Source organism: Pipistrellus kuhlii, unplaced genomic scaffold, assembly GCF_014108245.1.
Source record: "Pipistrellus kuhlii isolate mPipKuh1 unplaced genomic scaffold, mPipKuh1.p scaffold_m20_p_3, whole genome shotgun sequence".
Classification (NCBI taxonomy): Eukaryota; Metazoa; Chordata; class Mammalia; order Chiroptera; family Vespertilionidae; genus Pipistrellus; species Pipistrellus kuhlii.
Genome location: NW_023425529.1, coordinates 29970313 through 30041955, shown reverse-complemented (window position 1 = coordinate 30041955; position 71643 = coordinate 29970313). Strand labels below are relative to the sequence as shown.

Below are 71643 nucleotides of genomic sequence, written 5' to 3'. Positions count from 1 at the left end.
CACTGGTTGCCACACAGATTGGCCCTTATTGCCAGCCAGGCATAGGGACCTTACCCATGCACGAATTTCATGCACAAGGCTTCTAGTCTAATATAATTGGAAATTCTCAGAATAAATATGCATTCTGGAGAAAGAAATATGTGGTTATTATCTGATCATAATTACTTAGGGAAAGCAGTAATTCAAAATTCTTAAAACCAGAGTTGGGAATAGAGATGTAGTGTTTGTCAGCATATCACTAAAAGAGTCAGTAAATATACCTGGAAATTACCAAGTATCTGTTGAGATAGAAAGAGATTAGCTTAAAAACTAGCGATAGTTTCTAGTCTTTTCTCTTAAAGTCTCTTTAAACTTTCTATTCCTCAATCTCTTTCATGCGAAGTCGTGGGGGAACCTGTCAGTCTATTCTCCGCATTTCTGTCACACGGAGAAATAAACAGATGAAGCTCTTTGAGTAGGCTGGTGTATGAGTGAGCCAAGTGGAAAATTCCCTAGTGGATTTTAGGGGTGGCTGTAAAGGTTCACCCTTCCAATGACCTGTGTTAATTAAATACCACAAGAATCAAAGTCCATCGTTAGACATTCACTTCTGGAGTTAAGCACTGTTCTTGGTACTAAAAACTCTTTCTACCTTTGAAGCCCCTGTTGGAGGAAGGCACCTTCAGTCCCTATTATTCAATCACATGTTCCAGGCAATGACAGGACAGAGAAAGAGCACAGTACTGAAGTCAATGTGAGAAACAAGGCAGAAGGAGGAATCAAGCAACCAACGACCATCGTTCCCAGCCTTGGTTTTTCCTGGGCCTCACTTTAACTTGCTTAGTTCATTGCTGTTCTCTACACTCACCCTTTTTATACTAGGCCAGTGGTCGGCAAACTCATTAGTCAATAGAGCCAAATATCAACAGTACAACAGAAATTTTTTTTGAGAGCCAAAATTTTTTAAACTTAAACTTCTTCTAGCGCCACTTCTTCAAAATAGACTCGCCCAGGCCATGGTATTTTGTGAAAGAGCCACACTCAAGGGGCCAAAGAACCGCACGTGGCTCTCGAGCCGCAGTTTGCCAACCACGGTACTATGCTGATCTAGTCAACTGCCCACTCCCAACTTTGAACCAACAAAGCCTGCAGTGAATAAGGTTTCTTCACAAAGCACAACAGGAAACCACTTTGAGCACCGACAACACTTGAGTAGAAAGAGGACTGCAGAATGAATGAATGCACGGAGGGGTGCATTAATAATCTGACACTATACACTTGAAGTTTGAGAGGTTATTATAGATGTGCCTAGTCTGTCTCGGTGCTTCCCATTTTATACATTTAGGCTTTGGCACACAACAGCTACACTGCTCCTTGAGAAGGTATGGAAAGTGGGAAGTATTTCCTTTTAACCCTCTCCAGATTAAACACCCAGTTCAGCCTAATTAGCTACACCACTACATAGAATTCACTTCTGTGGACCTGCCTTAAAGACAAAAAGGAGCCTCAGGTACTGGTGCCGGTTTTCATAAGGTCAAACGAGGCACAAGAAATTACAAATATAATTAACTTTTGGAAAGGGGATTTTGCACAACAGACAAATTCATCTGTTGATATATTCTATGCAACACTAAGCATAAATTTCTCTGGGGATCATCCAATTTGTTGTTCATTATACATGTAATTTGAGTTTGATATGTTCAAACACAATTCATTGAGATAAATTGGGTCTCTGCATATTTTACTATTCCCAATACTAGAAATAAGCATCAGAGCATTGTACTATCGATAGAATCTTCCTAAGGAATATGTGAATAAGAAGGGAGGGAGACCATGGCAAGGTGAAGTCTCAGAAAAGGCCTTTAACCCAAGGGGTTGGAAATAAGAAAGTTCTCAGAAGTACAGACCTCCCGGTGATGTGGAGTAATCTTGTCTACAGTGGGTCAAATTCTGAGTCAAAGAACTTTCCTTATTTCCATTCTCTGGGAGAAAAAAAAAAAAAAGAAAGAAAGAAAGAAATCCAAACACAACTAGTAGGCAAGTGTTCAATTATTTGGTGAGCAGTGAGATTCTGTCACCATATGCCAAGAGAGTTTCTCTAGTCCCCCAAAGGGGTGTTGGGCGGACCAGATTCCCTTTCAGAATGAAAACATCAGAGTGACAGGAGAAGACCTAGAATCCCACATGTCAGAGGAGGGGCATTTAACCTCATCTTAAATTACAAATAAGCTCCTTGTCAGCAGACCCAGCAGCATGTATAAATCAATCACACAACTGAGCCTCACCTAATGATGAAAAACCAGTTTCCACCAGTTCTGATTTTCTCTTGTCTTTGTATTGTTGTCATTAATCGGGCTTATTACTTTAACAATAATCAAAACAAGCCCAGCTTGGTTTGGCTCAGTGGTTGAGTGTTGAGCTAGGAACAAGGAGGTCATGGTTCAATTCCTGGCCCGGGCACATGCCAGGGTTGCGTGCTCAATCCCCAGTAGTGGGTGTGCGTATATGGCAGCCAATTGATCATTCTCTTTCCTCATGAATGTTTCTATCTTTCCCTCTTCCTTCCTCTCTGAAATCAATAAAAAGAAGAATCAGAGCAAAAGGAAAACTAGGTGGTCTTGAGACATTTAAACTCCTTGCTCCTAGTTTTCAATGTCCGTTGGGGGGGGGGGGGGGGGGGCCTTCCTGGCATCTTTCAAGGCTATGCCCCAAATGTTCATTTCATCCATCTCACTCCTTCCAGACCCGAGCTCTGAACTGACACAGCAGGCAGAGAAGTGTTTCTTCTCCTGGGGATTCTCAGGCTGCCAGGCCGGGCCAAGTGGGAGCAGCTTTCCTTCTAGACCACAGTCCTGTGGCCCACCGTGGAGGCTGAAATAAAGCTGCTGTACTCAGCCTCCCAACCTCACCCAGTGCCCACTAATAACATCTGCTTTATAGCCGTCGCTCCTGCAACCTGCTCTCCCCTTGGCTCCCTTGCCCTCTCGGAGAGGATGTGCTCTACTAGGCGGCAGGTCTGGTGGAAAGTTGACAGTCTCCAAGCCAAGAGCAAACGCAGCCAGCGCTGGATAAATGACTTGAAGTGCTTTCTCAAGGGACCCTTTCCAGGCACAGGAGCCCTTCTTAACCAGATTGGGCCTGTGCTGGCAGACGGCCTTGTTCAGGAGCACATTAAAAATCAAAATACAGACACCGTTTGGAAAGCATAGAAAGCTCGACTCTAACATCTTATGTATTAAAACATTGTTACATAAAAATGACCGCAAAGCTCCAAATTCATACTTTCCTACCTTCTGAGACCAGTTGCCACCAGGAATAAACCTGTGAAAGTGTGAGGCCGACTGCAGAACCTCAAGAGGCCTGGGGATACGGCTGGAGGCACATTCCAAGCCTTGGGGGCAAGATCAATGCCCTGGCCCTTTGAGGGCAGCCCAGTCTGAAGCGAAGTGGGTGAGCTGGTGCCCTCATTTCACCACACGAGTCTGGGGGCAAACACCCAACCCGAGCCAGGTGGAACCGATAGTCTCTTCCGTGGCCCCCTTTCATCTGCCTCATAAAGCCCCAGACAAATTGGCACAGCTCGCCGTTTTTAATGAAGCGCGGGCTCCTGGCTGGAGCCAGAGGGGCATTACAGACTCAGAATGAGGCTCTTTCATACCCTCTGCGATGGTGATAGAGAAGGCCAGCCTTCTGGAATAATTTGCGGCTGAAGAGCTCAATGTGTACCATGCAACTCACTTCATTTTTGCCCTGTCAACTCTTAGTGACATCCAGGGTGGATCATTCCCTTCTTCGCTGTGAAGACCTGAAGCGGGGCCTCAAATAACCGAGGTCGCCAGTGAGGACTGCAAATCTCCTGAGTACTAAGTACATGTGAGGACAAGTACAGAAAGCATACACGCACTGCTCAGCTTTACATACATTGCCTCGTTCAGTCATGGCAATACCCCTGTGGGAGACATACCATTTGCCATTTTGTAAATCCCCTCTTGAGTGCTTCTCAACTCTGTGCTCCTTACTTTCATCATTTATAAAATGAGGCCACCTCTGGATTCAGGGCCTCTGCACTGGAAAATACAGAACAATAGACTACAACTTAAATGGTGCCACCTAGAATTGTTCTTGTCCTGTGGTAAGCTTTCTGTAAATGTCCTCACATTGACTTAGAAACGTGCGAGTTGATATTTCATCCCGACTTCAAAATTACAAATTGTTTATAAATTCTATTTGGTTTTTTTCCTTCAGAGAGCATAATTTTGTGTGTGTGTGTGTGTGTGTGTGTGTGTGTGTGTGTGTGTGTGTGTGTTGGGAGAGGGGGGCCTGAAGGGATGCACTTTGAAGTTGATTATTCTTATGTGTGAGTCATGGTTCTTTCACCTACTGGCTGTATGACCTTGAGCAAGACACGGCCCCCTGCGTCTTCGCTTCCCTATCTGAAATTGAGAATAAACATGTCCACTTGGAATAACTATTATAAAGGTTTTGTTACTTGGAAGTGGAGCATCATAACCAAAACCTAAAATGTGGGAACAGCCATAGAACTGAGCAGTGGGTGGAAACAGGAAACACTGTAAAGATTCTGAAGAGCCTTAGTGAAGAAGTGAAGTGTCTTGAATACACTGTTCATACAATTTTTGGACTTTACAGAAACTCTGTGAGGTCTTAAAGGAAACTGAAGGAAATCTTATGGGAGACTACATGAAAAGAGATTTTTGTTATGTAGTGGCACAAGTTCAGCAACACTGTCACCTGCAGCCATAGGGGAAGTAGAAAATGTGCCCAATGAACTGGGTGATGTAGCTGGTGATATTACCAGCCAGTGTTCAAGCAGTACCTGGTTTCTTCTTGCTGCCTATACGAGATAAGGCTGTTATATGAAAGACTGTGGAATTGTACACAGCAGGAACCACTGGAAACAATGGTTTCAGATAGTCTAGGCTCTTCTGGATGGCAAACAATAATAAATTCTAGAAAGGGCTTGTAAGCCAAGATCCAATACAGGACATTCACTTCCAACATTGTACTTCAGAGTACTATTCATTTAGACTAAAGATCGTAAGATTTTGACTTAGATTTGTTCAAACAGGATTTTTAAGATGCTTAGGGACATTGTCCCTCAGAAGACGTTTAAAGAAGAGCTTCTCTCTAAGAGATTTATGGGTTTTTATCACATAGAATAAATTCCAATAGAATTCACAAAAGGCCCATAGAAACCTTTTAAAGAATGATTTCAGCCAAATCGGTTTGGCTCAGTGGATAGAGCACTGGCCTGCGGACTAAAGGGTCCCAGGTTTGATTCCAGTCAAGGGCATGTACCTTGATTGCAGGTACATCCCCAGTGGGGGGGGGTGCAGGCGGCAGCTGATCAATGATTCTCTCTCATTGATGTTTCTAACTCTATCCCTCTCTCTTCCTCTCTGCAAAAAATCAATAAAATATATATATTTTTTTTAAAGAATTATTTCAGCTCCTCAGTAACATCGCAATAACTACAGAAGGTGCCAGGTAGGTACTAGAAATATCAAGGGGAACACTTTGTAAAGTATATGATTACCTAACCCCTATGCTGACACCTGAAACTAATACAAAATAGCATGGAATGGAAACTGTAATTGAAAAATAAAAGAAAAAATAGAATGATTTCAGCTTTAATTGAAAGTCACAGAGAAGAGGAGAAAATGAAAAGAGGACATTGGACCCCCAGAACTCTACTGACAAGAAGCAGGCTGAGAAAAACACTAGCTGCAAACTTAAGCTAATTTTCATGAAAGAGGAAGGATGAATCAGAGGACACAAGAGTCCAAAAGGCAGAGCCCAGAGTGATGCAGAATAACTTCTCATCAGGAGGTTGACTGAGTCCTAGACAAGGAACTTCCTGGTGTGCATGCCACTTTCCCCACTTTTGAGCATAAACATTTATGGTGACTGTCCTCTGTCTACCTAAACATTGCATGTTAGGTTTGGGGGCATGTCTGTGTAGAGAGAAAAGAATGGTAGCCAAAGCACTATATATACAAAGGAAACTATACCTGATGAGCCTCATCTGAACCCAGACCTGACTGAGATGACAATATTCTAGACTTTGAGCCAATTATTATATTGGGATGAGACTTCAGGGGACCTTGAGAAGGAATCAGTGTATTTTACATGTGGAAAGGATGTGAATCATTAGGACCCAGAGGATAGAATGTGTAGCCATCCTTCAAGAGGGCTCCCTGTAATTCACACCCATGTGTAGTCTACCCTGCACCAGAATTGGTTTGTGTGGCCAATGTAATATGGTGGATGTGGTATTACATCACTTCTGAGATTAGGTTAAAAAAGATACTGTGGCCTCTGCCTTGTTCTCTCTCTCAAATCACTCTCTCTGGGGAAAGCCAACTGCCAAGCTAGGAACAGCCCTATGGAGAGGCCCATATGGTAAAAAACAGAGCCTCCAGCCAACAGCCACGGGAATGAGCTTGGAAGTGAATTCTTCGGCCCAGTCAAGCTTTCTGACACCTGCAGCTCAAGCTGACGCAAGATCAAAACTTCACCAGAGAATTCTGAGGCAAAATTATCCAGCTAAGTGGCTCCTCCATCCCTGAATCTCAGAAAGTGTGTGAATAAGTGTTGTTTTAAGCTTCTGAGTTTTGAATAATTTGTTATGCAGCATTAGAGAACAAATACAGAGACAATTCTTTAAAGATCTGCATTAATGTAGTTATACACTGTGTTAATGAAGTTATAAACAACAAATCTGTGCGGTTAAAGATGAATTTTAATACAAGATATAATAATTGCCGAAACCGGTCTGGCTCAGTGGATAGAGCATCGGCTTGAGGACTGAAGGGTCCCAGGTTCGATTCCGGTCAAGGGCACCTACTTTGGTTGGGGGCACATCCCCAGGAGGGGGTGTATAGGAGGCAGCTGATCAATGTTTCTCTCTCACCGATGTTGCTAACCCTCTATCCCTCTTCCTTCCTCTCTGTAAAAAATCAATAAAATACATTTTTAAAAAGAGATATAATAATTAAGACTCATTTGCTACATGTCACTCTGCATATATAAAAGACATAAACATACAGAACGCTTTCTAGCGTCAGAGTGTCATCTCCAGAGAAAGGAACACAGACCTAAACCCTATTCATCTTCAGGTAGGTAAAAATGTTTTGCTTTTCACAGTGTGCCGAGAATGGCCTCTGAATAAATTCCTACCGGCATTTGACGCGGGAACAGCTCTATAGTTGGAAAAGAAGAAACGCTGGCATTTGTTATGTTGCATACTCCCCCCACCTGGGGGTAAGGAGGAGCCTGGGTTTCAATCCACTTGAAAGAGCCCAACAAGACACAGGGGTGAGTGAGAGCAGGGGGTGGGCATTCTAATAGCTCCGCATCCCCAACCTCAGCAAAGGGCTTTGGAAACCAGGGAGACAGACAGTCAGGGTGGAGCCCGGGAGGCAGAGACAGGGGGCTGGAAGAACCTAAAAAGAGTCCGTTCTGTGAACCAAAGTTTCCATCATATTGAGGATAACTGAGGCATCTCCCCAGCGCCTGACTGCGACCAAACAAGCTGGCACCGGCTGGAACTAAATAAAGCAACAGGAAAGGGAGGACGTTCTTGTCAGCAATCCCCAGTTTCAGCGGGATGTTTTGACGACGGGGTGAGTAGCACTCATCACGGAGAACTGACAAGAACTAATCTGCTCCACAGTCAAAACACACCTCCTCCTCGGGTTCTCTTACTCCTGGAAACTCTGTCCCCTGCCTCAGTCTGACCACATGAGAACCGGGGATCGTGGGACAGAATTGGCTGTTGATCCCATCCAGGGAGCACTCAGATGTCTTTCTTTTTCATGAGAGCCTAGTGCCAGGGAGAGGAGCCAGACAGAAACTAAAGCTCTCTGTTTATGACTGAACAGGTACACCACAGACAGCGGGGAGACGGTCCCGCCCTCGCCTCCCACACACCCAGACTGCCCAAACCCCACCTGAAAGGGCCCGTTTCTAGCAGGGGGTTCCATATTTTTTGCTTGTTGAGCCTGGTAATATTTGTTTACGGACAACAGTTGAATAGAGGCCCCTCAGAAACCTCACATTTCCATATTGACTGGGGGATTTTTGTTTATTACAAATGAGGTTAAGAAACCATTCTGTAGGCTCGCTAGGTGGACATAAGCAGGCTACAAAAAAAGCATGCTAGGAATCATCGTGCGAATAACCATTCATTAGCATTTGCAAGGCCTCGGGACCTGTGCTGGGCACATAAGGTCAGTATAGATGAGGGTCTGGGAGATGAACAAGCTTGTAAAGCCCATTTTACAGGTTAAGAGACCGGTCCAAAAAGATAACTGGTCCATTGGCAATTGCCTCCGGGGAGAAGGGTAGAGGTGAGGCAGAAGGCATGTTGTACTCTTTTATATTATTAGAGGTTATCTTATTATTTGGTGCATTTATTTGTTTGTTTGTTTTTGTTAAGCCTCACCTGTGTGAGTGTGAGGGAGAAGGAGAGAGAAAGAGAAATATCTATGTGAGAGAGAAACATCGATTTATTGTTTCTTCGACATACCCCGTCCAGGGCCAGGAATAAATGCTCTTTTTTAAAAAAATATATTTTTATTGATTTTTTACAGAGAGGAAGAGAGAGGAATAGAGAGTTAGAAACATCGATGAGAGAGAATCATTAATCAGCTGCCTCTTGCATATCCCCAACTGGGGATATGCCCTCAACCAAGGTACATGCCCTTGACCGGAATCAAACCTGGGACCTTTCAGTCCGCAGGTTGACGCTCTATCCACTGAGCCAAACCGGTTTTAGCAATAAATGCTCTTGACCAGAATCAAACCCAGGACCTTTCAGTCTTCTGGCTGATGTCCTACCCACTGAACAAAACTGGCTAGGGCTATTTGGTGCATTTTAAGTGGCAAGAAAATAATTGCATCAGGGGGGGGAAAAAAAAAAAAAAACATTTGTTTAAACTCACAAAGCTAGTTAAGTGACCTAGCCAGTGGTCGACAAACTGTGGCTCGTGAGCCACATGCGGCTCGTGAGCCACAGTTTGTCGCTCTATCGACTAATGAGTTTGCCGACCACTGACCTAGCCAAATTCCAGAGCTGGTTTCTCAGACAGCTGAGCACATAGGCTCTCATCCCTCTGCTAGGACCATCCTGTTGGAGAAAGGAATCTATAGACATTGACCACACATGCATAGCAGTGACCTCTGGGAGGAAGTCCTCGGAGAGAGTGACCACATAAGCTATCGTCCAAAATGAACACTTAGGAGTGAAAGGAGATGCTAATTGGACGGGGACTGCCCTGAGTGCACTGGGATGTATGGCCTAATTGTGGGTGACTTTTCATTAGCTATACTAATGTGCCACAAGCTCTGCCTGAGCATGTAGTGTTTTAGTAAGTAGAGGGTCAGTGCAGTGCATTTTTTTTTAAAAGACACTTTTAGTTATAACTCTTGTGGATATACATTCTTTTCACTCAACTCATAAATTAAAATTTGCATAATTCACATTATTCACCACCACAATCCTATCATGCTAACAGCCGTAAATGGGGCCAATTATTATTACTGAAATGCTAATGTTTAGCCCAGTGGTGTGGCTCAGTGGTTGAGCGTCAACCTATGAACCAGGAGGTCACAGTAAGATTCCCGGGTAAGGGCACATGCCTGGGGTGCTGGCTCGATCCCCAGTGTGGGGCATGCAGGAGGCGGCTCCTCAGTGATTCTCTCTCTCTCCCTCCCTCCTTTCCTCCCTCCCTCCCTCTCCCAAATCAATAATATATATATATGGGTTTGTGGTTTTTGTTTTTTTTTAAGAAATGCTGATGTTCAGTAAAGGTGCTTGGAAACCACTAAGTCACCGTCACCACAGCAGGGCAGTGACCCTGGGACTGTGGCTTTCACTGTGCAGGTGGCAAAACCGAGAGGCTCGGGAGCACATCCCAGGGGTTCCCCTGAAAGTCAGTCAGCTTCTGACCCACCATGGCCAGCTTCTGCCTCATCCAGGCTGAAACATGGTTTCCAGTTCTCTGCGGCTCTTCATAACTATCTCCCAAAAAACAGCAGTCAGCTCTGGAGAGCATATGTGTTACCTTGGCCACAGGACGCACCCGTACACAAACACCACCGGCATGTAGGCAAGACTATCAGTAAATAAGGTAATTTAACTCAAAACAGAGCAGGAGCACTTCTCAGAAGGGGCAGCCTCGTCTGGACCAGTTCAGATGACTAAGGGACCTCAGGAAGTGGCACCATGAATCAGAAAGCAACCTCCTTTCCTCTGACTCAATGCTGAGTTCATGAGCCCAGGTGGTGTTGGGGAGATGCTGTGTTCCTGGAAGTGCTCCACTCCTGGCAAACCCAAAACCTAAGAACAGCCCTAACCAGTTTGGCTCGGTGGATATAGCTTCGGCCTGCAGACTCAAGGGTCCCAGGTTCAATTCTGGTCAAGGGCATGTACTTTGGTTGCAGGCGCATTCCTAGTGGGGGGTGTGCAAGAGGCATGTGATCAATGTTTCTCTCTCATCAATGTTTCTAACTCGCTATCCCTCTCCCTTCCTCTCTGTAAATATATTAAATAAATAAATAAATAAATAAATAAATAAATAAATACTTACTTACTAAGGAAATATGTATGACCTTCACTACGGCTCCCTAACCAGACTCTATGATCATACTGTACTAATTGCTTTACATGAATTACTTTATCTCATAATAGTATGTGTTCCAGATTATTGTCCCGTAAAGGTGAAGAAAATGAGGCCCAGAGAGCTCACCAAGGCCCCCAAACAAGTTTGTCCTTTCCCAGTACTGTTTGTATAATATTACACTGCCTCATGATAAGAAGCATTAAGCAAGAATTTAAATGGTAAAAAAAAATCCTGTGAGCCACCCTCCTACTTATAACTTTTACTATGATTTTGTCACTTCAAGTTAGATAAGTTGTATCAGAGTAGTAATATGTCTTTTTAAAAATATGCCTCCATTTATTTTTTTATTTTTTTTATTTTTAATCCTTACCCAAGGACATGTTCATTGATTTTAGAGAAAGGGAGGAAAGGAGGGAGGGAGGGACTGAGGAAGGGAGAAAGGGAAGAAAGGAGAAAAAGAGGGAGGGAGGGAGAAAAACATCTATCATTTGCCTCTCATATACACACTGACAAAGGATTTGAACCTACAATCTGGGTATGTGCCTTGACCAAGAATTGAACCCTTGACCTTTTGGTGTATGGATGATGCTCCAACCAACTGAGCCACATCAGCCAGGGTTTGTAATATAGCTTTCAAATACTTATTTTATTTCTTCCATTCTATTCACAAACACCGTTTTGAGTACAGTTATGATCATTAGAGTACCATCTATTTTTCTCCCATATACAGAGAGGTCTAACCTAAGTTAGTGAATTCTTAAGGAAGGAATAGCAGCGAACTTTCCCAGGACGTGTGTTAACTCCAGCCTCAAAGGCGGAGGGTCAGCAGTTCATGTTTCCTTGGGTCCTCTGAACCCCCATAATAATGACAGCCACAGGGACCACACGCGACTCCTGTGGTTACACAGGCTGGGACCATCAGGTTAACCCCTCAGGCACCTGGAAGCCGGTCTACAGAAGCACAATGCTTGCAATTCGAATTTTTATCACTAGGTGGACGGTTTTGCTTTGTATGTGAACGATTTTGCTGAATAACTGAGTAAACTTTCCCCAGGAACTAATAAGCATTTAAGTTTATAAAGCCAGTTATACCAGCTTTAATTAAAGACCCTGAGCTCCATTGAAACACAAGACTTTATATTTTAAAGTGGGTGAGAGAATAATAAAACCATGTGGTATAACTATCTCATATGTAATAACAAATCCCACTTAATTATGCTGTTTTCTTAAAAAACAAAACTCAAAAACTCCTAAATAAGCATAAGACCTAACTAATCTGATTTGGAACCAAGAAAAATTGCTATAATTTTAAATCGCTATAATTTGATGCCTTTCTCACGAAAATTCAAGGACTGTTAATTATTGCTAAATCTAATCTTGGTTTTACTTTTTCTGTTTTTAAGAGGGAAACTTTCCCTCCGCTTATGTGTGTGTACATGAAGTTTCAGTTATCGGGGGAGTCTCAGTCTGCAAATGTAACTGTGGTTAGAAGCTATTGCAGCCCCTCAGGCTGTAGTTGAGCCACATCCTGCAAACTCTCAGCAAGATCTTACTTCCCAGGCCCTCTCAGACTTACATGGCTTATCTACCAGGTGACAAAATACTTCTTTAAGGAAGACACGGTGGTTCTTTAATTTGTTCCTATCCCCATGTCTGTCCTTTACCAACCATAACAATTTCTTTCTCTAAAAAACTCCTTTCCATTTCTGTTCCTAGACCTTTGTATCTGAAAACTAGCTAAAAATAATAATCCTATATAATAAAAGGCTAATATGCAAATAGACCAAACAGTGGAAAAATCAAACAACTGGTCGCTATGATGTGCGCTGACCACCAGGGGCAGCACATGGAACATGGTGGGAATCTGCAGCAGGCAGCAGAGCACGGAATATGGTGGGTATCGGCCACTGCAGGATGATGGAGGTGAGTGGGGGCACCAGACCAAGGCAGTGCGCCAGTTGCTGTCATCAGGCAAGCCTCTGGTGGTTCCTAAAAATTCTTTGCCCTGCCCAGCACTGCACCCTCTGCCAGTGCCTGGTGATGGCCCCAATCTCTTGGTGTCAGTGACAGCCCTACTTGCACCCACTGCCAACACCAGCCTCACTTGCCACCCACAGCTGGCACCAAAGCTACTGCTTGTACCTGCTGCAGACACCTGGTGCTGGTCTCACTTGCTCGGCACCATCAGCGGGTGCAAGCGGCAGCTGCCAACCCTGATCACCCCTGAGGGCTTCTCCACCTCCCCCTGTTCTTGAGGGGTTATCAGGGCGGCAGCCACTGCTCACATCTGCTGCTGGTGCCATCAGCGGGTGGAAGTGGAGTCAGGGCTATCACCATGTGGGAGCGGGAACAAGGCTGCTAGCAGACAGGGGTTGGGGGCGGGGGCAGGCATGTGACAGGAGGTACTGGACAGGGGCTCAGAGGATGGTCTGAGACCCACCCCTATGCCTACCATAGCTCCATGGTCCATAATTCCTTTCAAGGTGCACAAATTCATGAACTGGACCCCTAGTAATGATGATAATAATAATAAACATTTATATTGTGCTTAAACTATGCCAGTCACCATACTAAGCATTTTATATATTTCAATTCACTTTAAGCTGTGGCACATCACATATTAAAGATTATCAATAAAAATTCCTAAAAAACTTCATATTTTCTTTTTAAAGGATTTTGCAAAGTATCTATTGACTGGTACCATTTTAAAATGGAGATAGTTTATATATTCATACATATGCATTCATATACATAGATACATAACCACATATACACACCTCTTCTCACCTCTTTTTTTTAAAAAGAAAATATTTTCATTGATTTCAGAGAGGAAGAGAGAGGGAGAGAAATATAGAAACATTAATGAGGAGAGAGCATTATTGATTGGTTGCCTCCTGCATGCCCCCTACTGGGGATTGAGCCTGCAACCCCAGCATGTCCCCTGACCAGGAATTGAACCGTGACCTCCTGATTCACAGGTTGATGCTCAACCATTGATCCATGCTGCCTGGGCCTTCCTGTTTCTTGTTTTCCCAGGTGGTTGTGGCTCTCTGTAAGGTCATCTTCCTTTTAGCCACACCTGTCACACTTCTCCACTCTGCCTTTCTACTCAAGAGCATGGTTCTCAGACCAGCAGCATCTGCGTTATAAAAGCAGAACCTTGGGCTCCATCTCAACCCACTGAATCAGAATGTGCATTTTAACAAGATGCCCGTGTGAACAGCTTGTGCATTACAGTTTGAGAAGTGCTGCCTTTTACAAGGCATCTGATTAGGAAGATAATCACATGACTACGAAATTAGGCATTACGAGTGCCTATGGTGGCAAAACCTAAAGAAGCTGGTGACACAGAGTATCAATTTAGCAATCTAAAAGGGGGCATTCATGAAATGTTGTGACACTGGAAGGAACCACACTTCTGCATGGTGAGGAGTAGGTAGTGAAGGCGGGGCCATTGTTTTTTGGTGTTGGGGGCAAAGTAAATCTCCTGTCCCAATGCAAAGGAAACCATAACACTAATATCAGGAAACAAGAGGTAGTTCTTCAAATAGTGATGTTAGAGACAACATATTACACATCAGCCACGTACCTCTTTTCAAAGATGCCTATTCAAAGTGATTCAATTACCTCACCTTCTTAAGATTAACTCAGAACTAAATGAGGCAAAAACTATCAATATGTGTCATGAATGGCATTTGTTTCTGAGAACATACCCAGGGCTTTAATTTGAAAACATAGAAAGTGAGGGTGGGAATTGCAGTTACGTGAGCATTTGAGCTCTGGCTCATCAGCAACCTCAGCAAAATTCTTTGATATTTGAGATAGTTCATTAATACTAAAATGCATTCTTTAGATGCCAAAAAGCAATGAGTATTTTCCATCGCTGTGGAAGTATGTGTCTGTGAAATTAAGACTTGGAGAAGGGGGTGATGTGCAAGAGGTTGCAGCTGCTGCCGCCCTCTCTCCAGAGTGGCTACTAAATTGGGGCTGATGGGTCTGAACTGGAGGAGATGGGAGGGAGTTCACTGGTCATGAGGGAGGGAGAGAGGAGTAAAGAAAAAAGATTGTGCAGCTATTTCCAGCCCCTCTTCTATATTATGGATGGCAACCTGAGAGGCTCCAATACCTCATTTGAGATAATATTTTTCTGGAATCCCTGTGTGATAATTCTGTCTAAAATTATTAAAACAGATATAAGGAAGTTAATTATAGGAATTAGAGTCAATATATTTCCTAATGTTCTCAAATCTTGTTAAGGGAAGGAGAAAATTTAGGATGAGGGACATCTACACTAATAAAAGAGAAAGATGCAAATTTGCCATACCTCCGTGATGCCCACCAGCCAACCAGGAGTGAGTATGCAAATTAACCCAACAAAAGGTCAGTTTAATTTGCATACACAGGTACAGAGCAAAGACTGAAGGCTGAAGGCTTGGCTCTGCTGTGGTCCGGGTCCCCAGGTACTGGAGGAAAACCAGTACCAGCAGCCAGGGGAAGGAAGGCCTACTGTAAGAATCTTCATGCAACAGGCCTCTAGTCTTCAATAAATGCCTTGCTGCCTTCTTAACTCTGCATATGAGCAGAGAAGGGCTGAGGTGGATTTTAAACAATAGGCTTGTGTGGTAATTATAATTTTTTAAAAGAATATTTTTAGCCCTAACCAGTTTGGCTCAGTGGATAGAGAGTTGACTTACGGACTGAGAGGTCCCAGGTTATATTCTGGTCAGGGGCATGTACCTTAGTTGCAGGCACATCCTAGGTAGAGGGTGTGCAGGAGGCAGCTGATGGATGTTTCTCTCATCAATGTTTCTAACTCTCTATCCTCCACTCTTCCTCTCTGAAAAAAAAATCAATAAAACATTTTTTTTTTAAGAATATTTTTAAACTCAAGTATACAAGATCTCTGTCAAAGATTTTTAAGGTTTTGTGTGTTAATATATTTTTATTGATTTCAGAGAGGAAGGGAGAGGGAGAGAGATACATAAACATCAATGATGAGAGAGAATCACTGATAGGCTGCCTCCTGCATGCCCCACACTGGGATCAAGTCCACAGCCCAGGCATGTCCCTGGACCAGGAATGGAACCATGACCTCCCGGTTCATAGGTCAATGCTCAACCACTGAGCCATCCTAGCCAGGCCAAAGGCTATTAAGTTTTGAAAGGAGCAAAATACCTTCCAAATATGACCTTTTGTCTATTCCTCTTGGCCAGGCTGATTCACAGATCTATCAGCCTCAAAGTTCCCCAGAAATGGGAGGTGTCTACACATTATGGGGAGGTGCCATCTCCTTTTCACCTTTTTACCACCAAAACCACTGAGCACTGAGTAGGACCAGATTCTTAACAGATACCGTACTGCCTCCTAGAAGGCATTTTAGAAGCTGGCAAGGTATTTTGGTGGTTTTAGTTCCTAGGTAGTACTCAGTAGTTCCCTTAAAAAAGATAGTATAATCCCATTCTTTTTAAATAGTTTTTTAATTTATTGATTTTAGAGAGGGGTAGAGGGAGACAGACAGACATCTGTTAGTTGTTCCACTTATTTATGCTTTCATGGATTGCTCTTTGTATGTGCTCCAACCAGAGACAGAACCCATAACCCTGGTGTATCAGGATGACACTCTAACCAACAGAGCTACTGGCCCAGGCCAGCACTCAATCATTCTGATGTTATTTTCTGAAATAAACTGAACAGTCTTACATAATAAATTGGCCAGCATTCCATGAAAATTCTGTGTGGACCAGAGAAATTGTCTATACCAGTGGTCTCAGCATTATTAGACTCCATGGTGAAAAATTCCTTTTGTAATTTTCCAGCCTAGAATCTAGATCCATTTTACATGCAGGCACCAGGCATTTTTTGAATAGTAATTCAGTAATATACTGAATTTTCCAGGAATACAACTACTATGTAAATAAAGAGAAGCTTGTCCTTTTTTCACTCTAATTTTGCCAAAAGTTGCTTACTGCTGTGAAAATCCACATCACCAATGGCAAGTCTACCCCAGACATTTGAGTCACTGGTTCAACACAGCTTTATCAGCCTGCATTTGTAGCTGTCACAGGCACAATGATTCCCTGTGGGTACAGTATCTGACTACTTCATGGTCTCTTTTGATATAGTTGTGCCCAAACATTTGCATATTAATGAATATATGTGTAATTATAAATTATTTGCCTTGTATTTCTCTTACATCAGGGCATCATGTTGATTTTTAATGAAGTGTATAGGGAGGCCATATTATTTATAAACTGCAAAGGTAACATTAAAATATACAATAAAAATATAGTGTGGAGTCTAATAATGTTGAGACCATTGGTATAGGCAATTTCTCTGGTACCTAATATCCAAAAGAAGAGCAAAAGTCCAGCAGAAATATTAAAGTTAGAACATGCTTCTGGTTCTGAAAAGATCTCTCTTGTTTCTCAGGATCTCCTGCAGGAGTCCTCTTCCTTTGCTTGCCCCTTGATTGTGGGTGTCCCAGCCTCTCACTCTGATCATCACCTTTGGAAAAATATATCCACTCATAAAACTTCACTCGCCATCTCTGTGTAGCAGATTCCAAATATGCACACTATCTGTCTATCGTAGTGGTTGGCAAACTGTGGCTCTCGAGCAGCGGTTTGCTGCCCTATTGACTAATAAGTTTGCCGACCACTGGGCTATCAGATCTGAGCACTGAATACTGGTTTCAATTTCTGTTTTGGATGAGCCACATCCCTGTTGTTTGTACTACAAATTCACATAGAAAATCACATTAATCAGCTTTTCCTCAAAATGTAGTCTCCCACTATTAGCTAACATCATCCTCATCCTCCAAGTTACCCAGAGTTACTTCCTTAGATAAAAACTTCAGGATCATCTTTAACAATATCGCAACCCCACACCCACCCCAAACAATCACCAAGGCCTATCAGTTCTACCCAAACGTCTCTCTGAAATCTTTCTCAGTGGTATGCTAGTAAAATGGCTCACCACCACCCACCCCCAAAAATGAGATTTTTTTAAGCCCTAATTTATAGTATTTGCCCATTTATGCGATGTAAATATCCCCACTATGGCCAGTTTAAAGCTATCAAAAGGTTAACATCTGGCTCATGAAGTCCCTTAAAAGTGTAACAATATGCTCTTGAGAGCCGGCACTCCTTTCTATTTCTACTATTACCGCCCTGATTCAGCCATTTGTTATTTATTTTCTGAACCATTTAGAAGCTTATAAATTAGTTGACTTACCCCTTGCTCCCATTACATCTGTGCATAAAATACTTTTATATTTCTTTGTTGCATATAAAATAAATATCAAGAACCCTCACCTTGTGTGCAAAGCCTTCCACAGTATGGCTCTAGTTTATCTTTTTCATCTCCTCTGCACTATATCCCCATGCACAACCACCTCCTACACACTCACGTGTATACAATCACAGCTCTAAAGCTCTGGCCTCATAGCAATACTCAGCATTCTCTGAAAAACAATGCAGGCCAGCTCATCAAACTTTTTACTGAAGTGTTACTATGTGCCAAGTACTGTGCTAGGCCAAGGAGTTCCATGTACTTCAATTCTCTTGTGGTTATTTACACTGTCACTTTAGTCAGAAACTCCCATCTCTGTCTACATTCCTTCAAAAAGCATTTACTGAGTACCTACTATGTGCCATGCTGTGCTATATTCTGGAAATGCAAACAGTGAAAGAGACACAGTGTCTATCCTCTAGTTCAGAGAATAGTGGGTGATGTGCAGGTGTTTTGGAGGAACATCAACTGTCTTTCTCTGTTGAGTTCAAAAAATCCTTTGCTGAGAAGATAATGTTAGAACTGTGGATGAATACAGAAAACGGGGCTCAAGAAAGAGCAAAAGGCACATTACCGAGGTCACAGTATGCCACGTTTTCTAGTTCAATCAGACTCTACCTTGTTCGAGTAAGGAAGAATTGAACATGAGGATACGGATGACTTTCATGGAACCCAATGGGAAATTGAACAACCAGGCCTCCAGAGGACTGGATCTTAGCTCCCTGAGCTCAGCCACAGAAGTCCACAAACCTTTTCTTCACAGCTCTGGAATTATGGGACTTGGCTCTCAAGAGCCTGTTCTTGTGATTCTCCATTTAAATGCAAAAAAGAATCTGATTAGTCAGTTCCTTGTGGTTGTAAGATTGACATCCTCACTTCCTTGCTGACTGTCAGTGGGGGCCGCTCTCAGAGCCAGAGGCGGCCTGTATTCATAGCCACAAGACCCCTCAATCTTAAAGCCAGAACATTGAATCCTTCTCATACCTCTAACCTCTAATTTCCTCCATCCCTGACCTCCAGACCTGGGTTAAAGGGCTTTTGTAATTCGGTCAGGCCTACCCAATCTTCCTATCTTAAAGTCAATTGATTTGGGACACAGCATAATCACAGGAGTGTTATCTCATCCTACTTCCAAGTTTCAGCCAACACAAGGGGAAGAGATGACATGGGGATATCTTAGCGCTTTGTCCTCTACCTTTTTAACTTAACAGGTGGGTCCCCAAATGAAGACCACATCGCTGAGCTCCCCTGTAGCTAGGTACAGCCATGTATCTAAGAAGGGGCCAAATACCACCATTTGCCAACCATCCAGAACTGAAATATCATCGCTGACATGTACACATAAGAAACTGTTTGACATTAAAATTGAGTTTCAAAAGAACTGGTGGCCCAGAAAGAAACTCACTACAGACTGATTCATATGCCTTTCAGCATAACGATTATTGCTTGTCTCATTTTTGATTCTTATAAGTATATTTCCAGTAGGACATGATCTCACTCATCTAGGGGAAATGGTGAACAACATAGACTGATGAACAAGAACAGACCCAGAGATAAGGAGCCATGGGTCAGACGGCTGGACCTCAAAGGGAGCGTGGGGATAAAAGGGAGAGATCAACCAAAGGACTTAGGTGCACATATATGAGCCTAACCAGTGGCCAAGGACAATAGGGGAGTGGGGGCATGAGTAGGGGGGATAGGAATGAGGGGTTGAGGACAAATATGCGATACCTTAATTAATAAAGAAATTAATTTTTTTTAAAAGAAGTGGCCAAAGAAATGCTATATGGCAGCTTCAAGGAAACTTCTTTAAAATATTGCCAGTGCCCAATGTATGTCCCCTTGTTTTGTTACTCATTCTTGCCACCTGGGATGTACAATCTAATGGCTGGAACATCTGCAGCAATTTGGAACAGGAATGACCACAAGAATAGACGCCATTTACAAGGAGGAGCAGTAAAATAGAAGGAACCTGGGCCCTCGTGTTGACGAGAACTATCCCCAGTGGTGTGCTGTGAAAGGCTAAACAAAGGTTTTCTGGGGGCAAAACCCTGATTTGCAGCATCTGCCCATTTCTCTGATATAATTCCCCACCATGGTCAATTTTGAGTTAGTAATGTGACATCATTGGGAAGGATGCTAACAATCAGTGCTCTCAAGCCTGGACAAGCCAGCCCAACACCCCCTCTGTACCAACCCTGGGCTGCCAGCCCCAGGCTTCTGTTTCATCAGAGAAACATTCACCTGTATCTGATTTTAGGCACTGTTATTTTACGGTTTCTGTTGCATGCCGACAAACCTAATCCTATGGTAATATTTTCCAGATTTTTCTCTCGACATTCAATTTTCCTGACTTGGACTTTTCTAGGATGTGTTCAGATTTAACAGGACAGTGGGCATATGGTACCAGGTTTTGCTTTCTGTAGGGGTCACAGCAGCTGCTGTTTCATTCCAGCCTCCTCTCAGTAAGGTAACCCCACTCCCTGGCCAGCAGTGCTTGACTGACTCTGCAAAACTCAGAGGGAATAGAAGGGTTACTATGCCAAAAAAACAACAATCACCACCTTTTATTGAGATCCCTGGGCTGCCACCATCATGGGAAATATTTGGAAGCAATGCAACATTAAAACCCCACTTTATGCCTGGGCTGGTGTGGGTCAGTGTTTAGAACGTCATGGGTTCGATTCCCGGTCAAGGGCATGTACCTGGGTTTCAAGTTCGCTCCGCACCCCTGGTTGGGGCTCATGCGGGAGACAACCAGTCGATGTGTTTCTCTCACATCAAAGTTTCTCTCTCTCTTTCTATTTCTCTCTCGCTCTCCCTCCTCTCTCCCTCCCACTCCCACTGAAAAAGCAATGGAAAAAAATATCCTCACATGAGAATTAAAAACAACAAAAACCCACTTTATAAAGCTGCCTCTGAAGGTTGGCGACATTCAAGACCCACCACAGACCATGAGACTTCAGAGCAAATGCACATCCCCACGGCAGGAACACACCCCTCCCCTCTCTGAAAACCCAGCGAGGAACACACCCAGCCCACGCCCTTTTCTGTAAGTTTCAGTGGCACAGAATCTCTGCCTGAGTCTGCACAGGGCCTCGCCACCTTCCCCCTGCTGAGCCCAGAGGCCGTTGCCAGCCAGGAAATGGCACCCCCTCTCCATACCAGGAATCTGCACCAGGGACTCTGGCTCCTCTCACAAAACAGCTTGATGTGCCTACCTGAGCCTGGAACCCACCAGTGGCACCCACGATCCCAGGAAACACTGCTTCTGCTTTTTCATTCCAGCCTCTCTTCCAACTGAATGCTGATGGGACGTCCTCAGCGTCTCTCCATATGAGCTGGTTTTGAGTAACAGCCTAGACTACATGGGATCCACCTGGACTCCTCATTCGATCCCCTCCTGCAGGTGTGTCAAGTGCTGGACCGGGTCAAGTAATTAAATAATCAACTGGATTCCCCCAGGGGCACCTTCTGCAAGTACATTACAGTCATCACCTAGGGATCGTGGTCACAGGAATAAGCAGAGCCATCCAGTATGGAGTACCTTCCACATGTGGATCCTGTGGGAAGTGTTTGCATTTCCTGGGTAACCTTCTTAAGAAACCGATCAGGTGGCCATTATTATTGCCAGCACTTCACAACTGAGGAATCTGATCACAATGGGTCACCAGTTGGAGAGAGTGAAATTGGTATTTTGCATCCAGGCTGACGCCACACTACTGGGAAAGGGGCCCCTGGATGCACCCTGCTCCCTCGTGGAGCCGTGCAGAGTGGCAGGTGGGCATGCCCTGGACCGGGCAAGCACGGCAGGCGCAGTGCCATGGTGCTTTTAGAGGCCCAGAGAAATGGTTTTAATCTCTGAGCATCAGAAGAAAAACATGAATACATAATAATGAATCCATCCTGAGTTACATTTGTCTTTTTACCAACATAACCATAAAATGTAATCTTTAATTTTTTATTATTTTGTATTTATTTTGTATTTTTTTTAATTTTTATTAAAAAGGGGGCTCATGGTCCTAGCCAGTTTGGCTCAGTGGATAGAAGTTCAGCCTGTGGACTGAAGGGTCCCGGGTTTGATTCTGGTCAAGGGCACAAGCCCAGGTTGCAGGCTTGATCTCCAGCAGAGGGCATGCAGGAGGCAGCCAATCAATGATTCTCTTTCATCGTTGATGCTTCTATTTCTCCCTCTCCTTTCCTCTCTGAAATTAATAAAAATATATTTTTTTTAAAAAAAAAAAGGGGGGCCTCATGAAGGCAAGTATAGAAAGGATCCATGAAAGTTATCATGTGGCCCAGATTAAAGTGATAGACATACATGTCATAGCTGTGGGCAACAACCAGAAGGGGGAAGGTCAGAATGTTCTCTCACAACTAGGCACCTTGGGTAGAGAAAGTATATTCCAAATTCATGCTTCTGAAAGACTATGGGTTGCCAGGAGTGTGGGCGATGGAATATTCAGTGATATTCTGTGACGATAGTGATAAACAGTGTTAATGGATAATCCCCCATCTGTTCTGTCTCCCCTTAAAGGCCATTCAGACAAGAGAAATGAAAAAATCAGCCGCCTTTGCATGATATCTAACACGGTAAAGCCCTGACATTGGATCTGTTTTTGTCTTTTTCCTAAAATACAAGTGTGAGAGGCATCTGGAGACGTCCCTTTTCCCAGGGGTGCCTCCACAGGACAGGGTTTGCAGTCACTCTGGACACAGACGTGTCGGATGGTTCTGAGAATGGGAGCAGCATGCCCTTGACTCCGCTGCTTACCTCCTGGCTTTGCTCTGAAGAATCAACTTCCCACGTGGGTGGGCCTTCCATCAGGGTGCCCTGCTCTGTCCAATGGGCAGGCACAGGACGCCAGCTGGACAATTGGGATGCTCACTCCTTATTTTTTCATTTTTTTAAAATATATATATTTGTATTGATTTCAGAAAGGAAGGGAAAGGGACAGAGACGTCAATGATGAAAGAGAATCATTGACCAGCTACCTCCTCCACACACCCCTTTGGGGATGAAGCTCAACCACTGAGCAACCCCAGCTGGGCTGAATTTTCATTTTGAGCCAATGACATGAGGCCTAAAGTCCATTAGAGTTCATTTATCTCATCGGTGGAGCCCTGAAGAGACTGTCCTTGAATCCCACTCACCAGAGCTGCCACTGATCCTGTTTTTTATTTCCTTTGAAATATTGAGCTAAACCATATCTTTTAACTAGTTTTTCCTTCTTTTTTCTTTTTTCTTCTTCTAATTAGTTAGAGTCAGTACCTTGTGTTTATACAGAATTCTGGCTGCTGGGTACCTTCCAAGTGTCCAAGGGTGGCAGAGATCACGGAGCAGTGACAGCAGTAAATTCATAAGCATCGATTATTGGCATGTGAGCCTGCTAACTCATGTACTCCACTAAGAAAAATAACTTGCTGTTGTTTAAAAAATAGAAATCAAAGCATAATTAACAGAGTAGGACTAATCTGATTAACAGAATAGGACTTATTAAAAGACTAGAGGCCCAAGGCAGGAAATTTGTGCTGCCAGCTGCTTCTCTTCCCCCAGCCACCTGCCACCACTGGTGGCCAGGACCTTCCTTCCCCTGGTGGCTGCCTGTCACCAGCTGGGGCCTCCCTTTCCACAGTGGGCCAGCCAGCCCCGCCCCCTAAACAAACTTCCGGTTGAACTCCCAGTCAAGGAGACAATTTGCATATTAGGTTTTTATTATATAGGATACTTCATCACCCAGCCAACATGACTCAGTTGAGCACTGACCTATGAACTAGGAGGTCACAGTTCAATTCCCAGTCAGGGCACATGCCCTGATTTCAGGCTCCATCTCCAGGGTGGGGCACACAGGAGACAGCCAATCAATGATTCTTTCATCATTGATATTTTTTTTATCTCTTTCTCCCTCTCCCTTCCTCTCTTAAATCAATCAAAATATATTTTTAAAAATACTTGAAAGATATCTGTAAAAAAAAAAAAAGATACTGTATCCTGCTGAGGTGGGGAGCTGGGAGAAGCAAGCAGCTCAGCAGTGCCCGTGGCACACAGTGTGCCCTTCGCCATGAATGGCCTTGTGTGAAGGGAAATAGCACACTTCAAAAGGTTTTAAATTACTAGTTAATGCTTGTTACAGGTTGAATTGTGTTCCCCTCTCCCCGAAAATAATAAAAAAAGAAAAGTAGTATGTTTAAGTCCTAACCTCTGCTATCAAGGCATGTGACCTTATCTGAAGGAAGGGTTTTTGCAGCTGTAGCTAGTTAACATAGCATCATACTTCAGTAGGGTGGGCTCCTATTCGAATCGGACGGGTGTCCTTCTAAGAAGATGGCCCTGTGAAAACAGGTGCACACGCCAGGAGAGCACCACATGACGACCAGGGCAGAGATTGGGTGATGCAGTTGCAAGAAGCGCTAGATTACCAGCAAACCACCGGGAGCTTAGAAGAGGCAAGGAAGGACCCACTTGCAGGTTCAGAGGGAGAACGGCCCTGAAACCTTGATTTTGAACTTGTAACCTCCAGAACTGTGGGTCGATGTGCGTTTCTGTGGCGTTAAGTTGCCCACTTTATGACACTTCGTTATGCAGCCCTAGAAAACTAAACACTGGCCCCCAGCTTTCAAAGGGACATTATTTCCATTGCATTAACTTTGATAAAATAAGTCCAGCAGGCAAACATGTCCATCTATCCCATGTTTTATGAGAAAAATCACACCTTGGCCCTCAAACCATGTGTACTGCGGGGTCTCTTTCTACGTCTCTTGCCTCTGATATCTTGACTTCCACCAGGACCATCCCAAATCCACCAGGGCCAGAGGTGACATGAGGGGTGCTATGTCTGCTCTGTGGACTTCCCTTCCCTTCGGGGAGTCCTTCCCAGGTCCACGGATGATCAGACCACAGTCCAGACACTGGCCCTCTGTCACTTTCTAACAACGACATCCTCATTTTTCTACTCCTCTTTCTACCCAGTACTCAAATTCTGGTTACTGCATGTCTGCAGCAGGGGTCTTCAAACTACGGCCCGCGGGCCACATGCAGCCCGCAGAGGAGTCTGATCCAGCCCGCCAGGTTTTTTGGGCAGTGAGCGCAGCCGAGGTGTTACAGTAGGAATTAGTAGTTCATATAGTCCGGCCCTCCAGCTCTCTGAGGGACCGTGATCTGGCCCCCACTTTAACAAGTTTGAGGATGCCTGAAGCATTCAACCCAGATTTCACAAAAAGAACTGTGGGGAGCCGGCATGGCCATGGCATACTCAGCCCCAGGGTGCCTTATGTGCCTCGCCAGCTCAGCCAGGTTCAGGGACCCTGAGTGGGGGTGATGAAGGATTGGAAAAGACAGACAAGAGAAGGAAAGCTGGGTCTCGGAGGGAAGCTGCTTCTCTGACGGGGATCCAGCAGCACCACAGACTACAAGCCGTGCCTTTATTTCATAGCCGATGCCACACGGCAAAGTAAGGGCATGGTCAAGATGTTTACAACATTCTCGTGGGTTTCAATCCTACTCAATTATTATACATGCACCTGGTCAAGCTCTGTTTCCTTGCAGCCTCTATCACTCAGGCACGTGGGGCCACGTGTTCGGGCCATAGGTTCAAGCTTACAACTACAGCTGTTGGCTATCATTGTGCTGGGAAGGCCCTGCCCTCCAGGCTGGGACTTGCACATGGCCACGAGAGGACTGTGCCCTCTCATCAGTCCAGGGCTTGAACCTGTCCAAACACTGTAGCCATGCTGGTTCTGTCAATTACAGTAACATCCCTCAGGCCCTAACGTGCAGTGAGGGAGCTCAGTTTCCACTCACCTGCATGCTCCTGGGCTCCAAGGAGTCACCATCACTCTTCTGAGTGGGCAGTTTCTTTTCTGCCCTAGCCTGAAACTGGAGCCTCTCCCACTCCTGGTCAGGTCTGTGCATTAGTAGAAAAGTACACTGCAAGGTCTTCCTTCTAAAAGTCATTCATCAGGGAAAGACTATAGTATTTCCTATCAGGAAGTTGTATGGCTGGGTAAACCAAAAATACATTTCTTTTTAGAAAACATGAGGCTTCAAAACCTTCTAAATTCAAAAAATGTGTTAAGGCTCTGCCGTGTACAAGGCTTTGCTGTGTACCCTGACTTGGGGTGATAAAAAGGTTGAGTGATTTACCATCAAGGAAACGTCAAAACCGAACTAAGAAATGCACATAAAAATGATGACGTAAGATGGTGGATATGCCTAAGAGAGACACAGCTGAAGCTGAATCCAGGAACAAGTATCCTCCTAAGACTCATCTTCCAGTTCACTGTAGACCTACTCATTAGCCTACTTACCAAGACTCCCGCTCACTCATTAAGACTGGCTTTAGCCAAGACCGGTTTGGCTCAATGGATAGAGCGTCGGCTTGGGGACTGAAGGGACCCGGGTTCGAATCCGGTCAAGGGCATATACCTTGGTTGTGGGCATATCCCCAGTGGGGGGTATGCAAGAGGCAGCTGATCGATGACTCTCTCTCATTGGTGTTTCTAACTCTCTATCTCTCTCCCTTCCTCTCTGTACAAAATCAATAAAATATTAAAAAAAAAAAAAAAAAAAAAAAAAGACTGGCTTTAAGCTGGTGCCCACCACACTGTGCCCGCCAAGCGCTGTGCCACAGCTCTTGCGTCATAGACTCTGCCCAGTCTCCAGACCTGCTTTAAACTCACCCAGTCCAGGCTTCAAAACCTGACTTCCCGCTGAAACCGGTTTGGCTCAGTGGATAGAGCGTCGGCCTGCGAACTGAAAGGTCTCAGGTTCGATTCCGGTCAAAGGCATGTACCTTGGTTGCGGGCATGTTCCCAGTGGGGGATGTTCAGGAGGTGGCTGATTGATGTTTCTCATCGATGTTCTAACTCTCTATCACTCTCTCTTGCTCTCTGTAAAAAAAAGAAAAATCAATAAATATACTTAAAAAAAAAAAAAAACCTGACTTCCCCTTCCTGGACATGACTAAGACTCTTTCAAAGGCGTGTCTTCCCTCACTGCCAGAAACATCAGCTTTGCTCTGCCTACTCAACAGGTAGTGTAGGTAGTCTTCTGAGGAGGCTACAGCTGACACCCCTTTCTTCTGGTAAGGGCCCTATTATCTGAGGTAAATTCGTTCTGTGTGTTTGAGCTGGCCATGGTGATCACCCCATTGTTAGGCAAAATGACCCCCAGTACTCAGCATGACCAATGCCATCTTACATAGAAAGATGGCTGGCAATTCACCCTAGCAGGGTAGCCCTGGATCACCTGGACAGAACATCCTTGCAGAGGTAAGTTAAGTTGTTTATTGCTTTGGATTGTACAGTTCTTAACAAGCACGTGCCACAAAGCTACAAGCTAATTGAGTTCGCCCGTGCCGCTTGGCTGAATGTAACAAGCCCCATCCCCTGTGGGGTGCGGAGATCCACCTACCGTCTTGCTGCCGCCCCAAGATGCTGCTTCGGTCCCTACGTTCCCTTCATCAACTAGATGTCATTCTGGAGTTGCCAGCCTCTTTCTTTGGCCTCTCAACTCCAGGCAATGTTCCCAGCACTCCTGGACACATGACATGACCTGGTCCAATCAGAGTCTTACTAAAGAGTTTGGTACCTGGGACAGGATGTTGCCAATCACCTAAAGCCAACATAGGGAACCCGCTAAATCAAGGTGAGGGATGAGATAGGCCGGATTCTCCAGCCTCTTGTGGGAATCAAGGCAATTGATTATATTGCTGTATCTTGGGACTCAGACCCTTTGAGCCGGTTCGTTGGGAGAAGTGATAGAAACATATCAGGGTCTTGGAATTTGTAAACTACCTCTTCATGGCTGCAGTAAGGTACCTTAAGAAAGGCATAAGCTGCCGGGCCAGTTGAGCATCGACCTATGAAGCAGGTGGTTACAGTTCAATTCCCGGTCAGGGCATATGCCTGGGTTGTTGGCTCGATTCCCAGTAGGGGGCGTGCAGGAGGCAGCCGATCAATGATTCATCATTGATGTTTCTATCTCTCTGTCCCTCTCCCTTCCTCTCTGAAATCAATTAAATATATATATATATATATATATATATATATATATATATATATATATATTTAAACAACAAAAAAGAAAGGCATAAGCTGCCAGGCAAACTAGGCATCTGAAGGGACAAAAGAAACAGCCATCCACTTCGGTAATGACAGCTCCCATTCACAGCGTGCCACGTGCCAGATGCTTTACGTGGATTTTCTCATTCCACGTCTACAATAACTCCGTAGAGCGGGTCCTGTTGTTATCCCCGCTTCACCAGTAAAGAAATGGAGACCCAGGAAGAGGCAGTCACCTGACCAAGGCTAGAAACTGGCTTGACTGAGAAGCAAACTCCTCACTGTAGAGGCCAAGCTTTTAACCAGCCCTGTGCTGGCAGCCGGGCAACAGCGAAGGGGCAGAGAACACGTGCCTGGCAGAACCACAAACAAGAGCCAGATTCTCTGCTTCAGGCAAGCTGCGTGGATGGAGACTCAGGAGAGGACAATAGGACTGGGCCCTGGGTGGAGGCAAAGAAGTGGGGCAGGATGCCCTCTCCTGCCAGAGAGAGGCAGTCATTGCTGCTCATGTGATACTCCCTGGGACATGCTCTGGAGCAAGGGCACACACCCCTATTGTTTCAGGGTTTTCTTTCTAAATTTTATTTTTCAATTATATCTGATATCCGATATTATTTTATCGGGTCTAGTAATAATTAATGTCGTTTTGAAACATTCATTTAAAATCTTGCTTGGCGTTGACTTGTATTGACATAACCTTCAAACACGTGGTATCTACAGAACGTGTGAAGTGCAATTAACAAGTTTTGCTTGAAAAAGTTTGTGTTTGGTTTGGTTTTTGTTGCAAAACTAGGGCTAAGAAGATGGCGGATGAAGAGCATATTCGGCACTGCATGCTTTAAGAGTTCCAATTAGGAAGAAAAGCAAGTGAGGCTGCAAAAAACATCTGTAGTGCTCTTGGTCAAGATGCAGTTAGTGCCAGAAAATGCCAGCGTTGGTTTGAGAAATTTCGTGAGGGAAATTTTTCATTAGATGACAAGAGTGGTCGAGGCCATGTGTCCAATTTTGATCAAGAAGCTTTTCAGGCTCTTTTGGTGCAAAATCCTCAAATTACCCAACAAGAGCTTGCGACAACTTTAAATTGTTCACAAAAAACAATTTCCAATCAATTGCGTGCACTTGGCAAAGTCCAAAAGTTTGGAAAATGGGTTCCTCATGAGTTGACAGACAACAACCGTAATCAAAGAGTCACAATTTGCAGTTCGCTCCTCTCTCGTCAAAACCGTTTGCCGTTTTTAGAGCAAATTGTTACCGGAGATGAACAATGGGTGCTATATGTTAATTTGAAAAGGCGGCCTCAATGGTTGGACAAAAGTGAGGCTCCGCAGCCCACGCCAAAACCTGACTTGCATGCGAAAAAAGTGATGTGTGTTTGGTGGAATTTTAAAGGAATTCTTCATTATGAACTTTTACCATCTAACCAAACCATTACAAGTGCAGTGTATAGTGCCCAATTGGAAAGGTTAGCCCAAGCTTTAAGAGAAAAAGAACCCGCGCTGATTAATCGGAAGGGCGTAATTCTTCACCGCGATAACGCACGACCGCATACTGCAAGAATCACTGCTGAAAAACTGTGCCAGTTGGAATGGGAAGTTTTCCCTCAACCTGCATATTCTCCTGATATTGCCCCTTCCGATTACCATTTGTTTTGTTCTTTGCAAAACTTTCTTCTTGGAAAAAAATTTAATAATGAAGAATGCCTCAAAAATGCATTGACCGAAATTTTTGCATCAAAATCACAAGAATTTTACAACAGAGGGATTAAAATGCTTCCTGAGCATTGGGCACAAGTAGTAGAAAACAACGGCAACTATATTGTTGGTTAAATTTTGTTGTATTGTTTAAATAAATTCGATTTTTAAAAAAGTATTAGAAAACGACATTAATTATTACTAGACCTAATATACTAGGAGCCCAGCACGCGAGTCGCTGGTCCGGCCCTGCCTCCCTCTCTGGTCCTTGAAACAGCCCCGGCTGCTGCTGATCAGGCCCTCCCCCAGCGCAGGTGTGTGGGGGCTCCTGCCACCCCGCCCCCGACGCTGGGCACGCAACCTCCTCCTGTCTGGTTGACCCGTTACGGTGTCTGGGTTAATTAGCATATTTCTCTATTATATATTTAGATTCGTTTCAGGTGTATAGGTTTTTCCAAAGCTGGGGAAGAGATTGGAGCCACTGAACTGAAGGTGGAGGTGAGGGGGGTGACTCGGGAGGGGGATACAGACAGGAAGGCTTTGGCCAAAAGACAGAAGTCACAAAGATGGACTCCAAGTTCAAGGGCCTGGCCTCCACCACACCTGGGCCTGTGGAGACAGAATTGCCAGTTAGCAGGTCTACCAGCAACTCACTGGGATTTCTTAAAGGGTTTTATTGCCAAGGAAATGTTTATAGCCCGCAAAAGGGGCCTAGACTCCCCCAGCCTTCACAGAAATCCTCAGGCTTCTTCCACAAATGTCCCCAAACCGTATCAACAGGAGGAGGCTGCCATATGGGCACTCCCACTCAGGCACGACCACGGGACATCCTACTGCAGAGCAGGACCATGGGCTTCCAGACTGGTTGGCCAGAAACCCACTCCACCTCCAGGGCAGGGAGCCTTGCCCGCCCCTACCTGCAGGGGAAAGTATACAACTTGCATCCGTGACTGCTGTGTGCAATGTTCCCTTCACTCTTTCCCCAAATGGCAGTGACTGCTGTACCTGCTTCTTCAACTGTGACATGGGATAATATTTCTACTTACCACATGGTATTGTTGTGAAGATTACATTACATAAACAATGCTTAGATCTCATGGCACAGAGTAAGTGCTCAATTAGTGTTGGATGTGAGCTGTGTTGTGGTGGCCTGGGTGTGTAGGAAACAGTTAAATTGTTCATTAATTTTTAGATTGTCAGAAGGGAGCAGTCACCCATGGACTTAGGAGGGCTGGAGGGGCCCTGACCATCCTGGACTGGGGACTCAGTGAGCTATGGGGTACCCTTTGGATGCAGTAGCTGGATCTGATTTTTGCCTGTTTCCCTTGGGGAAAAGGTGGGTAAGTCTCTGTGTTTATTTGGTGTGTATGTGTGTGTGTGTGTGTGTGTGTGGTTTTTTTCTGTTTTTTTGTTTGTTTGTGTGTGTTTATGGGAAATATAATTAAATTCGGATCATTCTTTAAAATGTATAAGAAGGGCTATGTTTACAGGGGAAGCCACACTTGAAATTGAAGACTCAGTACAACCTTTATAATAAAGTATTAGTCATAACAAAACATAACTATTCATTCTACAGATTATCATTTTCCCCATGCCCTTCTTATACATTTGGGGGGCAAAGGATGAAGGGAAATGAACATCCATGGGATGTTCTCTAGTATCTGAACCCCATTTTGTGACACTGCCCCCGAACCCCCTCCCGGCCAGTCATTCCTAACAATAGAAATGCAAGGACTCGTGTGTTTCCGTTTTCCTGGAATGAAGGTGCTGAAAAGGAAACGGTGGGGGAAGTCAGAAAACAGAGGGAGGGACAGGTTGTGGTGGGCCATGACTGCCAAGCTGTGGGGTGTAGACTTCATTCTTTTACTCAGAATGGTAAGGAGGTGGAGGTCCCCCGCCACACCCCTCTTTGGTGACGTCCAACAGCTCTCACAGCCTGTGCTCCGCACCGGGCCCCTCCTGCCCCACGGTTACCACCACTGCCCATTCACGAGTCCCGGCCGGGCCTTCCCTGGGCGGCAGGCGGCTACCCTCGCATGGCGGGTCTCGTGCTTCACCGGTCTCCTCCCGGCTCTGGCACAGCCCAGGGGACACAGCTGGTGTAAGTACCTAACAGACAACAAACGCTGATGTAGACTCACTTTATTGAAGAGATTTTCTCCTGGAGTTCTAAACACAGAATGAATGCTGTTGGGGCAAGTGCTTCCTAAGCATCGTTGCATTTAAATGAACCATAGGGTAATGCTTACAGGGGAAGTCACACTTGAAATTGAAGACTCGGTACAACCTTTATAACAAAGTATCAGTCATAACAAAACATAACTATTCATTCTACAGATTATCATCTTCCCCAGCATGACCACTGGATAGGAAAACGTTGTATAGACATCTAAGGAGCCCCCTAATTTTTTTTTAGAAAAATGACACAGTAATACAAATTACATTTTCCAAATCTTTACTAGAAACAAACTATGACATCCATTTTGAAAAAGCACCAGTCAACCCTAACCAAAGTAATGACTGCACACTTTTGCTCCTCAGAATTGACAATCTTATACATTTCATCTGTCTCCTGTAGGAAAGAGTGAAAATGGTTTTATCAAGTGCCTGTGTCAATGGGTGTGTATCTTATATCGTGCTCCAAAGTAAACACAAGAAAACGAAAAACACACACTCTTATGTGAATGAAACATACGAATGGAAAATACCCTTAGTTAGCACAAAGGCAAAATCAACTGACTTTTAGTCAGCACTAGTGTCTTAAGGATAGTTTCTTTATTAATACTTGTTACGGAAGTGTTTTAAAGGCATAGGTATAAATGCACATGCAAGCAGCTTGCCTCTCTCTGCATACCCACTTCCCTAGCTTTGCTTCTCCATTGCAAGGGCTCAAGCTGCTGAGCCCTTAGCTACATGGGCTATAGTGCCTAGTAAGCATCCTATATAATAAAGGGGTAATATGCAAATCGACCGAACAGCGGAATGACCGGTCGCTATGATGCACACTGACCACCAGGAGGTAGACGCTCAATGCAAGAGGTGCCTCCTGGTGGTCAGTGTGCTCCCACAGAGGGAGCACCGTTCAGCCACAAGCCAGGCTGACGGCTGGTGAGTGCAGTGGCAGTTAAGGGAGCCTCTTCTGCCTCTGCAGCAGTGCTAAGAATGTCTGACTGACGGCTTATGTCAGCTCCCGACAGGAGCAGGCCTACGCCATCAGTCAGACATCCCCTGAAGGCTCCCAGACTGCTAAAGGGTGCAGGCTTAGCTGAGGGACTCGCCCCACCCCTCAAGTGCATGAATGTCATGCATCAGCCCTCTAGTTTTTAAATAAAGAAGATCACATAATTTTTTCCCCCAAAATTAAAGAGGTACAGAAAAGACTATGGAACATAGTGAGGAAAAAAAGCATACCATCAAAAACAAAAGTATGATGTTCAAATTTATAGAAAAGCTATTTCGCGTCTGTTAGTAACTCACTAATGGGCAGATTGGACCAGGACTGAAGAGGCAGCCAAGCCAGGGGCCCTGTGTGCCTGACACAAGTGGACATCTTTGAGGGTGCTCTATCGTTATGATTGCGGTGACCATTTTCACAAGGTGGTAGGCTCTTCAAGGTCAGAGATGTGGCATATTGATATCTGTATCCCCGGTTCTTAGCATTGTCTTTCACGTGATAGACACACAGTAAACATTTCTGGGGACTGGGTTCAATGCCTCCTTGCTTTCAAAACCGTTTTTTGAGAACTACCTATTCACCTAATTCATTCAGTCCGCTAAGGCGGGATGAAAAATAGGCTTCATCTCCCTGACGGACGGCAGTGGATGCCTAGACGTGGTGAGGATGTGGATTCTACAACCGAGTCCTGGTACAGAGGAAAGGAGTGCCGCCTTGAGAGAAGGATGGCACAGATGCTCCAGATGCCCCGGCCCCGGCTAGAAGGCATGGAACACTCACCCATGTTACCTTTCTGTGGCTATGCTGCTTCTCAGATGCTCTGCTCTAAACCATTGCTCACTGCACGCTGGCTGACCAGAAAGGCCAAGGCCTTGCTCCTCCAACTACCTATGCCGCAGCAGGCAGAGTCACGCCTTTACCTGGAAACTTGAAAACACAGCATCCACAGTGCTCAGTGAGTGAGCGTTTACTGAAAGAGAACAAGCATTATTTTCTTGATCGTTTGCTTGAGATTTGTCTATCTCAGTATGACTTTAATTGATATCTAAGGCATTTGGAATTACTTGAGATTTGGGTTCCAAAATAAATGGCAGAGTTACAACTCTCTTTGGTATTCAGGCGCAATCTTTATCTGCTTGTTTCCTTCTAGTATCCATAACCTTCTCAGTACTTCATGGTTATGACTGAACCAACACTGTTGAAATAACCAACTCTCACCCATTCACCCCAAAAACTTTCAAAGAACACGAAAGAGAGAAGCCTCTGAAACTAAAGGTGTTGAAAAGAGAGCCAGAAAGAATGACAGAAAGAACCAGTAACGCCCCTCTCTCTACCAGTCCACGCTCAGGCTCAGGACTTACGCTGCCATTCAGACCCTTCTCAGTGAACAAGGGGGCTTCTCGCAGGGTGGCCACCATGGGGAGCCTCCCAGGAACCCCCTCTCCATAATGGGAGGTTAGCACTCCACAAAAAGGATCTCAGAGCCGAAACCGGTTTGGCTCAGTGGATAGAGCGTCGGCCTGCAGACTGAAAGGTATCAGGTTCAATTCCGGTCAAGGGCATGTACCTTGGTTGCGGGCACATCCCCAGTAGGGGGGGGGGGGGTGCAAGAGGCAGCTGATCAATGTTTCTCTCTCATTGATGTTTCTGACTCTCTATCCTCTCTTCCTCTCTGTAAAAAAATCAATAAAATATATATTTTAAAAAAAGTATCTCAGAAAAGAAAATGCCTTTAGAGAAAGGAAGAAAACCAAGGGATAATATCAAAGAGCAAAATCCTGGAGGTGAGGGGAGATTTTCAAAGCAACATCAGTTTTCACATAGGTAATCTTCACTGGAACCTTGGCCCCAACACGGAAACAGAGCTAAATTAAAATGACCCTCAAAATATCAACACAGCTCATGTGCACTGCAGGAAGGAGGGTGTCCCAATCCACTGGTCCATTCCTATTGGACATTCCACCTTGCACACACTGCTGGCAGTCCAGAGCAACAAAACCTTATGAAAAGTCAGCATATCTTAGAGAGAATTATAATATCCCAGCCTACACACACACACACACACACACACACACACACACACACACACAGTGAGAGAAAGAGAGAGAGAGAGAGAGAGACAGTGAGAGAGAGAAAGGGGGGGGGGCACATGTACATACAAAGCAAACCTGATTTATAAAAAGAGCTTTGTGGATTAGAGTATGCCTTCCCTTGGGCCAAGAATCTAGTTGTTGGAATTAGGAAAACGGACCCAAAGAATGTAATCAGGAAGGGAACTAGTTGGCAGGACTAACATTGTTCATATAATATTTACAAGCTAATATCCAATTGCTCATCTAGAACTAATTCAACTGGCCAGAATCTTCTAAATGCAAAATGTCAAGCCTTAACAAGTTAAGCTCTGTAGCAACAGAAGTTAACACTATCTAAAATAAATTATATTTTTTAAAATACATGTAATAAAATTATAGGTCACTAGAAATTCAATTCTATAATGAATATAAAGTAATATAAACCTAGTGTTAAAGTACCATTCCCAGGAAGATTTCAGCGCAAAAAAATAAAAGGCTACATATTTGAGAATAAACGGATATGGCTTAGAAACCCTTAAATAGATTTCTGAGTACTGAGGGGTGTTCTATCATAGGACTAGTTGGTGACAAGATACAAAGATCTGTCTCCACAATAAAGGCTTACCTCACTTTACCTAGCAGTGTTCCTGAAAAGTTGTGCAAATAGTTTTTACAGCCAGACCCTCATTTTAAATATGCCAGGCGGCCACGACTGTAGACACCCTGGAGTGAGCCCTGGAAGACAGGCACTGTTGAAGCAGCGGCTCCCGAGACCCCGTCTGCACGTGGGAAGCATCTGCGGTGATGAGCTTGCATGACCCTGTCCGCTTTCCTGCCAGCTCTCCTGGAGGGAGGCGCGCTAACTGGAATGTTAGGGTGGAATCCAGTGCACCGCTGACCTGGTTCCGTTACAAAAGATCAGAGAAGTTCAGAAAGTGTTTTCCAATCAAAACAAATTTCCTGTAAGTATGTGTGTCTTTTTTAAGAAATGCTGATCTATGATGGGCAGAAGCTTTTATCCACTGTTAACTGACTTATTAAAAACACGCAACTGCTTGAACTGGGCTCCCTAGGATTGAACAATCAAGTAGAGCTCCTTACCCAACTTCAGAAATAGCCCCAGCTGCCACACCGCCTCTGTCGGAGCCTCGTCCCCGCTCTCCAGCGCAAGCCGTTCACAGCTTCCCTCACCCTACCCCACCAAAGCAAAGCGTGAATTCAAAGGCTAAAAGTAAATTAGAAAGATGCTTGGTCTAAATAGGATAAGGTTATTATTATTATTTTTTTAGTCTTAAAAAGAAAGAACTAAGTCAAATACATTCAATCAAAGTAACTCTTAAAAGGTGGTTATTTTTCTTATTGGGTGCTTTCTTCCCCTCTGAATTTACGACTCCACTTTAAAATATATCAATATATGGATGCATCCTTCTAAATAATATATCCTCTATTCAATAAGCAATGCAACTTCTCTGGCCATATATCTGCTACCTGCCACATAAATGAAATAAGGGCTTATATCTGCCTATTTACTCAGCATTTTATAATTGCAAAATAAGACTGGAAAAAGCACTGAGGACGTTTTTATGCAAGTTTTGGAGGCTTGCAAGGCTTCACTGTAGAGTTCCATCACTGTATGTTTCCTGGAAGGTAGTGTGCAAATAAGGTATCTGAACATTATATGCATGGTTATAATTGGGGGAAAGGTGGAAACTATAGTGTTAATACAACTGTTTGTCAAGTAAATTAATAAACAACAATAACAACAAAAAAACACTCTCACTTACGGTATTAGGATATTTCAAGTGACTGAAATGAAACAGATTTTAAAATCATCTTTACCATTCTCACCAATTACTGACTTTGGCCCTTTACGAAGCAAACACAATGCATCTTCTTTTCAATGATCAGTTTTAGTCACTGGCTCACGGTTATCCTAGCTGGATGAAAACATGGTCATGGGTTTGCTCCCATAATTTAAAAACCAAATAATTAAAAAAATAATAGTGTTGGTCTCTCTTTCTCCACAAGTTTTCAAGTAATTAGTTCAAGTAAGCTTATTTACAGCTGTTGTCTATGTGACCTATGAAGTCAGCCTCCCTGGAAATGGAGCCCTAGTCTCATTTTTTGTCTTGAACCAGGCTTCTTGTAACTGCTAAGCCGCTTCAGTCATGTTTCCGTTTTATTGGGCAGATAAAGAGAGGACACCAGCAGGTTGTGTCCAAAGGCTGGAAAACGCCTGAATGCTTCCCAGCTGTCGGCGAAGATGTTGTACTTGAGGAACACGCGATGCTCCAGGCTGGTGGACAGGGTCACGTCCCTGCTCATGATGTAGATGCCGTCGTTGTGCAGCGCGCAAGTCAAGTTGAGGCCCGACTTGGACGTGTTCTCCTTGAGGTAGAGCCACTGCCGGGTGACAGTGTTGTAGGACTGCACGGTGAGCATGTCCTCGCTCTGGCTGCTCCTCCGGTTGGGCCCCAGTTCGTGGAGACAGCCCCCCACGATGTAGATGGTCTCCTCCACCGACACCATCTGCTGCTTGCGGATGTGGACGTCGCACGTTTCAAAGAGGGTCCAGATGTCGGCGGAGGGGCAGTACTGCAGAATGTTCATGTTCCGGTCTGAAACGAGAAAAGAGAGGCCAAATCTGACACGGCCACGAGTTACCACCACCAGCTGCCCAGGCTGTGTATCACCGACCTCCCCCCCCCCCCCCCCCCGATAACCTGGTGCACAGAGGCAAGCAGAGGCTGGAAACACAGTTTTGTCAATGGCTGGGAGGAGATCCGTTTAGAATCGTCCCCACTCACTTCGCATGCACACACGTCCCCGCCCTGGGATGTTCTCAGAATCAGTGAGACCAGCGAGGTGAGAAGTTGTGATCTGGGCAGGTCCCCTGCTCCCTGACACCCTCACACTTTTTATTTATTTATTTATTTATTTACTTTTAAAGACACTTCTTTTTTTACGTCTATCTTCTGATTCTTTGACAGAAGCATGTTGGATTTTTTAATATATATATATTTTTTTTTATTGGCTTCAGAGAGGAAGGAAGAGGGAGAGATAGAAACATTAATGATGAAAGAGAATCATGGATCGACTGCCTCCTGTACACCCCATACTGGGGATTGAGCCTGTAACCCAGGCAAGTGTCATGACTTCCTGGTTCAAAGGTCGATCCACGGAACCACGGCAGCCGGGCCCTTACACCTTTTAGAACCACCAAGCCAATCAATGTAAGGAGAATCGGAGCCTCAGAAGCGTCATCAATACCTACAGACTACTGACTATGTAATACAGACCGGCTGAGCCCCCAGCGATCTATTCTTGACAATGGATTCCACAAAACCAGACAAGTGAGCAGGTTTCCTACAGGCTGTCAAAAGGACAGAAAATGTCAGGAGAAATGCAAGTCTCACCTCTGGCTGTCAAACCTTAGAATCACTGGCCATTCTACTTCCCAACTCTTAACACAGAGACACACTGACAAAGGCCCTTCCCTTCCCTGGCCCATTTCCCAGGAGACAGCCATGGTGTGGATAACATCAGGCAGTGGAAGAGACTGCTGGCTCTGACATTACTCTGAATGAAGGGGAAGCACTGCCTGCTCTCTTTTTAAAAATGCGTGTGACATGTAAAATATTTAGTTTTGCCCTACCAGAGAGGCTCAGGTGGTTGAGCATCCTTCCGTTCATTGAAAAGTTGCTGGCTGGATTTCTAGTCAGGATACAAACCTGGGCTGTGGGTATGATCCCCAGTTGGGGAGCCTACAGAAGGCAACCGATCAATGTTTCTCACACTGATCTCGCTCTCTTCCTTCCCCTCTCTAAACATGTCCTCAACTGAGGATTAAAATTATAATAATAACAAATAATAATATATATCTGGTTTCATTTTTCTTTTCCTTTTTCCTTTTCTCCTCTAGGAAAGAATAAATAGACTATTTTAGCCTCACGAGGGGAGAGAGGGAAGTGCCGAGTTATCAGAAAGAATGAACTTCTCGTGTGTTGTGTTTTATTTTATTTTATTATTTTTTTAAAGTATATTTTTATTGATTTCAGAGAGGAAGGGAGAGGTAGAGAGAGCTAGAAACATCAATGATGAGAGGGAATCATTGATTGGCTGCCTCTTGCACGCCCCCTACTGGGGATCAAGCGCACAACCTGGGCATGTGCCCTTGTCTAGAATTGAAACTGGGACCCTTCAGTCCGCAGGCTACCGCTCCATCCACTGAGCCAAGCCAGCCAGGGCTGTGTGCTGTGCTTTAAAAAAACAACACAATCTATCAGTGTAAGACAGCTCAGCGGGGGAACTGACAGTACGCACAAGTGGACAGCATTCCCACGGCTGCGAAAGTGGGAGCAGTGGGAGCTGCGCTTCTACCTGAGCCAGAAGGACCCGCCACAGGGCAACAGTTAAAGAGCTCCACCACGAGGTCCGGTGCCAAGACAAGTGCCTGCACAGGGGGCCCAGAGGGGATGGAGAGGAGACCAGCCCAGACCTGCAGGGGTTTCAGAACTGCTATAGCTTAAGGGAACTGTCCTCCTGTTTCCCACCCACACTAACCCCGCCCCCCAACCCCCCAATATTTTTTTTTAATTGCAGCTTTTGTGACAAAGCTCAATCTAGGAATCAGCCCCGGGAAGCTTGGTTGCTGATCTATCAGAAAGTGCTCCTTAGTAACTTGGCTTCCCACGGCATGAATGAAGGACTTATTCTGGTGAAGCATCAGTCTTTCTCAGTTCCAGGTCGGAAGGTCCTTCCAGGTCTCCTGTAAATGTTTTCTCTCCTCACCCAACAAGGCTCAGACCATGAGGAGGTGGTTTTGAGTTGGAGGAATGACCTTTTCTCTTTTACATGCAGAGTTGATTCTGACGTTTAACTAATTACCCTTCTTCCCTTTAGTAGTTACTGCTACTTTCGAATGAATTTTTTTTAAGTCTTTAGTGCCTGCCCAAGAATTATAATAGTCAAATAACTATCATAAAAATCATGAACTATAACTTTTCTGAGTTTTGAAAGTCTCACCTAATGAAGTCAGCAGGCTGAGAACCCAATTTGAAGTCCAGAGCGTTTGTGTGTGTATTTTGTGTGTGTGTGTTTTTCATAACAATTATGGTTTGTTTTATGTACAAAGAACTGTTAGGAAATGCTGGGAAAAGGCTAACCAGTGGAGAGGGCAGCTTCAGCGTACAAGGGACGGCCCTGCCCTCTCATCTTAGAAAACTCGTTTTCAGCGCTTACACAAACATCCCTCCATCCACCTCGCCTCACCATCCCATCATGGGCCTTTGGCTTGGGGAACCTGGGACAGGAATCACAGTGGGTGGCCCGAGGGAAAAAGGGTACATTCGCCATGGCTTTTGAAACTAGAAAACACACAAGCCGGGGTTTTCCAGGTCAGATCTAAGGAACACTGGCTCAGCCAGGGTCACGGAAAAACTGGGCCATCTCCCAGCAGGGCACTCTGGGTCACGGTGCGGCCTGCCAGGCTTCACAGCTCCCGCTCGGGAGGGAGGCCCGGAGGTCTGTGTGCGCAGGACAGCCCGCCGGGCGCACGCTGTGTTACAACAGCCAGAGGGGAGGCAGAATTCTTGGAAATGTTCACGAGTGACTAGCTGTACTTACTGTCTTCGGAGAAAAGACACAGACACGGGGGTACGTATGCGCACACAGGAATTCTCAAGAGGCTACGGTTTACTTAAGCACATAAAGTTGGCCACTGCAACCTGAACACCAATGTGGAAGATGAAAGAATTGAGCCCTAGCCAGTTTGGCTCAGTGGATACAGCACTGGCCCGTGGACTGAAGGGTCTCCGGTTCAATTCCGGTCAAGGGCAGGTACCTCAGTGGTTGGCTCGATCCTTGGCCATGGTCAGGGAGCGCATGCGGAGGCAGCCAATGGATAGGTCTCTCTCACATCGATGCTTCTCTTTCTCTGTCTCTCCCTCTCCCTCCCACTCTCTTAAAAAATCAAAAGGAAAATATCCTTGGGTGAGGATTAACAAAAGACAAAGAAAAAGAGAAAAGGATTGAGTGCTAGGATTCACCCTTCCCCCATTATTTGTAAAGGGAAGCTGGTAATTACCTGGTTTCCCTGAAAATAAGACAATGTCTTATATTAATTTTTGCTCCCAAAGATGCCCTAGGTCTTATTTTCAGGGGATGTCTTATTTTTCCATGAAGAAGAATATGGTACACATTTATTGTTAAATGAAAATAAAGGAAATTTATTACCTGTATACGGTACGGTAGTACGGTAGTTGTCAACACAAACCAGACAAACTGTGAATCCTACAGTATCAAGAATTTACTCATTTATTCAATGACAATCATGTCATCATCTTCTGGAACATCATCCTAACAATCCAATTCCTGAATTTCCTGGTGAATTTCTTGTGACTCCATTTCTTTAGAATCAGTGGACCAAATCTCTCATGTTTATCCTGGGGGGGGGGCCTTATTTTTGGGGGGATGCCTTATATTTCACTCAGAAGGAAACCTGTAAGTAGGTCTTATTTTCGGAGGGTGTCTTTATTTTCGGAGAAACATGGTATCTTCAGTGGAGAGTCACTAGGGAGGGACACTGGGAATAGCTCCTGGGTGGAACAGGATAAAAACCTGGGTGGAGTGGGAAGCTCACTGTTTCCCCTGCAGTGCTCTTTGTCACTGCCTCTTAAATGTGCAGGCAAACACACCGCTGGTAGTGAGTGAGCTGCATGGTGGCCCTCAAAAAGATACGTCCACCTCCCAACCCCCAGAACCTTGGAATGGGACCTTTTTTGGAGAAAGGGTCCTTGCAGGTCATCCTGGATGACTCAGGTGTGCTCTGAATTCAAGGAGAAACGTGTTCTTGAAACAGGGCTGGAAGCAGCAAGAAAGGATTTTCGCCCTGGCCGATGGCTCAGTGGGTTGGAGCACCATCCCATGTTCCACCAAAAATTCACCAGCTGGAGTCCTGATCAGAGCCTAGACCCAGGTTGTGGGTTTGACCCCTGGTTGGGGTGCATCTGAGAGGCAACCAGTCCATGTTTCTCTCTCACATCCTCTCACATGTTTCACTCCCTCTTTCTCTCTCTCTTTTTAATATCAATCAAAACATACTAAAAAGAAAGGAAGGATTCTCCTCTAGAGCCTTCTGAGGGAGCGAGACCCTACCGATACCTTGATTTAAGACTTCTGGTCTCCAGAACTATGAGAGAAAACACATTTCTGCTGTTTCAGGATACACGTTTATGGTCCCTGGTTAAATCAGCCACAGGAAACTAAAACAGCACCCACCAGCCTCCCCACCAAAGCATCTGTTTAGAGTTCGCTCTAAGAAGAATTAATGATAATTTTTTAAAAAGTGAATCAGATCCTCATAAAACACCTTTCGTTCAACTTCTTCCTCTAACATCAATCTCCAAAACAAGACGCAGTTGGTTATGGTGAAAAGAATGTTTGTCCCCTGTGCCTGTATCAGCACGTGGACTTCTGTCCTGTACTAAGTTACATGTGGACGCCTACAGCTTCATGAGCCACCAGCATCACTCCCCCAGGCCTGTCCTGCCCATGTCACACCACAGAGAAGTGACAGGTTATCTCACCCTGTCAAACAAAGTGGTCCCTGCGACTCCAATGTGGCCCAACGTCCTAGTAGTCCAGTTACTCCTTTTCTGAAAATTCTGGACATTCTACAGTCAGACAGAGCAAATGAAGAAATAAATCTCCTTGGAAACAACAGCTTTATGGGGGAGGCGAGAGATCAAAGGAAGGGCACCTCCTCCTGGTGGCCCGCCATTGCCTTTCTCCCCACAGCCAGGCCGTGTCCTGCCAATAAAGCCTGTGAGAGGCCTCCTGCTACGAAGAGCCGTATAAAACCTGCTGGAGGAATTTTTATCTCCAAACTGATGAACCATCAAATGCCCACCAACAATGTGGAAAACACATATGCACAGTTTAATAAATAGCAGAACCACCTCCCACCCGCCAGTCAGAAAAGAACTGTCTCTTGCTCCTCCTACATGTGTAAGCAACAGCGGAGAGCTGCGTTTCAGGATCTGCAGCTCCTATGCTTGTGCTCAGGAAGGGAGCAAATGATAACAAATCTCTGCAAAGCTGCCTGGCACTGATTCCATAGTGTTGCATGGGGGGGGGGGGGGGGAGAGGGAGATTCATGTGTGTTGGTGGAAAGGATGGGAATGTCCCAGCCAAGTCATAAGATGACAAACTATACGGCCAGCTTTCCAGAGCAGAAATACACATTTTCTTCACCGTTCTCCCTACCCCGTTCAGAGGCATCAAAGGCCCCTCCTGTCCAAACCACCCTGTCACACAGGACCCGCTTCCTCCTGGAGGTGTGAGTACACAGGACGTCATGCACACGATCGCACTTGTGTACGCCGGAGTGTTTCCTCTGGCAGCCTCTGCCCTTCCCCGGCTGCCTGCAAAGCTGACATAGGAGAGGACCACTTACGTGGCCCCTTCACTTACCTTTGGTCGTATATCCTCCAATGACATAGATTTTCCCCTTGCACTCGCACGCAGAGAACTCAGCCAGAGGATTGGGTAAGGGCGCGACAAAATTCCACGCATCCTGCTCGGGATTGTAACACTCGACATTGGACACGACCTGCCCGCCGATGGCGTAGAGTTTATAATTAACGGCCACAAGTTTGAAGTTAGACCTGAAAGACAGAACACAAGGGTTCACAAAGCCAGTTCTCCTGGCATGAACTTGTTTTAAAGAAATAAGACGACGGCAGGAACTGCCGAAGCAGAGCGGGGAACGTGTCAGACGGCAGGCGGAAACCCGCTGTTCATGTTGGGTGACATCCTGCCTGGGACAGAGGAATGGCCAAAGGGCATCTCAAATCTCACGCTGGTCCCCAGAAGGCTACAAGAATGGTGCAGTCTCCAAACTTCAGCAACTGAAGGTAAGCATTCAATATAACAAGAACTGATCTTGCTCAGCCTTACACCAGAACCAAAGTTACCCTGTTTACTAAACTCTGTTTACTAAACCTTCTTTTCAGGAGCAAGACCAAGTGTTAAGGGAGAAAAGCACCCACTCCACACCCTTGTCTTTCTACTCAGAATGTTTACCTCAGTTTTCCTACTACGTGGGTAGGCTCCATCTGGGGTAGTCACCAGCACTGCTTACACAGACAGGGGTATGCAAAGTGTGTTTGCTGAAGGGCGATTCAGAGACCCCCTTGCCAGGAGCACACCAAAGAGATTGCTGTTCCTTCCTCCTCCACAGGAGGATATCTTATATGGTGCTTCAAAACAGGTAAGGTGGGCAGGTAAGCACTGAACTGATTAAAACTATTTTGATCCAGCATTCTTAGGGTACTTACACATGTTAACAAATACTTCTATCAACAAGTGCTCACCTATCATAGCGTGAAATTATTTTTAAAAAGAGAAATACACTGATTTCAAGCCCCCTATTCAGTAAGAGAATTAAACGCTGCTCATAGGCTTCAGTACGGGGAAGAAGAAACATTTGGAAACGCTGGGCCAGTCTACTGTCTCGAGTTCACAATAGTATGAGCAGCAGCATGATGCAACAGAAAGACCTGGGGTGGAAATCGGAACACCAGGTTTGAGTCCCAGCTCTGCTGATAACCAGCTACCTGACTGGGGCCCAACCCTTCACTTCCTCCTCTCTAGCTTAGGGGTAATATCCAGCACAGAGTAGTCAAAACAATTAGAGCAAACAATTGATCAGAAAATACTACACCGAGATAAGATACTAGCATTATAGTTTCTCCATTTTCTAGTATCTATATATATAAAAGCCTAATATGCAAAGTGTCCCCTCGGGAGTTCAAAAGACTGGGAGTTTGATCACTTGCTGTGACATGCGCTGACCACCAGGGGGCGGTGCAGAATGAACTAAGACCTCGGCTGGCAGCTGGCAGCCAGGGAAGGGAGGCCCCAGCCAGCAGCCACTAGGGACCCTACCCATGCACTAATACTGGGTCTCTTGTATGAAATAAAGAGACTAGACCAGGTGAATTTAGAGGCCACGTCTAACAACAAAACAATAATTTCTTCAAAAGTAACAATATCCAAAGAAAGAAGGGGACAGAGGCTTCACAGGAGCGAAGAATATAAGAGGGTAAACAAAGAAGCACAGTGCACCAGGGAGCATGCCGGACCTAAAGGTGTTTGATAAACACTAATGCACTAGGACTCGGGACATCTGTGAGTGATAGCCACCTACTAAAAAACTGAGATTTCTTAAAGCGCTTGTAATGTTTATACCTAAGTAAGATTTAGTTTTGCTTTTCAAATCAGAGAGTGAATAGAGTCCTCTTCATCAAGAAGCCCATACTGTCTATTAAACCCAGCCAGCCATTCCATGTTTCATGCCAACAGACCTCACAGAGGCGGCAACTACTGGGGGGTCCCTGATTCATGTTGCTTACTTTTCCTGCTGCCAATGGTCCTTAAAATCTGACCATGATGCCCTCTCTCTGCGTGCAAATTTGGGGAACCAAGGGAAATAAAGCTTGTAAATAAGCACTAAATTTCAACCAGCCCACAATTTGTTTTTGCTCCGCGTTAGGTACACAGATAGTAAATTTTGTCAGATCAAAACAGTTCTGAGTATTCACCCAAGCAGCATCATTTGTCCTGAGCAAACATGCAAAGGGCTTCTTTTTGAGGCTGAATGAATAGGCAGTTAAAAGCAAATGCTATCTCTCCAGACCCCAACATGCTCGAATTCACTTGAAGGGGAACATTTTTTCTACAATGAATTTGTGTCCAGATGAAACTGCCACCCCAAAACAGACCTCCTAATGAAGAGGCCTACTGCTAAGGGGTCTGAGCCTAGGCTTGTACAGGTAAATCTCGGCTCCACTGCTCAACAGCTATGTGACCATGGACATGTCATTGGGCCTCAGTTTCTCCACCTGTGAAATGGGGATAAGAAGAGCACAATATTGCACGTGGTTAGGGTTGAAAAGCGTCGTCACACCTGCAGAAACAGGTCACTTAGAGGAAATGCTTTTCTGCAAGTCCTACGCCTGAGTTTGTCCACTTCAGGAGGGTCGGTTTCTCATTGGTCAGCTATTAATACAACTGTTATTGGCTGTGATGCACTCTGGTATTCTGCACAAGGTGCTCTCTTATTCATAAATTCTTGTCATTTACCGATTTTCTGAAAATAGTTCCAATTTTTTAAAAAAAAATAGTTCTTCTATTCTTCATTTCCTAAATGGTAAAGGTACAAATTCAAGCTATCAATTATTTTAAAATTATGGCCTCTGCAGTATTTTTCTTAATATTGATCCCTGATTCAGGAGGCAAAAAGAATTTTTAAAACCAGGTAATTTGTTGGAGCTACATACTTCACTTAGTTATAGTAAACAGGAAAAAAAAAAAAAAGTAAGAAAAATTCAATGATTTAATTTCTACGTCACTCAGAAGAAATACAAAGCTCTTTAAATCCTTAAAAGCTAGCCCTGGCTAGTGTGGCTCCGTGGATTGAGCACTGTCCCATGCACTGAGAGGTAGCTGGGTCAATTCCAGTAAGGACATTTATGCCTAGGTTGTGGGCTCGATCCCCAGGAGGTACCCGATCAATGTTCTCTCTCACCAATGTTTCTATCTCCCTCTTCTTTCCTCTCTCTCTCTAACATCAATAAAAAACATATTCTTTTTCAAAAGAATATCCTTGAAAGCTAAGTTATATAAATCATGATAAACACCAGCGCACAAATATCAATGATTGATAGCTGTATACAACTATAGGGAGGCAGAGTGGCATAGAGTACTAGCCCTGTGACTAACATGCAAGTTAGCTGAATTCAATTGGCCTCAGTTTCCCCTTTGAGGAAATGGGACCAATAACAATACCTAACTCACAGAGATGCTGTGGGCATGAAATAGGAATTGACATCTAAAAGCTGTGACCACAGTAAGCAGTGATCACAATATGCTGCCCAGAGTACCAGCTCAATTCACTGCTATGAATTGCATGTTACTGTTACAGTGAAAATCAGAGTGAAATGCCAAGGTCCTTTCTGAGCCATTCAGAAGCGGACTGTATAGTCTCTGAACCCTCCGGATCCTTCTGCCTCGTCTCTCCCCTTCTGCTGCCAACTTTCTGCCACTTCTTTATGTATTAGCTTCCCCCGGGGACCAGGAAGAAGAGAGGGGAGAGGTTAGGAAACAGAATCAGTCATGGTTCCTACCTATAACCATCTGAGAAACGTCAGTGCACAAAGCAATTTAAACTATTGGCCAAAATTATATTGGGGGGGGGGGGGGGGGTGAGGGGTGAATAGGCACATAGCTTGCTTGATTTCCCACTACTCTCAGGCTGCACTGAACATTAACCAGAGTACAAAATCTCCTGATGGCTCCAGGACTCTAGAAATGCTCTAAAATACTAAACTTTGGCTCAGAGGGCAGGGGACAGCTAAGGCTGACAACTCTGACACCACCTCTGCCAGGAGACTCTTCAGTCTCTCTCCCAGCCTTGCTGTGGTCACACGCCGATCAGGACACACCCAACTCCAATTTCACAGCAAAAGTGCAGGACAACGGAAGGGACTAGACTCAGAGTAAGGTGACCAGACATCCTGCTTTTGGAGGGACAGTCTCAATTTTTAACAATTTTTAACAAAAAATCGGGACTGTCCCGCCAAAAGCGGGATGTCTGGTCACCTTAGGCAACTTTGGAAATAGAGAAATTAATAAACTGACCCTGGCCACAATGCCAGCTTCTGCAAGTTATCACTAATTAACGTGGTGGGGAGGGGAAGCAAGCAATTTTGTGAGCGCACAAGCTTTTACATGTGAAGAGCTATGTCCCAACAATGCCCAAGATCAAATCCACATTCAGACCAAGGGGCAGTATTGCTCACCTGGGCTTCAGAGCATCCTCTCAAAGAGTGATGGGAACTCACTGCCATTTTCAAGTGTGTGGGCACAGCCCTGACCATTTATTGTTGTATCTGCTGCTGGTCATACAGCACAATGCTCTCCAGGGTGCGAAGGGCTTTATAAAATCTCCTAAGCCTAGGGTTCTTGGCTGTCCTTCATTAAGAATCTGGGATGGCCAAAACCGGTTTGGCTCAATGGATAGAGCGTCGGCTTGGGGACTGAAGGGTCCCGGGTTCGATTCCCGTCAAGGGCATGTACCTTGGTTGCGGGCATATCCCCAGTAGGGGGTGTGCAAGAGGCAGCTGATCGATGACTCTCTCTCATCGATGTTTATAACTCTCTATCTCTCTCCCTTCCTCTCTGTACAAAATCAATAAAATATATTTTAAAAAAAAAGAAAAGAAGAATCTGGAATGGTGGCCCTGTTCAGGGCCTGGGGAAAGCAGGCTGCTCTGCATTTGACCTCTGGTCAAAGTAAAACAGTACAGATCCGTCCCACAAGCCATGAGTCAAAAAGCGAACAGAAATGCTGTGTAAAACCTGCCATTTTTACTCAAGGTTCTGAGTTCCCTGCAGTGTTTCTGAAAACTTGTGTTGGATGCATTAGCCAGAAACAAGTGGGCTTCATTTATACTTGTCTCATCAATTATAAATTCCTGCAGCCAGTAACTGGGTCCTCCTTGTTGTTTATCCAATGGTGACAAGAAAAATACTGGATATAAAGGCTGTGGTGAATCTGAAGCACACAGGATAAAATTCTGAGAAGCAGCACAGCGCCATAAAATACCTATGCTCCGTTTCTTGGAAGAAAATACTTTTTAAAAGGAAATTTTTAAAATCTGAATGAAGATGATCACTGCTGTAACTTGTAAGCTACCTAAATAGTTATTTAAATAGTACTAAATAACTAAAAAGCTGTCTAAATAGTACGTATTCAATAGGTACTTCCATTTTTGTTACTATTCCTAGTAGATACTTTGAGCAATCTACTTAACTTCAGGTGCCTTAGTTTCTGCTTCCATGAAATGGGAACCTGCCTAATATAGCCCTTGTGAAGAATAAGTGAGATAATACATGTAAAGTAGGAGGAACAGTAACTACCCTGTTTCCCCGAAAATAAGACAGTGTCTTATATTAATTTTTTCTCCCCAAGTTGCGCTAGGTCTTATTTTCAGGGGATGTCTTATCTTTCCATACGCTAGGTCTTATTTTCGGAGGATGTCTTATTTTCGGGGAAACATGGTAGCACAGACTAAATACTCAATTAAGTGTTACATATTTGTTCAGCTATTCTAAATAAGTATAGTGACTGTTGTAAGATTAAACTGTTCATTAAAATGTTACATTTTAAATGACTATCAAATTATACATTGGCTTTTATTACAGTAACATAAAAATCTATGCCACAATTCAACAAACCATGAGTTGCACACATCTATTATTTTTTGGACACCATCTTAACAGTAGGAATATATAAGTGTTGAATAAGTAATTAGACTCCTTTGGAAGAGAGAGAGAGACAAACATAAACAAAAAAAATTTCAATGCAAAGTGGGATTGTGCTGGAAGAACACAGAGTTTGAACCCAATTGAGAATTCAGGAAGGGACTCTTGGTTGACAGTATGTCAGATCTGAGTCAAAGTTGAAGGAGAGAAAGAAGGGTACACATTCCAATAAGGCATCCATAACCAACTAGAAAATATCACTTAAAAAAGTATCTCTGTAGGAAAAATACAGATGCTACAAATATAATAAAAGAAACTTTTCATGAAGGACCAAAAGACCTAAATAATTCCTGGACAAAGAAACCATTTTTCAAGCTGGAAAAATATTATAAAGCTGTGAATCCTCCTCCAAATTAATCTAATGCTACATAATCCTAATCAAAATCCCAACAGGACTTGACAAGCAGACTACAAAGCTTATCTGAAGATATGCAAGAAGCAGCCAAGAGAATTAAAATAAAACAAAACAGAACAAAGGAGGCTTTGTCATACTAGACAAAAAAATAAGATAAGGAGAGGGTGGACAAAAGTAGGTTTACAGTTATTTGTATGGAAAAAGATATGCTGGTTATGATTATTATAATAGCTTTCTTAACACAAAAGAATGTCACTCACAACTATAAACCTATTTTTTGCCCACACCATAGATTATCAAACTACCATAATTTTAAAAATGTGTTATTGATGCAGGAATAGCAGAACTGCCGATTTAAAAACAAGAACATTAGCATATGACAACTGGTTTTGCAAATCATAGTGTGAAGGATTAAGGCCTCTGGGATATTTAGAAAACGTGTTAAAACCTCACACTATACCTTAAATAAAAATAAATCCCAAACAGATTCAGATCTAAGTGTAAAAAGGCAAAATAAAAAAATAGATCATGAGATAGATGAATATTTATATATTTTTAGTTTGTAGAATCCTTTCCTACATAAGATAGAAAGCTCAAAGAACACATAACAAATTTTACTGCAAAACATTTTAAATATCTTTATATAAGAATGTACTTTAGCCCTGGCTGGTTTGGCTGAGTGGATACAGTGTTGGCCTGTGAACTGAAGGGTCCCAGGTTCAATTCCAATCAAGGCCACATGTTTTGGGCTTGATCCCCAGGAGGGGATGTGCAGGAGGCAGCCAATCAATGATTTTCTCTCATCACTGATGTTTCTATCTCTCTCTCCTCCTTTCCTCTCTGAAATTAATAAAAATGTATTTTTTAAAAAGAAAAGAATACACTAAAAACTTTAAGCCCAAAACTAGAGCCTGCACTTGGTTGGGTCTGCAAAGTTTTTCTTGTTATTGTTGACTTATTTGTTTTTTTAAATGGAGTAAGCTGCCAACATTTTAAAAAGTCAGGATATTTACACATCTGGCAACACCATTTTTCACTTCCATTTGGCAATACTGTAGCCAGCTGTGGCTGAGAGGTGGAGCCCTCTTGTGGTGGGGCAGCAGCTCTCAGAGGTTTATCCCACCTCTACTCATTGACTTTACATCCATGGTCACTTCAGGCATTTGTGAACCTTATGATAAAAGACAAGAGACTAATATCTACATATATAAACATAACAAAATAAATATGAAAAAGATAAACAAGCCAATTAAAAAAAAATTAGCAAAGGCCACTTACAAAAGTATGCAAATGGCTGATAATCGTATGAAAAGAATAGTCTCTCAATCAGAGACATTCACACCAGGTTTCCAGGAATTTGCCATGTAGAAACTCACATATGCCTAGATGTTCAATATAGCATTGTTTATAATTGGCAAATGGAAGTGATCTAAATGCTCATGAATAAGGGAGAGATTAATTACATTATGGTACATCCACGGGCTGAAATACTACATAGCCATTAACATGGCTGGGGGGGAGGGGAGGAGGGTCTGTTTGTTGATGTAGAAAAAACTGTCAGCCACAGTAATGTTAAGTGGAAACATCAAGTGCTATAATAATCAGCATAACTATCAATTTGAGTAAAAATATACATGTAGGTTATAGGTACACCCCCCATGTATATCATTTTCCCCTATTAACCACTATCAATGTATTTATAGAAAAAACTACACTAATAAAAGAGAAAGATGCAAATTGACCATACCTTCGCAACGCTCACCCACAAATCAGGAATATACAAATTAATCCAACAAAGAAAGCAGATTAACTTGCATACACAGACGCTGAGTGGCTGGGGGTGGGACGCTTGTGTCGTCAACATGGCAACGACGCAGGCGTTCTGCAACGCCCCAGCCGCTCGGGCCTCTGGGCAGCGTGGGAAGGCAGGAAGGCGGCTCCACCTGAGCGAAGGCAGTGCCGGCAGCCAGCGGACGGAAGGGCCATTCTTGCACGAATCTTCCTGTACTGGGCCTCTAGTACATTTATAATTTATAAGTATTGATGTGTATTAAAAATATATAAGTATGTCTATAGATCACATGTGTCAAACACAAGGCCCGCGGGCCAAATCCGTCCCGCCAGGCCTTGCAATGTGGCCCGCACCGCGCTGTCATCACTGCACTCCGCTGCGTTTCCATCACAATGACAGTTTATGACTGTTCAGTAAACCATTCGGCCCGCGATTAAGGCTGGATTTTAGATTTTGGCCCCTTCTCTGATTGAGTTCGACACCCCTACTATAGATAGACATGTTTTACTCTATAATTTTTCATGTCATTTGCAATTTTTCTAAGCATGAATTCAGGCATTACTCAAATACTTTTTTTTTTTTTTTCAAAGAGGACAGAAAGAATATTCCTTGGTGACTACCAAAGATTTGTCAAGAAAGAAAAGAATTTCATCGCCGGGACCGGTTTGGCTCAGTGGATAGAGCGTCAGCCTGTGGACTGAAACGTCCCGGGTTCGATTCCGGTCAAGGGCATGTACCTTGGTTGCGGGCACATCCCCTGTGGGGGGTGTGCAAGAGGCGGCTGGTCAATGTTTCTCTCTCATCGACGTTTCTAACTCTCTGTCCCTCTCAATTCCTCTCTGTGTAAAATCAATAAAATATATTTTTTAAAAAATTTAAGAAAGAAAAGAATTTCATGAGGTTTAGTGAGAGAGTTGTGGAGCAATGGAGGCGTGCTGAGCACCAGTTGACACAGCAGAAGACACGTGTGTCGAGATGACAGACAACCTGCTGGGCCTTACACCCTAGTCTGAGCATCACTCATAACCACTGAACGTTTCTTTGTTGCTTTAAGTAAAGCTCCTAGAATTTGTTTAAAAATAATATTCTTGTCCAACTGGAGTGGCTCAGTGGTTGAGCACTGACCTATGAACCAGGAGGTCACGGTTCAATTCCTGGTCAGAGCACAGGCCCAGGTTCCTGACTCTATACCTAATGGAGGGCATATCGGAGATAGCCAATCAATGATCCTCCTTCATTGTTGATGTTTCTCTCCCTTCCTCTCTGAAACCAATATCTTTTAAAGAAATAATAGTAATAATATTCCTGACATCAAATTTTAAATATGAAGTCATCTTAGCGGTATAAATAACACACTAAAAAGGGGCTGGAAGAAAATATGCTAACCTGTATATGGATGGCGGTTGCCTCTAGGAAGGCGGGAGTAGCAGTGATAGCCTTTCTGCGTCTTTACCATTTTCCTTTCTCCAACTTTCTAGAATAACTACATAGTAGTTTTCATCATTAGAAAAAAGGAACACTACCAAAACTGGTTTGGCTCAGTGGATAGAGCATCGGCCTGGGGACTGAAGGGTCCCAGGTTTGATTCTGGCCATGGGCATGTACCTTGGTTGCGGGCACATCCCCACTAGGCAGCTGATTGATGATTCTCTCTCATCGATGTTTCTAACTCTCTATCCCTCTATCTCTTCCTCTCTGTAAAAAAAAAAAAAGCCAATAAAATATATTGAAAAAGAAAAAGGAACATTTACCAAAACAAACTTTACACTAGAGTAGAAATAAAGCTAGTGTTCCCCATGGCCTGGCCCAGCCCTCAAGTGAAGTAAACATGTATAATGGCTTCCCCATCCCTGTTCAGACTTCCTTTGACAAGTGGGGAGTCCCCTGACTCCTTGCTCCTCACATCAGGGCAGGAAACATGGGGGTGCCGGAGATGGATACAGGTGGACCAGAAGAAAAGAGCATTCTTGTATTCTTGTCCTTTCTTGGGTTCCATTGATTCTTCCCCCACTTCTGAACAGCTCTGGGTCGTCTTGGGCCCTACCATCTTTATTTCCTACCACCTCTTCCTGTATCTGCTTTGCTCCTGTTTTCCTATTCCTTTCCTGACTCCTTTCTCTACCCTCCCACCTTTTCTCTTCCTTTGTCCAAGTCACCCAAGTTCATATTGGGAGGGTTTTGCAGGATGGGAAGGGAGAAGGTTGGGGTGGATGGGAATATTCTAATAGGGTAGGCGACCACTTCCAGACTCAAGCTTTGGGTCAATAACGATGGCCATCTGGGGAAGAGGTGAGATGCCAGATAGAGGATACAAAATAAGAAAGACAATCCTATACAGGTAATAGTAATACAATCCAAATATCATCTCCTGATCACAGATTGGTGCTCCAGTGTGGGAGGCTCAAAAGTCACTGACAACATCAACAGACAATCCCCCAAAGTCGGCGTTATGGGTTACTGCCCAATGTGTCACCATGATCAGAGCCTAAAAAATAAAATAAAATAAAATAAAATAAAATAAAATAAAATAAAATAAGGTAAAAATAAAAGCAAAATTAAAGGACCGTTGTAAGCATCTTAGGAAGCTAAGATGCTTTCCCCACTGGGATCTAGTCCAAGGATGCAACTGGCCTACAGACACAATACCTGCAAGGAAACCACTCAGCCTGTAGACTTCCTTGGGGCCTCTTCTTCCTTTAAAGGTCTCAGTTCCTTGGGAGCTTTGCCAGAATCCACCTCCCACCTCAGCACAGCCTCCTGTGACCGCCCAGCAAATATTCAGGGAATGGAAGGGGAGGCAGCAGCGCCCTGCTGGGTGGGAGCTTACCTCTTCTGGTTCATGGAGGCCACCTGGAGCCACTCGTTGGTGCTGGGGTTGTAGGAGTGCGCGGCGGAGATCTCCTGGCTGGTGATCCTGTAGCCGCCCACGATGAAGAGGTAGTTGTCCAGGATGGCAGACCCGTAGCCCCGGACGTTCACCAGGTCGGGAGGAAGGTTGTTGGCCAGCGGGAACCAACGCTCCGTCATCTCCTCGTACCTGAGCATGGACGGGGGCTCCCCCTGGTAGGGGTGCGGGGCCAAGGGCCCCCCCAGGAAATCCCCCAGGGCCACGAGGACGGGCGTCCCCGTCATCCGGGCCTCCCTCAGCCTCTGCTTCAGGCTGACGTCCCCGGGGGCCTGCGCGGGGGAGCCCAGGAGGTGGAACTGGGGCTTGCACAGCACCTCGTGGAAGTGGACCACCATGAAGCGCAGGCAGGCCTCCTGCAGGTCGGGCAGCCCGTACACCTGCGCCAGGCGGTACAGCTCCAGGCAGTTGGTGAGCCGCACCTGGGACAGCAGCAGCTGCAGCAGCGACGTGACCTGCAGGAAGGAGGCCGCCTCCACCAGCTCGGACAGCAGGCCCGCCTCGTCCAGGTCCTCCTCGTCGGCCGCGCCGCCGCCGCCCTGGTCCCCCCGCGGGCCCAGCAGCCAGCAGCCCTCGCGGGCGCCGCCGGCGTTGATGAAGTCCAGCACCAGGCGCAGGCCCGGCGCGCTCAGGCCGCGCAGCTGCTGCACCTCGGGGCCGCCCGCCTCGGCGCGCAGGGCCTCGCGCATGCCGGAGCGGTAGAGCGCGCGAAAGTAGTCGCTCTGCTCGATGAGCTTCCTCTTGCTCACCGGGTAGCAGCGGTCCTCCAGGCGGATCTGCACCATCTCCTCGGCCGACATGGCCGCGGGGGCCGCGGCGGGGCCCGCCAGCTCTGCGCGCTCGCCTCTCCTCCGCCCCGCGCTCGCCGGGTTCCGGCTGGGCGCGCCGGGGGCTGGCGCCAGAGGAGGAACGGGGGAAGGGGGAGGAGGAGGAGGAGGCGGAGGCCTGCCAAGGGCCGCTGCTCCCGCCTGCGCTCGCCCGGCCGATCTGGGTGGCGAGGCAGCCCCTCCTCCTGGGCCCGGGCGCCGGGCTCAGTCGCGCTGCCCCCGAGCGGCGACCCCGTCCTCCGGGGCGCGCTCAGCGCCAGAGAAGGGCCGGCGGGCGCGCGGCGGGCGCGGGGAGGCGGCCGTCCCCGCGGGGTCCGACCCGGGCCCGGCCCGCACCTCCGCCCACACCGCTGCCGCACTTCCGCCCGCAGGACCTCTGCGGCCCGCACACCCGCGCGCTGGCTCCGGCTCCGGCTCCCCGGGAGCGCCGGCGGCTGCGGCCTCGGACCCGGACTCGGTGGCGGCGCGGGAGGCGGGAGGCGCGGCCCCGCGGCCTCCCCCGCTGGCCGGGCGCGGCGGCTCTGCAGTTGCGGGGTTTGCGGCGGTGCTCGCCCGGGGACCGGAGAGGAGATGCGGCCAGGCTGCTTTTCTCTTCCAGGGCAAGACGAAAAGCCGAAGGGACTGGCCTGGGAGGAGAGGGGTGAAGGAAGTCCGGGGTCCAGGGAGTCAGCAAAGCATCACTTCTGGGTTCGCCCCTCGGGCCCAGCCCCGCTTCGTGTCCGTGTCCAGGGGGGCTGAGGCTCACTGGCCGCCTCCGATCGGGTCGCGTAGGTGGCACCCACAGCGGAGCCTTGGGCTTGTCATTGTGGAGGAGCCATCTTGCAGAAAGTCCGGCCAGCTGGCAGCAGGTTCTGCGGGGCTCGGAGCATGGGGTGCACCCGATATAAAGGCCTGGGAAGCAGGAGAGCATGTATTTGCTGCTGCTGCTGCGGCTGTGGCCCGTTATCCGATTTGTTTTTTGTTTGTTTTTTTTGTTTTTTAAAAAATATATATTTTATTGATTTTCTTACAGAGAGGAAGGGAGAGAGATAGAGAGCTAGAAACATCGATGACAGAGACACATCGACCAGCTGCCTTTTGCACACCCCCCACCGGGGATGTGCCCGCAACCAATGTACATGCCCTTGGCCGGAATCGAACCTGGGACCTTTCAGTCCGCAGACCAAACGCTCTACCGCTGAGCCAAACCGGTTTCGGCCCGTTATCCGATTTGTGCTATTAAAAGAAAGAAGTACAGCTCAACTAAAGTTAGACCTCGTGCCTTCTTTTAAAAATACTTTCTAACATATAGGAAAGCCATTGCTTTCCCTATTTCGGCTTGTTGGACTAGCCATCAGGAAATGATGTCTTTGGGCAGAAAGCCCGGCTACTTTGCTCCTGTTGGCCTAAAGAGGCGTCTTTTCTTGCCACCCGGTTATCCTTTCTTCCCCTCCCCCACAGCCCTACCCTCACACACCACTAACTACTCAAGGTAGGACCACTTGTTCTTCATCTTCCCTCACATTGCGAATAGAAAGCTCACCCCCGAATAATACAAAGGACCTCGAATAATACAAAGGACCTCGCGTTGCCATGAGATATGAATTAATCCTGGGGAGGGGCAGGATTGGGAGGGAGGAGGGGTGGTTCACTCTTATCTTATAAAACACCCCTGAAAACTTTCCCACACCAAGATTTGAGAAACAACCATAATAGTCTGTAACTTGGGGAGAATATGTGTTTTTCTTTTTTTTATGTGTTTGGACATCGTTTTTATTATTACAAGCTTCAGCATTCTTCTTGAATGACAAGTTGTTAAATAATGCCTTCTTAATAAGTACAGTTCCCCTGTTTCGATCAGAAGATACCTCCAATGCTGATTAACACTTTAACTTAGGATGGGGAAAGTTAAAAACCAGAGAAGAAAGTCCTATCTATAAAATAAGAAATTCTCTCCACACATTGTTTGGTTCCATTTGTGTTTCTCTCTCTTTGTAACTTAGCTGCTTCACAGTAAGGTGATGACACCCATTATTTTCTTTAAAATCCACCATGAATAAGCAACTAAAATTTTAAAGGCATAGAAAAAAAAAATCGAGTAGATTCTGGCCTCCCTGGAAAAGGCGAAGGAAATAAAGATGGATTTATGACTTGCCTCTGAGATTCCGTGAAAAAAAACGTCTAGCTTTTCACCTTGTTTCCCCTGGCCTTTGTCATCCCTAATAAACGTCATTCTCACATGGACCTTTCCTGCTTGTCCTCAATGAGACATTCTAAGGTTCTTAGGGGGGTGAGTGACCATGAATTTAGCAACTGCGTTGGGAAGATACAGTGTCATGCTCAGAACCAGGCCTGCAGCTGCGGACCTTGTGCCGGGAGATGCCCCCTGCATCCAAGAGACTTGGACCTGGGATGTGTTTGTGCCTCCATCAGCGACAATGCCAGGTTCAGTAACCAGCCCAGAACAGGCTCTTAGTCTCTCTTCAGCCCCTTTAGAATCTTTCACCAATGGCACCTTTGTTTCCCTGCCGTCATAGATATGCCTCCGACTGGTATTTTCTTGCCTTTGAAAAACACACCAAAAAAAAAAAAAAAAGTCACAGTCAAAGAATGATGTGCTTTAGAAAGGCAAATCGTGCGCTGGTAATATTATCAGAGCAAGATCAACTCTGACAGGGAATCTGGGGTGTTAGTTTGACAACACTGGGCACTGATCCTGTAAGCTTCTTGGCCCCGACAGGATAACATCATTTAGGACTGGAAGCATCTTAAAAGATTTGAGTCTTTTTAAAAGCACACAGTACGCTTTCTGTTAAACTAGAAGACCAATATAAACTCTCTTATTTACAAAGCTTGTAAAATATTATTTCTAAGCTTCATAAAAGTATTGCTTATATATACCTGAAGGCATAATTTTATAGATCTGTTATTGACCGATCGTTGAATAACAAAGACAGGCCTTTGTAGTAGCTATGATTCACTTCGAGCCCTTTATATCACCATCTTTTGTACAGGAGACTAAAATAATGGTCAAACAGAGTTAGGCTACTTCTTTAAGAATTTATAGAAAACATGCCTTTTAACCTAGAAGGGGGGAAAATGTAAGTACAAGATGTTTATCTTTTTTTAATATATTTTATTGATTTTTTTACAGAGAGGGATAGAGAGTTAGGAACATCCATGAGAGAGAGTCATTAATCAGCTGCCTCTTGCACACCCCCTACTTGGGGATATGCCCGCAACCAAGGAATATGCCCTTGACCAGAAATCGAACCTGGGACCTTTCAGTCCACAGGCTGATGCTCTATCCACTGAGCCAAACCGGTTTCGGCAAGATGTTTGTCTTAATTTTGCTTTAGCAATAAAAAAAAATTGGAAAACAATGTATAATAATTGCTGCTAACATTTACTGAATGTTATCCTATATAATAAAAGCCCAGGACCATAAGAGTAATGACTGGAATGACCATTCGACCAGTCGCCATGAGGTGCATTGACCACCTCCTAGTACCTCCCCAATCACAGCATGGCAAATGGGGAACCATGGCGAATTGGGGAGGGTGGCAGCAGGGTGGGACTGGGGACTGCTGAGCAGTGGCAGGCACTGAGTGGCAATGAATATCCAGCAGTGAATGGTAGCAAGCATCATGGGGGGTGGGGGGGCGATTTCGTGTGCTGGTTCTCTAGTTACATATAATAGTGCCAGGCACTGTTGGGCTTTACATAGACTGCAATACTATTTTTATACTCTTTCAGAGCTGAGGAAGCTGAGGTACAGAGCTAATTTTCACACATACAATGAAATATCATAGAGCTATTACAACTTTTGATGTAGACATCTTCCTTTAGAGACACTGAAAAATATAAATTGATACTGTATTTAAAAAGCAAACAAACAGGTTCTAGCACTGGCCAGGTGGCTCAGTTGGCCATATACCAAAAGGTTGTGGGTTCAAATCCCAGTCAGAGAAGATATCTAGGTTGTGGGTTCAATCCTGAGTTGGGCGCATACAGGAGGCAACCAATGAATGCTTCTTTCTCACATTAATGTTTTTCTCTCTCTCCCTCTTTAAAAATCAGTAAAAACATATCCCATGTGGGGATTAAAAAACACACACACAAAATTCAGGTTCTAAACTAGTATGAATCCATTCATGCAAAATGGTGTAAATGCATCTGTTTTTTTTAGAGATGTCTAGAAGGATTTTTCAAAATGTTAAGATTATAAGATCTTGAGTAGTTTTTATTTCTTTTTATATTTTTCTATATGGTTTGGTTATTTTAAATGATTATGTAGCAATTTAATAAAAGCGAAACACTTTAAGAAAATTAATGATATTTATATTTCTCAGACCCTATTTCTTTAAAATAATTTGCATCAGCAGTAGCCAGGCCCAGAGCATCCAGGCCTGGAGCAGCCAGGCCAGGAGCAGCAGCCAGACCTGGAGCAACCAGGCATGGAGTGTTGTGGAGTCGAACCCTGGGTTCAAAATGAAAGGAAAGAAGAAGCAGTGCAGCCAATTCGGGTACCAGAGTGTTATGTCCGTCATCACAATGTGTCCCTTCACCCAAAAGGACTGAGAGTTGCCCAGATGACAGCAAAGTAGAAGAAAACTGAAGGCTATGCAAGGGACTGAAGTGCCAACATGGAGTCATCTGAAGAAATTAAAGACTGAAGTGGAAGCTACTTCTTTAATCATGTTCCTGCTCATGCTAGCATCTGTTAGCTTTCAGTCTTCTGCGAAGTCTTGTGCAGCAAGTCCAAGGACTCTGAGTAAATCTACACCAGCAACAAAAGAGACTCATTTAGTAGCTAAAAATATTAATATGTCCATAATTCTGATTTCTCATTTTGTTGTTTTGCATTGGCATTGTTGTTATTATTTAATAGCCAGAGTTTTGCTCTTGACATTCAAGTTTTGAAAATAACATGTATGTGGTTTAGTTTTTGCATTGGCAAAAAAAAAAAAAAAAAAAAAAATCTGAAGATGAGAATAAACTGGTGAATATAATAGAATCAGGGGCAAAGAAAGGGAGTGGATTGATAATTATCAGGGGGAAAGGAGTGTGGGGTGCAGAAAGAGACTGGATTAAAATCATATAACCTATGGATGAGAACAATGGAGGGGGGGGGAGGTAAGGGCAGAGGGTGTGGCAGGAACCTGGTGGAAGGGAGCTATGGGGGGCGGGGGGGAGGAGAAACAAGTGTAATAATCTGAGCAATAAAGATTTATTTAAAAAAATAAAATTAAAATAAAATAATTTGCATCAATTTTATCAAGTGATGAAATGAAAATGGTTAGTAAATATACAATTAGCATCTTTTTAAATAAGGATGAAATATTGACTGTTTTTCAAACGTCTTTTGAATTTAGTAAACCTGTGCTATTACTTCACTACCACTTAAAAATTAACTTTATATTTCAATCCCTCCAATATTCCTAGAAAAAAAATTTTTATCCTCACTTGAGAATATTTTTCTGTTATATTTTAGAGTGGAAGAGAGAGGGAAAGACAGAGAAAAATATCGATGTGACAGAAACACATCAATTGGTTGCCTCCTGCACTTGCTCTGACCAAGACCCTGGCCAGGGAGGAGACTGCAACTGAAGTATATGCCCTTTATAGGAATCGAACCCAGGACCCTTGGGTCCGCAGGCCGATGTTCTATCCACTAAGGCAAACCAGCTAGGGCTAGGACAACTTTTTAATTTGTTTTAACAAGCAAAGTCAACTTTTCCTTTCTTAAAGCATATGGAACAATTTAAAGTATACCACAGTTCTTACTAGGAAAATGGCGCTATATAAACTAGGCTGAACATCTACACAGAGACAAAACTTCCTTTTATTTCAATCACCTATATCAGTGTGCTTTTCAAACATCTTAGGAAATCACCTGGGGCACATACTTATAAAAATAAGAACTCTGCTTCCCACACCAGAGCTATTGAACCAGGCGCTTGGGAAAGATGAGTGGCTGTTAGGGCAGAAGTCTAATTTTTGAATCTCTCTCAAGAGTACCCACTTGGAAAGAAGTATAATATATCACGCATGGCAATAATGCAAAGACCCTGGGTATTTTAAAGCTCTTTTTCAATGTTTTATTCAGAGTTGTAGCTGCTTTCTGATTTCTGTAATCTCATCTCACACGGGCACGTTTCAGATTAGACGTGGCTGGGCCCCATCTCTGTGCCCTTGTGTAACCCCTCCTGTGCCCTGCAGATCATGCGCCAGCTCCCCTTTTCAAAATGCTGGGCTTTAAGAAGTTACTCATTCCAAGACTCAATATTTATGCAATCACCAAAAGAATGTTTACAAAATTGTGAAGCATGCTTTTACATTGGAATTTGTAGATTAAAAAAAAATTAGTTATTGTTGAAGGTATTACATATGTCCTCTTCCCACCCCACCCTCACTGTCCCCTTCCAAAATGCAACTTTGACCTTCACTTGAACATCATTCGATAGCAAAAGGATTGAACAATTGTGGATTGTTCCATTATCCCTGCAGGAAACATGAGAACGTTAAGGAATTAAATCACACAAAAGGAACCACATTTGATGTGATGAAAGATGTGGAGGTTACGAGGTTAGAAAGTAGTCTTTCTGGTTTATGTTCCCAGGGCATGAACTAATTAGAATAGCATGAACTAAACATAATTATGCACGCTCATAAAAAAACAGGGGTACTTTTTTTGTTCATCTGCTCCTTTGCCATTAGGGAGTTTGTCTTCTCTCCCCTTGTGGAACAGATGGATCAGTTAGATTTTTTATAGGTAAGCAACTGAAACTTGCTTTCTATGAATTCATTAGAATAAAGTATACATATCATTTTTAGTGTATTTTATGTGGCTTATGCAGGTTAAGAGTTAATATATAATGTAATTATTGCTTGGAAGAAAGTAAATGGTTTTTTTTGTTGTTGTTGTTGTTCATCCTCACCCTAGGATATTTTTCTATTGGTTTTTTAGAAAGAGTGAAAGGGAGGAGGAGAGACAGAAAGAAACATCGATGTGAAAAAGATATATCAATTGGTTACCTCCCACATGAGTCCCAGCCAAGGCTGGGGATCAAGCATGCAACTGAGGAATGTGCCCTTGACCAGAATCGAACCTGAGACCCTTCTGTCTGCAGGCTGATGCTCTAGCCACTAAACCAAACCAGCTATGGCAAATGTTTTGTTTTTAAAATTATTCAGTCTTTTGAATAATTATTAATATTTACGTTTCTAAAACTCTAAAGATGTGATAGGGTATTATTAGGAAACAGGTGGTGAGATGAAAGTTCAAAGAATGTTGACATTTTTGTGTCAAGTCAGTGAATTGAGTCATTGTGCAAAAAAAGTAGGGAAGAAATATAGATCCCAGGATAGGAAAAGTTTACTTGAATAAAAAAGGAGTAGTTCTTTATGCTCGAATCAGATTACCACTGATGCTCTGTGTAAAATGGATACAAAAAAAGCAACAGTTTTATGCTTTGAACTAATGTCATTTTGAATATCATGGGACATAAAACATACAGTCTTTATGAAAGTAAGAGGCTATTTTCACTATCTTCAATGTTTAGCATTGCCCTGGAAGTACTTTTACTAATATTTATAAATTTAAAAACACTTTACCATTTTCCTAATGCACATTCTTTGCAACCTCTCTGCTTCAATCGGAGACACTGGGTCTTTATGAATCGGCTTCACCAAGAAAGCTACTTTATAACTTCCAAACGTGAATATCAGAAAGCAGATCGGACAACCCCCAACATGAAAGTCTTCACAATCTTCATTGTGAATTACAACTTTTATTTTTGATTGGACAATATACACCTTAATGGGTGTTGTCTCCTATCTAAATTATGAGGCTGTTCATTTTGCAGAATCTTTGTAGTGTTCCTTTAAGAAAGCTTTTGTCTGGCCTTGGAAAAAAAAAAAAAAAAAAAAAAAGCCCTAGTTTCAAAATCACAGCAAAATTAAAAACTTTAATTTTATTTTCAGCTTTCATATACTTTCAAGGTTTCTTCCTTTTTTTTATTTTAATAAAAACAAAAATTTTATACCAGAGAAATAAGAGATAATTGGGAGGGGGGAAGTCTGTAGTCACACAAGTTCCTTACAAAATGATGTCTTGTTTCTGGTGAAATGGATCCCTCCTTTATCTGACGTCAAATGACTAAACTATTGTTGTCCTCAGAAAGGCACTTGGCTAGGCTTTCCACTTGCCTTTATATTTACTTAGTAAAAGGTGTTTGTGGTGATTCACTTTCAGAGAAAGGAGAAAAAAAGAGGAGAGAACTCACGTCTTTAAGGGGCTAAAGGACAAAGTATTGAAATGGCCTGAAAAGTGTTCGGAATTTAACACCAGCACATCAACTGTTCACCTGGGATTCAACTGGGAAGAAACGAAAGAAAAATCAATATGCAGTCAAAGAACAGCCTCGTTTTTCTCGAACGTGACCCTCCAGAAGAGTTCCAAGGAAGCTATTCCTTAGCAACAGCCCCGAAGTCCAGAAACCGCCCTAAACCCTGATGGTCAGCTCCAGCTTCTGCCTGGACGTCAGACTTCCTGCCGAACCTCCTTACCAGGGAAATGCAGGTGGCGGTGGTGGCAGCAGCCCTGATCTTGCTCCTAAGCATGGGGTGGACTTCAGACGCCCTCTGCTCACCCACTATTTTTTACAGGGACTGCTGGATCCGTCGCTACCCGGGCCTCCTAGTCGACCTGGAGGAGTCTCAGAAGATGGGCGCTCAGTTCTTGAGGTATTATTCTGAAAGCACTGGCCAGAAATGCAGCAGGAGCTGCTGTCTGAGGAAGGATGGTAAGTGTCAATGAGATACCTGAACAAAATTAAGAGGAAACTTCCAAAATGAAGACCTAAGTAAGGAGTCCTGGGCAGAGGGTCCAGTGAACAGTTGAAGACAGCTAGGTAAGATGCCCCGAGATGAGGGAGAGGAGGGGGGACGGAGATACATGGAGACTGTCATTTGGGACAGTGTAGGCTTGCTTTACAAATCTAGCCATGACCCCAAATGCTATGGCATCTACAAGTGACAGAATCCTCTTCCTTCACTAAAGTGCTAAATGAAAATATTTCTCCAAGTGTCTACTAACAATATTCCTATATTTAATGTCACAAATATTTATAATAATTTTCTTTTGAAAATTCTTTTGGTGATATTGGTATCAGTTTAAATGTGTTTTAAATGTGTTTGCTTGTGTTGACCAAATGTGGGCTGTATTAAGCAGGAATTTAGATTGGATTCATATTTTGAAACAAATAGGGAGATATATGTCAAATAGAAAAACAAAAAGAAAGGGAAGAAAGAAGAGAGAGATTAATTTTCAAAATATCCTAACAGATATGTTTTGTCTGCAATCCAGAATTAGGGTTTAACATCATCCATAGAACATGCCCAAGCCTGTACTTAGGAAAATGTTCATTGTTACAGAATTTTAAGTTACAATTTTCTTTTCTTTTTTCTTTTTTAATATATTTTAACAGAGAGAAAGGGAGAGAGATAGAGAGCTAGAAATCCCGATGAGAGAGAAACATCGACCAGCTGCCTCTTGCACACCCCCTAAGGGGGATGTGCCCGCAACCAAGGTACATGCTCTTGACCGGAATCGAACCACTGAGCCATACCGGCTTCGGCATTAAGTTACAATTTTCTAAAGACATCTTCCATTTATTTTTCATTCTTCCAAGATGTTAAAGCTACTTAGAAAGAAGCAACAAAGCAACACACCATTTTAAATTATTTCTCTTGGCTGCTCCACACTTTCTTTCCATGATTTGATTCTGACTTATTAATTGCCAATGCCTCCTATTCAATTATGCATGTAAGATTTTGGGGATGCAAATTAGTGTTACTTGGAGAATCTAAACTAACTGTCAAAAAATAAAAAAATAATAAAAACTGTCAAAAGACTGCAGTATGTGATGCTGTCACAGGCTAAGCCCTCAGAGGTTAATCAGGCACAGAGGAGAGAAATTAACTTATTAAAGGGAAATATTTTGAAAAGATAGCCAACCCAGTTTTTTTTTAAATATAGGTATCCCCTCCTATGCCACTTTGATATATATATATATATATATATATATATATATATATATATATATTTACTTATTTCAGAGATGAAGGAAGAGGGAGAGATAGAAACATCAATGATGAAAGAGAGTAACTGATTGGCTGCCTCCTGCCTCCTGCACACCCCCTACTGGGGATCAAGCCCATAATCCAGGCTTGTGCCCTTGACCAGAATCAAACCCAGGACCTTTATGTCCATAGGCCAATGCTCTATCCACTCAGCCAAACTGGCTAGCACCCAGATTTTCACCTTAGAGAGTCTTCTAACTCCCGACACTGTCACTGACAGGCTGTGGGAGAGGGCATACCTTCTCTGCATTTTCTCCTGGCATTAATTTACCTCTGAACACGAGGGCAGCCGTGGCCTCAGGACACTACAAGCATCCAGTCGAGTTCCAGGAAGCATCCTGTGGCTCCCAAGTTGTGATTGCCTTTCTCCAGAAGAAAGGGCACACACACATCTCCCAGTTTCCAGCTGGAAGCCACAACTTAAAAACACCACAATCCTGAATAGCGAACCTGCTCAGAGGGGACTCCCAAACGTACATGAAGATGTACAAACTGTTCCTTACAGCATCCATTTTCCTATCAGAAATTTAACGTCTAAAGTTAGACATTTTTTATTCCTTTCCTTTAGGCTTTACAGCACAGCCTTAGGGAATGTGTTTGTAATCTATAATGCATTAGCAATGTATTAATGACTTATTTTAAAATATATTTTTATTGACTTCAGAAAGGAAGGGAGGACAGAGAGATTCTTGCATGTTCCCTACTGGTGATAGTCCACAACCCCGGGCATGTGCCATTAACTGGAATCGAACCCTGGATCCTTCAATCTACAGGTTGACACTCTAGTCGTAGAACCAAACACTGATTTTCGTCCCATTCTTCCTCCTACTGGAAAGGTACAGAGTGCAGAAACATGGGTGTCCCAGAAGTAACGGGGGCAGGCACCTCCCACAGATAACCTTACTCAGGAGTACAGGTTCAGCAACAGCAATTCCACAGCAGCTCTCGGCATTGCTGAGGTCTGGTCATAGTACACCGTGGCTCTGTAATCTTATTTTATTAGAGAAGATGATACCTTTTGGCCAGTGGATATTCCCCATCAAATGTTTCCAATCCACAGCAGCAGGGAAAATATAATACGTGTTGCACGTTAGGGAGGACAGACTGAAGATCTGCATTCAACAAATATAACTTTAGGTTTTCCAGCAAAAACATCATGTATTTTAAGGAGTAATCTTACTTAGAAAAAGGGAGACAAGATGAGCAAGTAATGCACTCCTAAGAGATGCTTCTAATTCCAGCACCTTCATGGGGCGGGGGAGGGGGGGGGGGGGGGCGCGAGCAGTACCTTCTCAGCATTTTCTCATGGCATCCATTTACCTCTGAACATAAGGGAACTTGCTAAAATCCAAATGCTGACATCCTTCTCTTTCTGCTCCCGAAGGACACAGATTGTGCTGTTCATTGGATGTGCTTTTGCACCATAGGGCCAGAGCACACCTGCAGTCAAGTCAGGGTCAAGGCAAGCTGCCTTCCCGCCATCTGGCCCCTCCCAGTAATGTAGTCATTACTATCTTTGCCCTTTCTGTTATTCCTCTTCTGATGCAGTAGTTGTCACTTCATTTTCCTATTTCTTTCTCTGGTGAACTCCAGTACTTTAGCATTCCGAGAGGGTTATTGCGCCTAGAAATCTGAATATATACATATAAATATATATATATATATATATATATATAATCTCCTCAGAGGTTTCTGCAGCCAATTGAATTTTTCATGAGGTTGGGAAAGAATTCTAGGTGATCCCGTGTGTGAGGGAATATATGAAAGATGACTTAGAAGAAATCAGCAGGTGTTTTCTTTTAAAAGGACGATTATTATAGTTCACATGTGAATCCGATGTTCTTGAAAGAAATATGTTCTCAGAGCTCATCAAAGGGGCAGAAGCCAGGACCATTGCAAAGGTACTTTTCCTGTTCCTTTCCAGTTGCCTGTAACTTGGCTGTCTTCTACCACGATCCTATGCACGACAATGTCAACTGCCTCCATATCCACTGCCCAACGCTGGAAAGCTGCATATTGGAGCCTGGAACCAGTGCCATTTTATATAATGTGACGGAAGGTAATGATCTATATTCTGTTTGTATTTTGAGGAATATTGGTAATATCCTAGTAGAAGCACGCAAAATAGAAACTGGCTGGCAACAGCCACAAAGAAATCCCTAAATCATTATTTTTTCAGTGAGCTCTGGACACTCAAGACAGGTTTTTAGCATCCCGGATTGAAAACTAAAAAGAAAATTCCCTTTAGTTTGACAAGTTCAGCAATGACAAGTTCAGCAATGAAGAGTTAATCCCAGGTGATAACAAATCAAGTGATTGAACAAGAGGTTAACATCGTATTTCACTGATCACACGAGCCCTCACCAGGAGCCAACATAGGCAGGCATTTCTACCGCCGTGGCTGAGGGAACCACTAGAAATGAAAGAAGCTAAACGGCAGTTCTGGGGTCTGCTGACACTGCATACACGGACTCTACCAAGGCGGATGTCAGGGGCAACAAGTGCACCAAGGCTTACATATATTAACATATCATTGGTCACAATGCATATTTTATTTTAGGGGGAAAAAATGTTAAGGGTCCTTTGTCTATGTATATAACCATCTCAGGTGCAAATTAATGAACATAAAAAAGAAAAGGTTTTTATCACCAAAATACAAAGGAGGTAATTTATCGATGTGCAGGCTGTGCTCAACATTGCAGAAGACTGCAGCATGTATCTGCCTTCAAGCTCCTTAAAAATCTAGTTGTATATGATCAGGCTGACGAATGTCACCCATTAAATTAAATTTTTAAAATCTAGTTGGTGCAACAAGTCTTATAAGTACAAAGGCTCAAAAGAAGGGGAGACTAAAGCAAGCTAGGTAATTGAGAAACTTCAAGGAAGAGCCAGGACAAGGAGTTCTGCATCACACCCTGGGGAGTAAGAACCCTGGTGGGCTACCACAGGGCACGTTTGGGGCTGCACGGACAATAAGGGGGAGGTAGGGTAGGCCAGGTAACGGAAGGGAGGTGGGCAGAGTAGGATTAGAAAAGGTACTTAGTGATAAAATGCCGTCATTAAAGAGGTGTCTGGTGCTCTGAGCCTAGGAAAACTATGCAGAATGCAGGTTAGACAATGCAGTCAGGGAGGCTGTGGATCCAGACAAGGTCATGGGAGGTGCAATGACGAGGAGGGATGGCGACCAGCATGTTGAGAAGGAGGAATTGGAGAGCATTAGTTACTTTTTCGATATAGGAAGAGAGGAATCACTTGGCTGGCAGATTCCACCAGGAGTGATGCTAGAATGAAGATGCTACTGTGTCAGACAGAGGCAGACAAAATGACGCTGGTTTTGGGAACGTGCAGAGATGCAGTAGACACAGGAGAAATGAGGTGAGAACTCAGGAGAGAGAGGAAACTGGCATGTGGGTTCCAGTGCTATCATTGCACTGGTGACAGTTGATGAGAACAGTCCTGCTGGAATGGGTACGAGATGAAGAGAAAATACAGTGCAAGACCAAGAACTAAAGGTTATGAAAATTGTACCACCAGTTGGGGCCAAGAAAAGAATCAGCAAAAGAATGGGGGGGAAGAGGGGAAAATGAGAGGCAGGCACGCTCCTGAAACTCATGGAAGAATTTTTTTAAAAAGAGTGGCCAGCAATATCAAGGACAGGAGGGAAGCCAAAGCAATGAGACACAGGTGATGAGGACATGAGAAACTACTGATAACCTCAGAAGCATAATTTTGCCAGAATAATTAGGATAGAAGCAAGGTGGCAAAAACTAAAGTCAGAAATGAAGGCAATGAATATAGGAATCTTTGGGGAAGGGGAGGGAGAGGGGGGGAAAAGAGACAAGAGGGGTACAGAGAAGGAGATTGCTATCAGGAACTATTGGAAAGTTGCTCAGAGTTTTTTCTTCCCTTTTAAAGTCAAAGCAATATTTACACTGGTCTGAAGTCAGAAGAAAAGGAGTTAGTTTACAAAATAGGAAAAAAATACTGAAGACAAAATCAGGACCCTCAGGCACTGGAAAGGGATGAAATGTAGGTTTTGCCCATGATTTGAATATAGTTACACTGCTTAGGGCCTATTTAAAAAAAAAATAAAAATGTTTTTATTGATTTCAGAGAGAAAGTTAGAAACATCAATGATAAGAGAGAATCATTGATGGGCTGCCTCCTGCACGCCCCCTATTAAGGATGGAGCTCCCAAATAGGCATGTGACCTGACTGGGAATTGAACTGTGACCTCCTGGCTCATGGATCAATACTCAACCACTGAGCTATGTCGTTGTCAGGACCTACTTTGTTTCTTAAAAGTGCTCTGTTTCTCAAATGGTTACTGTTTTTGTAGCTCTTGCACTAACACTCAGCATTGTTGCCCCAAAGCACTGGCAGACAGGAAGTACTCTCCATGATATAGCCATATCTGTTTATAACAGGAAATGCTCTGGAAAGTTAAGATAAATTCAAATATGGCAAGTATGTTTCTAAGCCTTTCAGAAGTAAGCAATTATCTTAGTTCAATAACTCATACCAGCAAAACCTGAGACTTCCCCAAACTGTATTTTATGGTCCTTTCTTTAAAAAAAAAAAAAGTTTTTATTGATTTTTACAGAAAGAGGAGGGAAAAGGAGGGAGATAGAAACATCGATGCGAGAGGAATATCATCCATCAGCTGCCTCCTGCACACACCCCTGCTGTGATCGAGCCAGCAACTAGGCATGTGCCCTCATAGGGAATCAAACTGGTCACCTCTTGCTTCCTGGGTTGAAGCTCAACCACTAAGCCATACCAGCCAGGAATATGGTCCTTTCTTTTAAAATAAAAATAACATGAATAATGCCTTATTTATCTTTCAGGTATAGATCCAGATTTGCTGGTTTTTGGACAACCACCTCCCACATATCTAAATACCCGTTCTTCATCTGATAGATGGGACAAACTAAGAAATCTAAAAGCTACAAATTTAGATAAACAACAAACCACCATGATAAATCAAATGCTACCATCAATAGAAGCTCCATCATTAACCACACATCAAGAGTTGGTTAACGCAACCAGTACCAGGTATTCTGAGGAATTAACCACAGATTCTTGGGCAAGATTCATGTCCCTGAATGGTTCCATTGCCACAAAAATAAATAAGGTGTCACGCAGTGCTAATTTCATCAGCAATCCAGATAACAAGACTATTTCTCCTTTCTTTGTGCCCATAGACACAAAACTTTCTCATATACCCATTCCATCCCGACTCAACAGCAGCAAGCAGTTCCTGAACAAAACCAAAGGGTACAACAGCAGGAACCACACATCTGAGAATGAAGACAAGATACCGGATGGGACATCTGTGATTTCAAAGACATGGCTGGTTCCTGTGACCCTTTGTACCTCTGTCCTCTTTCTTTGCTGCTGTTTAGTCATCCTGATATCAGGATGCTGTCGAAAGAAGCAGAGCCAGTATAAACCAGGACAGAGAAAGTCAGGATCCAGGCAAAGGGAAAAAATATAACATTCTGAGGGAGAACTCCTAATAGTAAAAGTTGTAAGAGATTATAAGATTTCAAGAGTATCATTTTTAGTTTTCTGTAAGACAAGGGCAGTTTGTTTAAAAAGTAATTGCATAGGATGTGCCCTCCACTACCAATGTCTAAAAAAAAAAAACAAAAAACCACGCTAATGCTTGATTAATAGAACTGCTTTTTTATGATTTACTTTTTTTTTGAATAGTGTATTCTTTGTCAGTTTTCTAAAATTCTGACGTCTGCAGTTATTTAGCATTGTGTGAGAGATCTGGCTCTAAAAGCTATACATGTATTAACTACCTGAATCCTCATAATTCTAAGTTGGGTATACTATTATTAACCATTATACTAATGTTATCCCATTACACAGATGAGGAAACTGAGGAGAAAAGAGACTAAGTATTTTGCCTAAAGTCACACAGCTGGTAAATAGTGTAGTCAGGACTTAACAGAAAATCTGTTCCCAAAAAGTCCATGCTTGAAATCACTGTTAGACTAAAAGCCTCCATTTTCCTAACAAGCATGGGATACAGGGAGAAAAAAATACTGTTATATCTTATTTGTCTACCATCAACGTCAAATTATTGTTGCACATTAATAAAATCTTAAATTGGTTTGAGTAAATGCTTCCTGATTTTTACAGTTTTCTATGCTCCATTCTTCTCAATCCTAATCCATCTTCATTTTCTAAAGATAACATGCCTTTCAATAATTATGGCATGGAGATCTTTTGAGTTTTACATTAACTTCTGTTGAATAAAGCTTGGGAATTCTAGTTTACATCCCTTATTGTATAGTTTACTCAGATACAAAGCATAACACTAGGTAT

General features: G+C 44.1%; 2 protein-coding genes and 2 long non-coding RNA genes across 5 annotated transcripts; 2 read left to right on the top strand and 2 right to left on the bottom strand.

Annotated features, from left to right (window-relative positions):
- Positions 1–34547: 34547 nt before the first annotated feature.
- Positions 34548–55617, bottom strand: KLHL42 (kelch like family member 42). Its single transcript, XM_036454989.2, has 3 exons — positions 54275–55617; positions 43385–43578; positions 34548–37530 (listed from the first exon to the last, which is right to left on the bottom strand). The coding sequence occupies exons 1-3, from the start codon at positions 55150–55152 to the stop codon at positions 37079–37081; spliced, it is 1524 nt and encodes a 507-aa protein (XP_036310882.1). The 5' UTR covers positions 55153–55617; the 3' UTR covers positions 34548–37078.
- LOC123653168 lies at positions 36921–57656 on the top strand. The gene is made up of 3 exons (XR_006742813.1): positions 36921–36999; positions 45440–45449; positions 57646–57656. It is a non-coding gene; the product is annotated as an uncharacterized LOC123653168 (long non-coding RNA).
- On the bottom strand, positions 49155–50691 carry LOC118728477. The gene is made up of 3 exons (XR_004990907.1): positions 50681–50691; positions 50037–50038; positions 49155–49643 (listed from the first exon to the last, which is right to left on the bottom strand). It is a non-coding gene; the product is annotated as an uncharacterized LOC118728477 (long non-coding RNA).
- A 5494-nt stretch (positions 57657–63150) lies between the features above and the next one.
- On the top strand, positions 63151–71438 carry MANSC4 (MANSC domain containing 4). Of its 2 annotated transcripts, XM_036454999.2 has the most exons (4): positions 63151–63965; positions 67229–67363; positions 70152–70359; positions 70509–70646. In XM_036454999.2, exons 1-4 carry the CDS (start codon positions 63737–63739, stop codon positions 70606–70608), a joined length of 672 nt encoding a protein of 223 aa, XP_036310892.1. In that variant the 5' UTR covers positions 63151–63736; the 3' UTR covers positions 70609–70646. The 2 variants fall into 2 exon arrangements, with proteins under 2 accessions (XP_036310892.1, XP_036310889.1); XM_036454996.2 differs by having other exon boundaries at positions 70152–71438.
- The last annotated feature ends 205 nt before the right edge of the window (positions 71439–71643 follow it).

Excerpts from the sequence above, each read along its gene's own strand:
- KLHL42 (XM_036454989.2), bottom strand. The coding sequence starts at position 55,152 with ATGTCGGCCGAGGAGATGGTGCAGATCCGCCTGGAGGACCGCTGCTAC. Across the intron at positions 43,579-54,274 it reads GCCTCCATGAACCAGAAGAG|GTCTAACTTCAAACTTGTGG; the intron begins GTAAGCTCCCAC and ends TCTGTCTTTCAG. Across the intron at positions 37,531-43,384 it reads TGGAGGATATACGACCAAAG|ACCGGAACATGAACATTCTG; the intron begins GTAAGTGAAGGG and ends TTCTCGTTTCAG.
- MANSC4 (XM_036454996.2), top strand. The coding sequence starts at position 63,737 with ATGCAGGTGGCGGTGGTGGCAGCAGCCCTGATCTTGCTCCTAAGCATG. Across the intron at positions 63,966-67,228 it reads CTGCTGTCTGAGGAAGGATG|TTGCCTGTAACTTGGCTGTC; the intron begins GTAAGTGTCAAT and ends GTTCCTTTCCAG. Across the intron at positions 67,364-70,151 it reads TTTATATAATGTGACGGAAG|GTATAGATCCAGATTTGCTG; the intron begins GTAATGATCTAT and ends TTTATCTTTCAG.